General features: G+C 42.4%; 6 protein-coding genes and 1 long non-coding RNA gene across 12 annotated transcripts; 1 reads left to right on the forward strand and 6 right to left on the reverse strand.

Annotated features, from left to right (window-relative positions):
- The first annotated feature begins 7,262 nt into the window (after positions 1–7,262).
- LOC309709746 (uncharacterized protein) lies at positions 7,263–9,599 on the forward strand. The gene is made up of 4 exons (XM_082538565.1): positions 7,263–7,988; positions 8,314–8,560; positions 8,892–9,029; positions 9,149–9,599. The coding sequence occupies exons 1-4, from the start codon at positions 7,801–7,803 to the stop codon at positions 9,416–9,418; spliced, it is 843 nt and encodes a 280-aa protein (XP_082394691.1). The 5' UTR covers positions 7,263–7,800; the 3' UTR covers positions 9,419–9,599.
- Positions 9,600–10,382: 783 nt separating this feature from the next.
- Positions 10,383–24,583, reverse strand: cetp (cholesteryl ester transfer protein, plasma). Of its 4 annotated transcripts, none has more exons than XM_082542655.1 (20): positions 24,090–24,583; positions 23,785–23,896; positions 23,437–23,571; positions 22,910–23,203; positions 22,290–22,404; positions 22,079–22,210; positions 20,082–20,152; positions 18,468–18,555; positions 18,326–18,395; positions 18,178–18,238; positions 16,193–16,284; positions 15,943–16,042; positions 14,916–14,995; positions 14,288–14,338; positions 14,062–14,214; positions 13,861–13,928; positions 12,451–12,493; positions 12,010–12,079; positions 10,762–10,847; positions 10,383–10,681 (listed from the first exon to the last, which is right to left on the reverse strand). In XM_082542655.1, the coding sequence occupies exons 4-20, from the start codon at positions 23,049–23,051 to the stop codon at positions 10,604–10,606; spliced, it is 1,500 nt and encodes a 499-aa protein (XP_082398781.1). In that variant the 5' UTR covers positions 23,052–23,203; positions 23,437–23,571; positions 23,785–23,896; positions 24,090–24,583; the 3' UTR covers positions 10,383–10,603. The 4 variants fall into 4 exon arrangements, with proteins under 4 accessions (XP_082398781.1, XP_082398779.1, XP_082398780.1 ...); XM_082542653.1 differs by having other exon boundaries at positions 23,998–24,583; XM_082542654.1 differs by having other exon boundaries at positions 23,437–23,534; positions 23,785–24,583.
- A 66-nt stretch (positions 24,584–24,649) lies between these two features.
- Positions 24,650–34,660, reverse strand: herpud1 (homocysteine-inducible, endoplasmic reticulum stress-inducible, ubiquitin-like domain member 1). Its single transcript, XM_082542657.1, has 8 exons — positions 34,324–34,660; positions 33,484–33,561; positions 31,063–31,140; positions 30,210–30,343; positions 29,101–29,211; positions 28,643–29,011; positions 26,390–26,501; positions 24,650–26,172 (listed from the first exon to the last, which is right to left on the reverse strand). Exons 1-8 carry the CDS (start codon positions 34,474–34,476, stop codon positions 25,999–26,001), a joined length of 1,209 nt encoding a protein of 402 aa, XP_082398783.1. The 5' UTR covers positions 34,477–34,660; the 3' UTR covers positions 24,650–25,998.
- A 545-nt stretch (positions 34,661–35,205) lies between these two features.
- Positions 35,206–48,798, reverse strand: slc12a3 (solute carrier family 12 member 3). Its single transcript, XM_082542652.1, has 26 exons — positions 48,230–48,798; positions 48,012–48,155; positions 47,377–47,452; positions 47,187–47,282; positions 46,944–47,083; positions 46,735–46,845; positions 43,865–43,976; positions 43,650–43,780; positions 43,419–43,503; positions 42,956–43,116; positions 42,252–42,359; positions 41,791–41,914; positions 40,781–40,882; positions 40,521–40,676; positions 40,338–40,437; positions 39,153–39,264; positions 38,904–39,041; positions 38,638–38,744; positions 38,383–38,465; positions 38,102–38,179; positions 37,907–38,005; positions 37,701–37,812; positions 37,255–37,341; positions 36,356–36,494; positions 36,177–36,244; positions 35,206–36,039 (listed from the first exon to the last, which is right to left on the reverse strand). The coding sequence occupies exons 1-26, from the start codon at positions 48,509–48,511 to the stop codon at positions 35,898–35,900; spliced, it is 3,093 nt and encodes a 1,030-aa protein (XP_082398778.1). The 5' UTR covers positions 48,512–48,798; the 3' UTR covers positions 35,206–35,897.
- Positions 48,799–51,663: 2,865 nt separating this feature from the next.
- Positions 51,664–58,362, reverse strand: LOC309710767 (uncharacterized protein). Of its 3 annotated transcripts, none has more exons than XR_014277796.1 (4): positions 58,095–58,362; positions 57,946–58,001; positions 54,416–56,778; positions 51,664–54,322 (listed from the first exon to the last, which is right to left on the reverse strand). XR_014277796.1 is itself a non-coding variant. In XM_082540523.1 (3 exons), exons 1-3 carry the CDS (start codon positions 58,118–58,120, stop codon positions 55,583–55,585), a joined length of 1,278 nt encoding a protein of 425 aa, XP_082396649.1. In that variant the 5' UTR covers positions 58,121–58,362; the 3' UTR covers positions 51,664–55,582. The 3 variants fall into 3 exon arrangements, 1 of the variants encoding a protein (XP_082396649.1); XR_014277797.1 differs by having other exon boundaries at positions 51,664–54,341; XM_082540523.1 differs by having other exon boundaries at positions 51,664–56,778.
- Positions 58,363–61,703: 3,341 nt separating this feature from the next.
- LOC309709465 lies at positions 61,704–62,519 on the reverse strand. Its single transcript, XR_014277522.1, has 2 exons — positions 61,843–62,519; positions 61,704–61,758 (listed from the first exon to the last, which is right to left on the reverse strand). It is a non-coding gene; the product is annotated as an uncharacterized lncRNA (long non-coding RNA).
- Positions 62,520–65,458: 2,939 nt separating this feature from the next.
- Positions 65,459–68,477, reverse strand: LOC309711729 (uncharacterized protein; the record flags this gene model as incomplete). Its single annotated transcript, XM_082542194.1, has 3 exons — positions 68,335–68,477; positions 68,181–68,236; positions 65,459–66,285 (listed from the first exon to the last, which is right to left on the reverse strand). The coding sequence occupies exons 1-3, from the start codon at positions 68,358–68,360 to the stop codon at positions 65,459–65,461; spliced, it is 909 nt and encodes a 302-aa protein (XP_082398320.1). The 5' UTR covers positions 68,361–68,477.
- Between the last annotated feature and the right edge of the window lie 871 nt (positions 68,478–69,348).

Genomic DNA, 69,348 nt, shown 5'->3' on the forward strand with positions numbered 1-69,348 from the left:
GGGTCGATCTGCCTCAGTCATACACTTTGTTGGGTGTTGATTGTTGTTTCAAAGTATTATAAATTATTCTAGAACGGCAGTTCGAGTCTGCTAGGAAGCGCAGTGCTCAGAGGTAACACTTGCCAATGCCAAGGACGCTTAGGCATTGTCCTCGAAGAGGGATAGTCAGTTGGTCACTGTGGAGCTTGGGGCACTCCAGAATAACTAGGAGTTAGAGTCTCCTTACCGTTTGGAACGGTAGTCTGCGCTTTTTTGGACAGGAGAAGTTGGACTTCGGGCGTGTAACTTTAACCTAACACTTCAGGGTAAGCCTTGGCTGTGAAACGCCAAAAATAGAGCTTCAGGCAAAGTTTGGGTTGGTTGACGCTTTTAAATTGTGTTAGGGACTTTAGAGATGAGGCCAGAAACTGTTGGACAGATACTGGTGAATTGGTCGCAAAAAACTCAGGGAGTTTATCCGCTGGGCGGTTATTTTAAATTTGTCGAAATTGTGTAGGCGCTAAAGCTGACAGATCTGACAGTGGTTGTAAATATAAGACGTCGTTGTAATATAGAATAAGAAAATTTGGTGTGAGAGATCTCTGTGTGTCGAGTCAGTAATGCACTGACTGCCTGCTGCTATTTTTAGACGGTGTGTGTGAGTGTGAAAATGCAAATGAGTAAGCAGTGAACTGTTTAAACCACAGTTGGTTTTACAAATACTGCTGCAAACATTGTTGAGTGTGTGTTTAAAATGCCATTTATGTTTATTAGAGGACTATAAATAAAGTTTTGAGTTGCCGTAGGGGATGTATAGTAATTGACTGAAGTTGGATGCAGATATATAAATATATTGAGTGCACTGTATATACTTAAGATTAACATATTACTTTCAGTAGTAACTTCTCTCCAGCAATAGTTGCTGGTGTGGTTTATTTTTTCAATTTCTTGTGTGTGCGGTGAGAATTAATAGAGGTTTCAATTTTTTGTTTGTTTGTTTTTTACTTGCTCTTTTTGATTATGACAAGCATGTCTAAAATACTCTTAGGAAAGTGTGTTGAGTTATATTCCTCAACTCTGGTCACACTTTAGGTGTGTGAATGCGGTGACTAGAAGGTTTTGAATGATGAATAAAGGTGTGAGAGGTATTTCTTTGGTGATGTAAAGTAGGATGTTTTAAAGTTTGAAAGTGTTTTTAATTTAAGAGATCCATGAGTGATGTTATAAGAGTTTAGTTTATTTAAAAGGTGTGTGTGAGAGGATTATGAAATCATTGTGTGAATGATGCTACATTTTAGATCAAAAGTTAGTAGAATTACAGAGGGTTTGTAGATTGTAAATACAAAATAAGTTTGATTAGCCTGGAGAAACAGCAAAGCAGTTTGAGCTGCTCTGAGCAGCTGCGTGCGGTGTGTGTGTAACAGGAAATGGTGTGGGTGACAGGAAGTTTGCATGCCCATATAAGGTGACGAGTGAGCACCCAGAGAGAGAAACAGATGAGTTAAACTCTAGGCAGATTAAGTATGGAGGTTTTGAGAAAAGAAATGAAAAGGATATTAATTGTATGTTTTAGTGTGTCAACACAGATTACAGATAAATAAAGGTGGACTTCTCTCAACCTGGAATTTTGAGTACGGCGCCAAAACCAGTAGAGTAGCATAATTGGGAGAAAACAGGCCAGATTTTGGCTTAAAAATTTACAGCTTGACCTCGCACTTGTCCCCATCCTGAGAAGAAGCTCAAAGGACAGTTAATCTCCTGATGAAGACAGACAGAACATCGTGGACTTGAGAAGAATTAATAGCAGGCAAAAGACAGTGCAACTGAAACCACACTGACGACACCAGCAGCAGCATGTAAGGAACCACGAGGTGGAAACATGTACTGTAAATTACAGGCTGGGCAGTTGAACAGTGGGATAATGAACGGTGGTAAAGCACTGGACACTGATTGTCAGATTTGCCATGGTTGGAGTAATCTTGAAAGAGATGACTGAGAGGATCAACAGAAAAGAAGAAACCACGTGATGAAACATGCACGGTGGACAGCAGGCTGGTAAGAACAGTGTGACATGACTGTTTAAAGGCACTGAATGTGGTATTTTGCCAGGCTGGGACTTGATCCAAAAGGAAAATACTGAAGAGAAACAGAGAAGAAACAGACTGTGTTTGCTGGAATTCAAGACAACAAAAGGACACTGAGAGAAGAGGACAGTGACCAGTGAGAGGCGAAGCTGGACGAGTTCGACTGTGAGAATACAGGGTGTAATTGGACTGAAATGGAAGCTTGAACTCATGATGGTTTAGAGATGTCCACCGTCACAAACAAAGAGGTAAACAAGAATAGAAAACACACATAGACAAAGTGTTACATGTGAAATTATTTCTGGAAAGAATCAGAAGTGAGATAGTTTTGAATTAAGAAATCAGAGAAAAGATGCATGAATTAAACCTGACTATAACATATAGAGGCAATGAAGAAAGCAGCTTACACTTACTGAACATTAACAAAATACATAGGAAAAGCAATGAAGACCTGCTTACACGTATATACATGACATAAGTTGGGATTTCTGACCAGAGAAAGGGAAACGGGTAGTTTAAGTACTTATGATAATAATGAAAATGTCTCAGTTGTGTTTCTATAGGGGCGAAACAGATCTGGATCAATTTTCCACGTGCGGCGGTCGGAAGAAACCTGTAGGTTAACTTGACTGGACATGCCAAGGCAAGTTTCTGGTTGAATTGTTCACAGCGCCATGTCTCCATAAACATGACAAGTGGGCCCTAACTTCTGGCTAAGGAGCAGGAATAAGGTGGGAACTTAAAATTTGGGTTAGCAGATTTGGGAAAGAAACTGACGGCTTAAGTGGAGAATTGTGCAGGAGTCTGACACACTGCAAAAGCAACATATGCAAGTTCACATACACAAACAGAAAATGCATTAACCTTATAAAGACAAGACAAGCTCATGGAGTTTAATGCATAGACACTGATTAACCCTGGCCAAGAACACAAACATATGCAATGAAGAACAGCTTGCTATTTTGTATGAATGATACAATGGTGTGAATGTTTAATAAAATGCATTTGAGTTTGTAATTGAGGAATAGAAGAAGCCATATGACAAAGGGAGTGAGTTATGAAAACAAAAAGTGATTAAAGTAGTTTTAAAAAGAGTGACTTAGGAGTGCTCTCGTACTGAGTGATCAAAACCAGTGATAACTGTAGAAAGAAATAACATAATTTAATAAGTTGGGAATGTTTAAACATATGTTTCTGTTGTTACAGCTTTTTGAGAGATGACTCAGTATGCACATTAGCTGGAGTGAGTGGTGACGTAGGAGCTTCCTGTATGTGCGTGACTGAGGAAGTGACTTTCAGAAGAGGAAGCATGGCAGACGAGAAGTGCAGATTGGGGTAGGGAATTTATAGTTTAGCGATTATATGATGTCGTAAGGGGTCTTATGCTGAATTTAAGAGCATAAGGGGGTGATTTTTGTGTGCAAATTGTGTGGTTTTAATGAGACTTTCGGTGTATTGAGGAGGTGAAATTATGTGGTGGTAAAATACTTGCGTGTTTAAGGTTGTTGAGGTTGTTGTGGTGATGGGTTGATTCGGTCAGTTAGGTTTGGGTTGGTGTTTTTGTTTTTAATAGAGGGAGTTTTAGGAAACATGGACATGTCTGGGAGGGGCCCATTATTTTGTAACAGTGCACTTAAAGAAAACCTGTCAGGTGATTTTGTTTTGTTTTTATGAGCTAACAATCAGCTCTATTTTTTCCATTTCTGTTTTAAGCAGGCCTGCAACAGCGCTGAAAATTATCGGGAAGAGCAAATATAAGGCGGCTTTCCAGATTACAATTGGCTGAGGAAAAAGCTACCTGGGGACTGATCAAGGTCGTAAGTCCCTGTAAAAAGGATTTTATGCGAGTCAATCCAGTCCAAAAGCATAAAGAAATATTTTCCTATGGAAAATAAAAAATGACTGAGCTCATTTTGCTGAGGGTGGAGTATCTGATCGTGCGGGAAGCTCCACTATCAGCAAATACATGGTGTGACTGCATGTGAGTGAATGTGTGACTGAATGTGAGTGAGGATGAATTAATGTGGACAAACAATTGTTTTTACCAGAGAAAATTTGTTGACTGCGGTTAGATTATGGGATTATAGTATATTGTTGGGAGAATGCCAAATGCTAAAGGGGAAATATTTTTTGATGTAACTCAGTTATCATTAATTGAAGAAACACATGACTGATAACTGTTCTGTTTTAAGTTTATTTTTATGACATAGAATTGGATCATGAGTGGGGAAAACTGAGCATTTTTAAGTTTTGTATAGTATCTTGACACATGAAATGTATCAAGATAAAGGGGGGTTTAGGGTTTAATAATTTAATTGTTTAATAATTTAGGATCATTTCAGGACCTTTTGGGTTTTTGATCATTTGGATATGGTAAAACTGAAACTGTTATTTTTAAGTTAAGGTTAAAGGATTAAAGTGAACTTGTCATGGTTTGCGGGGCAAGCCGTGTGGAGTTGTAGAAAAGGACCCAAAAGGCGGCAGCTCTGGTGCAGGTGAATATTTATTTACAATGGTGGGCACAAAACAGCACTGGTGGAAAAACAAGAAACCGGAAACCTAAACTGGGTAAGCTAATAACACAAACCAGAAATGAGGATGCAGGGAGGTCCGGGGAAATACACAAGAGACGCAGGGAGACCGAGGGGAAACAACACAGACAAACCAGCAACTACCATAACAGAAGACACAACTTAAATACACCCAGAGAACACAGGGAGATTACACACAGGTGGGGAACACAGGTGACACTGATAAACATAACGAGACAGGGCAGGAGTGAACACAACATTACGCATACTGACGAAAGACTGTCAAAGTAAAACAGGAAGTACACAGAGGTTCAGACAGGAGGAGAGAGAGCACGGGGAGAACACAGACATAACAGGCTGGGGGAAACATGGAATAAACACAAAGAGAGACGAGAGCTCATAAATACACAGAGGGGCACAAGGGGGTAAGAGTCACAAAGGGAAAAAACACTTAGGGAACACCACAACAGGACACCTGAGAAAACCTGGCCTAAATAAGGAGTGAAAATACAAGGAACCAAGAATACTGGGCCAACATGGCCCAGGACCATGACAGAACTGAATCCTGTTTAGAAGATACAATGCCGGTTTTTCAAAGCCGTGAATAAATATTAGAGGGAAAATTAGTGAGGGTTGAAGGAGTAGAACAGCTTTGATTTCTTTTTGATTTCTAGAAGAAGTGGTTATAATGTAGGCTTACACATACAGATATTACATAGAAGGTATTTTTAGGATAAAGGGGAGAGCTTATAAATAGAAATGATTTGTATACATATTGCATTTTTGAGATGAGTTATTGAAGTTATTGAAGGATTGCACACGCTTACAGACACAGAGTTAAGAAACACACATGACAGTATTGATTCCAGGCAAAAGGCCCTAAATTCATTTAGCTTTTAACTGAACTTAAAGAAGGACCAAAGAGGAAGGAAAGCATATATTTTGGTTAAATCTGATAAACTAGAATTAGAAGGTATTGTTACATTAAAAGGAGCAAAATGAAATAAAAAGGCTATACCAAAATGGGTTATAACATAGGAAATGTGAGGTTAAAATGAAGTTAACACATAGGAGTTGTTTTTAGGCAGCATTTAGCTATGATGAAATTTATGCAGGAGTAATTGCTTATATGCTTAAACTTAATTGATTAAAGTGGTTGTTTTCTTTTGGATCTTTTAGAGTAGAGGAACTTGCAGCAGCGACAATTTGTGCACAGGATGTTGATGATCAGATAAGGGAAAATAGAGCGAGCAACTGGACGTGAAAGCAGGGCTTAAAGAGTTTTAAGGTGATGAGTAACGTTGAAGAATATACATAAATACAAGTCAATAAGTTAAGAGCATAATTAGGATCATGCTTTTGATTAAAGAGTCCCAAAAAGGATAAGTTAGGGAGATGCAAGAAAAGGTGTTTTGTTTCCTTTGCAGAAGATCTCAGCGACCACAGGAGGGGCGAGGATCCTGGAGATCTCGAGGCCTGCTAAACCACCAGAGAGGGTCTGAGCGAGGACACAATGTATTGCGACCTCTGGTGTTCCAGAGGTCGAGAGAGGGAGTGTGGAGCAGGGAAATTATTTTACTGCTATTGTTAAATAATTGTCATCATTACCATTGCATTAATAATATAATCTGGAGTTTATATTGCATTCAGGGGTTAAACAGTGTCTCTTTCAGAAAGACTGAGTTGCAGGCTGACAGGAAGTTGTATGCAGAAGTGGAAGTTATTTTGAGCCGCAGGCTAAGACGAGGCTTTAACAATGTAACAGATAGCTTTAAGAAGGCTTTAAGCAGTTATGACTATTTTATACACAATGCATATCTGTGCTTATTAAAGAGTTGGAGCTCGGTCAATTAATTGGGGGTCGGAAGCTTTGTTCGGCGCGATGTTCGGACAATCTATTGTGCAAGTGACTTGGAGCCATAGAAGGAATTGCAATACATGCTTACAAAACACTTATATATCAGATCATTTTATATTAAGGTTTTAGTAGAGGTTCTTGGTTAAAACATTTATTTAGTAGAAGACAGACACATAGTCTCAGTGAGCCTCTGTCCTGGTGAAAGGTCAGAAGTGCAACAGGTGAATTGAGAAAGAGCATGTGAGGTCGTGACACACACACATGAGTTAGATTTATTTAGAGGAGAGAGAGGTTACTCATGTCTGGCTGTAACTGCAAAAGTGTCTCGGTAAAAGAGGAACCGTTCCTTGTTGTCTCGGCAAGAAAGAGGAACAAGACAAGAACTGAAAGGTAGACAGGAAGGGCCAGCCATGAAAATAGAAGATGATCTTCTGGGGTAAAAGCCAGAAGATCATCTTGTATAAATCTATGTATAAAATGTATCTGTGACGCATGAAGGGGCGTCAGTAAATCAAACCCTGATGCTATAAAATATCTGTTCATGCTTTGATTAAGTCGAGGACTACTGGCTGTCTGCGTACAGAGTGTCTTCCCACGCGTGTATTCATTAAAATCATTGTTTGACCAAGATCTTCTGGACCAAGAGTGGTTTGTACTCTCCCTCCTCAATTTTGAACCTTAACAGTGTATATATACACACACATATATATATATATGTGTGTGTATATATATATATATATATATATATATACACATATATATATACATATACAAATAACAAATAATTTCCCCCAGGGATCAATAAAGTATTCTGATTCTGATTCTTTCCTTTTTTTAAAAGAAACTAGGGGAGTTCTAACAGCTGGGCTGGAACTAAAAGCATCAGTGATGTGGCACTTTTAAAGTTGAGACCCCACCCTAAAATTTCCACTCAGCATTAACTCTTCTCTGTTTTACTTTCACAGCTCAAGTGGGGGAGGGGTACTCTATTTCTAAGTTCACGACAGTCAGCCTTTATTATATTGAGGGCAGTGTCAGTGTCTCTACAACAGTTCTACATTCTATGATAACACATTTCTAAACTCTAAACACCTTTTTCAGTTAAAGCCTAACTGATGGCGGCCTGATGCAACATTGAGGCTTCTCACGGTTTTGCTTCGAGTTACGAGCTGTGTCCGTTAGGCTTTCCGAGAAGTGACGTTAGTCTCGAGGAAAATATGTCCTGCTTTTTTTATTTTTTAAAGGAAATGGCGTCATCACTCAGTAGGTGTTATAAAGCTCTGTTTTCACATAGGCCAGAGCATTTGTAGGAAGAAGTGAGCAGCTGCAGCTTAGACACCAATTCAAGATGATTGAAAGAGAGGTAGCAGTTGAAGCGTTGGGTGTAATTTGCAATGCAAAAGTAACTTCAGTTCCAGAACAAAATTCCGGAGCACGCAGTGTAGCTTTCCAAGGCTTGGCCTCTTCCAGTTCCGCAGCATCAACTCTGTCTGCAAACCAGCTCATTTCTGCGGTCTTGGGTGGCGATGAAACCTGGTAAATATGATCGATGTCACTCTTGTTAGTCATCAAAACTGAATGCAGGTTTTATCTTTATGTATTTAGTCTTTTTATTTAGTGGTCTAGGTAGAGACTTAGGACCTTAAGTGTTTGTTATTTTTTAATTCAAATTTCGACATTGTTCATCGTATGCTGGATTAAATTTAAACTACCCCTGAGTCTCGATTTTTAGTCTTAATTTAAGAAAGATTGATTTCACCCAGAGATTGTTAACCTCTATAACAGAAAGCAGCCTGTTGAGGATAACATGAAGATATAGCTAATCTGCTTTGAACCTGCATCCTTTTCTGCTAACTTACAGCCCACTGTCAAGAAGCAACTTTGCCAGGATTCAAAGTGTTCTCCAAGGTGGAGAGCTTTCTGAAAGCTTCACCAGCTTGACATTTGATGAAAGGACAAGAGGGGGAAAGACTTATATCATCGATCAGGATGAATTCTTTGACCGCAAGTTTGACTTCGACTTCACTGGGCTGAGAGACACAGAGACCTATTGCAGAGGTGGAGAGGTGTATGAACGTCCATGTGGTTGGCAACGCTTTGCCATCAAGGTAAACACAGATGACTGACTTCAGTACTACTACATTACACAGTAAAAGATCTGGGCAGTCATCATCGATATTATCAAATATATCACAGTATTCGTCAGTAATGCTAAATCAGTAACATAGTCCCTCAGTTCATCCAGTTTAGCACCAGTCGTAAAGCTCACCTCAGCGCTGGCGCCTGTGGAGAAAGTAACATGCTTTAATAGCTTTTGCTCCTTTATTCATCAACGGTGATCAACGGTTTTGTTCTGAGTTTTGCACCTGAACGCTCCAAACTTTGCAAAGCTGTTCCGTTTTTTTAAAGTCACTTTTTTATTTTACGAAAATGTTTTAGGTCCTGGACAAGTATGATGGAAATGCATGGCTCGGAACCCAGTACCGGAGCACCCAGTCAGTGCCGGGGGAGTGGCCCGTGTCCTACCACGGGACGTCAAAGGAAGGTGCTGAGGGCATCATCGAAGGATTCTACAAGGTTAGATTTTATTATTACTGCTGTTAGTTTTATTGGAGACAATAATGCACTGTGTTACTGGTTAGCCCAGAGTAAATTGTAGCTGTAAATGTAAATTATGTTTCACTTTTATTTAACAGCCGGGCCCGGGTCAAGCCTACGGCAGAGGGATTTATTCCACTCCTTACATCAACGAGGCCATCCATTATTCCAGAATATTCACCTCTGCTCATAATGGCAAGAAGTACAGAGTGATTCTGCAGAATCGGATCAACCCAACTTATAGAGAGAAATACTACGACGGTAAATACTGGCTGGTTCGCATCTCAGCTGGATTACCGGTGGAAAAAGAACAGGAGATGGTGAAACGGGCCATCCGTCCTTATGGCCTTCTGCTGAAAGAGGTCTAAAATGGAGAGAAACACATCTCAATAAAACCCACAAATCTGACCTATAAAGTATTTTTTTATACTTGTATAAGTTTACTAAACGTAAACTCTGTTGTAGTTGATATAAGAAAAAATGTGGGTAAAGGATTCCAAGGCTGTGTGACTGCTGTCTGAAAGCTGGAATAAAAAAGCTTCACTAAAACTGCTTCTGTGAATTTCTTGCACTGAAAACATGTTTCTGTGTTCAGATGTCAGTAAAGAATATCCCATTAAATTGTGTTTTAAGAGGTGAAGCTACAGCCCAAACAAATGTTTCTACTATCAGACCAGGGGACAGGAGTTACTAATAAACTTTATAAGAGAACGCTAACCAACAAAGCACGTTATTCAGCATATGAATGAGTTTTAATGAACAATCTTGGGCATTAGATTATGACAAAAACATACACTAGTAAAACATCCAAACTCCTGTCTGAGGGTCAGTCCTTTACGAGTGTACTTGGATCACGGTGCAGGTATTCTGTCCTTCTACAGCATCTCTCAAACAACGACTGTCCACAAAGCAAAACTAAACTTTACAGGCACAAAACAAACAAAATATATAAAACAGTTAATAACTGTGTATTTTCATCCTCGTGAAATCCTCCACTCCTGTTTCCAGACAGAATAACAGATTCCTGTGATTATGTTTATCAGAGCAGTGTCTCAAACGTCAGTGTGAAAATAAACATTCGTATGCTACAGGACGCTCCAGCACAGAGTGAACACCATCCCCACAGATACAGCCGTCAGGGAAACAGAAGAACACCACATCATCAAAGCCCTGAGTAAATGTGCTTGTCCCAGCTGGGCATTTGTCAAAGCTGTGAGTGGGCGATAAGGCGTCTAGGAGAGGATCTCAAAACTAGATTATAGGTGCAGACAGGTGTAAGCCAGCTCCTCTGTTCAAGGATGGTCGTTCACAGTGGACGTGGACGCCTTGATCTCAATAACTCACACAATCAGGTGAGGCAAAGTCTCACAATAATTGTGGTAATCTTTACTGACTGTACATCACCTGCAGAAGCTTTTACATGGTATTTAATTTTAATCAAACGACAACAAACAAAATGTTCACCAACTAACTGACAGAAGCATGTTCTGACTCACATCAGTCCTAGCTGAGTTTTCAGATTAAAACACACTCTCGGGTCGGACATTTAAAGGTTACTGAAGTGTCCTCTTGAGAAACTCGACCAGAAGGTGATGAGGGAAACCAAAATCCATCTGAATCACCACAAAGCCCTGCAGCAGAGATAAGAGGCAGAAGCTGTGAGAATGCAGGGATACAACACATGCAGAAAGAGAGGAAGGAGAAGACTCACGTCCCGGGGAAGCACCTCAGGGTTAAAGAGATCAAACTGGTACAATCCCTGTTTGTCCAGAAGCCTGGTTAGCTCAACTCCCAGAACTGGAACAAACCACAAAAGCATCCTTCAGAGTGGAAATGACACACTAACTGTACAAAGGCTTATTTACACCATCTGCTCTCGCTCTCTGACACAGATGTAACACCGGCTGTGAAGCTGGATTTAACCTTCTAGCACCTGCGTCCACATATGTGGACATCACACTTCGGGTTATTTAGACCAAAATACTCAATTTTGCTCTACAAGGGCCTGATATCCACTTACGAGGACATTATACTGCTACTGTTCTATCGAAAATTTAAACGAATATCCTCATAAGTGGCTCTGATTTTTCTTAGAAACAAAAATCAGGTAAAAAAATAAAATCAGGTAATTCTTTGTTTTTACATTCATCGGGCCCCAATCAGCCCAAATAGCAAAGAGAAATTAAAAATGCTGTCGTGGAAGAGTTCATGTCTTAGGAGGTTAAGGAAGAAGTGCTTCAAGTTTTTAGAAAGTGTCTAGCACCATCTTCTGTCAGTACACAAGGTTACGTCACCAGGTTGATTTGTGCTATTAGATTCATTAATGCCAGCTGACTAATGACAGGACCAAGAAGTACTTTGAAAAAATGTAGGCAACAGAAAATAGTTGTTTTGATGAAATTCTCCTTCACTGCACGTGTCCGACATGACAGACTGAAGCTTTCGTGACAATTAGAACTTAGATTGGACTAATATTGTTTCCTATTATATTAACATAGCAAAAGGTTCAGTTACCTTTTTACAAAAGTGGTGAGTAGAATTCGCTACTCTTTACTTTCTAACTATATTTCTGAGGCTGCACGGTTTTACTTTTACTGGAGTATAGAAGTTATTTAGTGCTTAAACTTTTTACAGGAGTATTTGTAACACAGAGATCTGTAATTTCGTAAAGAAAGTCTACACTTTTGTCAACGCTGATCCAGCTTCACTTACTGACCTGTTTTTGAGAGCGAAATGGTGTAAATGAGCCTTTATACATGCAGTGATTATGTTCACTTTGAAGAATCATTCAAGCTGAAGCACTGGATCAGCTGTTTGATGGTAAATCAACAAGTGCTTTCATAAGTGTCTGGCAGAGAGGCGTAGTAATGATAAAACTCATGCAGTCTTATAGACTTTAGGAAAGCTTTATAATAATGTGAAAGGTTTGAGGACGGAGCTGAGGCGCTGTGTTTCTTACCAGACAGGACTTTGGGAGTTCCAACTTTCACCACAGCTTCCTTTAGGAACTCGAGTGCTTCATCATGTCGCTAGAAAGAAAGGGAAAGGTTACCGATGAAGTCTAACCAGAAATGGAAATGTTCAGTTTAACTGGGAATTAAATAATCTGAAGAAAGACTGAATTATTCACACTTAACAGTTCAGTAATAATGTACAAATCTGTGCAGCTTGTCATACATCTAAAATAACACTTTAACGTGTGTAGTGCTTTCAGGGTGAATTCATGAAAATTACTTTTTCAGCAGTGATTGAATTTTTTAAAGCATAAAGTTTGACGTGTTGTTTGACAGCAGCTCTATAAAGGATGTCAAAGGTACAAAATTAGCACAACCGCACCACAATATCCAAAATAAAGGAAATGGAGCAGGTTAAAAACACTCGTATTACTCTGACTGCCTACCTGCTGATCCTGTAACGGCAGCTCAGCTCTGAATGCTGAGATCCTAAATGAAAGAGGATCACAATCACACACAGGCGTAGACGAACAGGACAAACTGACCGAAGTTACATCTGCAGATAAGTTTTATATCAGATATCAGAGTCTAACACTTACATCCTTACACTTAGGTGAGAACAGTAAAAGTAGAAGTCAGACAGCACAGGTGAGCCTTTGGAGTTCCTTTTAAATCTTTTCTCCAAGCAACAGACTAAGGCTACGTTCACTCTGCAGGTCTTAATGCTCAATTCCGATTTTTTGATCAAATCCGATGTTTTTGTCTGCTCGTTCACACTACAAATAAAATGCGACAGAAAACGCGCTCTAGTGTGAACGCTCAAAGCGCCGCATGCGCAAAAGAAGACGTCACACACAACGCGCTCTGTTTAGACCCAGAGCAACAGCATTGTTTGACTGATGGCCTTAATATAAAGACTTCGGACTTTACGTTTCCCAATTTTTGCTGTAAGTTATTTTGTTATTTACATAATAATGTAAATAACCTAATAATGATCCTCATTGCTGTTTGAGAGGAGCGCTGCTTCAAAGGATAGCTGCAGATTATACAGAACAAAGAAAATGTTCACGTTTCTCCAACGTTGTCTTCTCAGCAGTTTCACCGGATGGACAGGAAGCGTTTGCGATGTCTTCTCCGGCGCTGATAGTTGGCGTCTGTCTTGTGTCAGTGACGTAAAAGATGGATTTAATGCGACATGACCATTCAAACAGCAGTCGCTTTCTAAAACATCGGATATGTATCGGATTCAGCACCACATACGAAAGTGACCCAGATCGGATTTGAAAATATCGGATTTGTGCCGTTCACACTGTCACACCATGATGGATAGATGGTCGCAGAGGGTCAAAAAAAATCGGATTTGATGCGCTTTCGCCTGCAGTGTGAACGCAGCCTAAGATCAACACCTTTGCCTTTACACTAGACTCTGAACTAGTTTGTTTTGATACCAAGATCACCAACTTGTTATTGGGGTCATTGTATAAAACACAGTGTGTTACACATTCAACCACATTACACTGTCTGAATATTCACTTAGCAAAAATGTAAAAAAATGAAAATTAAAGCCCAATCTTTCCAGGAGTGGAAGTCCCAGCAAAGGTCAGACTGTGCAAAGCTCAGAGAAATTACCCACGAGCACAAGATCTCTGGAACAATGTGCTTTGGACACACGAGACCAAAGTGGAGATGTTCGTCCATCATGCTCAGGACCACGTTTGGAGGAAACCAAACACCTCATGCACGAGCTCCTCTGTACACCAAAGCATTCTAGAGCCAAATGTTAGGCCACAGCTGCCGCCAGGACCAAACTGGGTCATCAGTCAAGGTGTTCAAAAATATGAGTCAACCAGTCTTACTCTGTTGGATGACCTTGCAGGAGGACTTTCTTGTTAACATAGGAAGTTGTGATGTCTACGGCCATGTCCTACACATCAAACACAAAGATCAAGACTTTGTAATTCATGGCTTTCTTATTCATTGCACAGACGCAATGTGTCAATACTGAGAATTAGAAGTGTTTCCCAGTTTGTCTCAGTATAGGAAAAGGCAGCTGGTACCGTCTGAAAGAAGAGTACTGGTGTGCCTTGGCCCTCACAGTGGAGCCGTCCAGATGCCTGCACCCAAACTGTGGTTCCCGAGGTGGAACTGTTCAAATGTGGAACAGATGAACTCCACAGTCTTAACTCTGGGGAAGCTGCATCCAGCAGACACTGAACACAAAAACACAAAATGCTTTACGTCCCATCTCAGAAAGTATATATTATATGCAGCTTTCACTCCTACCTTCCTAATAAGCTCAGGCATGGCAGTAGAGAGGTTTGTCCTGAGGAGCGTCTGAAATGATATTCAAGACTCAAACATGTACAGTGGTGTGAAAACGTGTTTGCCCCTCCTGACTTCATATTTGTGTATGTTTGTCACACTTAAATGTTTCAGATGATCACACAAATTTAAATATTAGATAAACATAACACATTTCTAAATAAAGGTGTTTTTTTATTAAGGGGTAAACAAAGTTAAAGTCTTCCTCCAATAGGACCTGCATGGTGGCGTAGACCAAGATGAAAACCACTGCTGAGCAAAGGAACATAAAGGCTCGTCTGTGGACCGACGAGACCAGAGTTAAACTTTTTGTAAGGTGTGTGTCCCGTTACATCTGGCGTAAAGGTAACGCAGTAGTTCAGAAAAGGAACATCATACCAACAGTAAAATATGGTCTGCTGCCCCGGACCTGGAGGACTTGCTGTGGTGAATGAAAAATTTGTTTGATGATCTGAACATTTAAATGTGACAAACATACAAGAAATAGGAAATTAGGAAGCAGGCAAGTTCAAACATCTGATCCCAGATCGAGCAAGAAGATACCACAAATGTCTGACTTGGAGCTTTTAGGTCAGGCTGAAGTACTTACGGTGAGCTCTTCTCCAGAGACATTCAGCTGAAAGCGGCCATCTTGGTGAGCTGCTTTGAGCATCGGGTTTAAGAACTGGTCTGCAGCCAAAACAACATTTGCATTAATAGCTTTCCACGTACAAATAAATGTTTTTCAATATATTTAAATAAAATTGTTTTTATTTTATTTTTGTACAAATAAACCTGTGAATGTTAAAGAGCATGGATGGGACACAGTTTGATCATCCTTTATCTGGTTTCAGTGTTTCAGCTACATAACCTCGACACTCTTTTGGCTCAGTGTCTTGACTTGACGGCTTTGAGGAGAAATGTTCCAATTTCAGGTTCCAGTCTTGTGTGGTGATTTGAAGCCTCGGTTTCCTGTTCTTGAACAGATGTGACACCTGGAGGAGTCTTCTGCTGATTTTGGTTTAAGGTTCAGAGACGCTCTTCTACATCCATTGGTTCTAACTTGGGCTTATTTCAGTTTCTGCTGCTCCTCTCTCTGGATATTCTTCTTTTTCAGACCATTTTCTGTGAACCCAGAGATGTTTGTGTGGGAAAATCCCAGCAGATCAGCAGCTTCTGAAATACTCCAACAGTTCGTCTGGCTCCAAAAACACTCCACGTTTACAGCCACTCAAGCCCCATTCTGAAGCTCAGACTGAACTCCAGCAGGCCGTCTTGAGCATGTCTATGTGTTAACCAACATACATGCTGTTTTTCATGTTTCTTTCTTTTGTGGCAGACTTCCAAAGCTACAAATTAATCTGAAACTTGTAAAGCCCCAACAAGTGGATGATCCAATATTAACAAGGACTTGGCAACAGTGGGGAGGAAGAACTCCCTTTAAACAACCTCCAGGAGGACCGAGCTCACAGAGGGCCACCCCTCTGCTGTGACTGGTGGGGGTGAGGGGATAGAGAAGACAGAAACGGGGAGCGTGGTCATTGCCTTCTATAGTACCTGGTGGAATTTCACTTCACAAAGGTGTAAATTACCTGGAAAATAAAATACACAAGATAAACACAGCGTCTGCTGCTAACCTGAAATCCAAAAGTAGATCATCCTGTCTTCAGTCAGGTGACTCGGCTGGAAAACCGATTCATTGATGACAGCAACCTTGTTGTTGTACTTGGTCAGTCCCTGGGATAGATGGAGCCCCACAGTGACCAACGAGATCATTATTAGACCCCTACGTGTCCTCCAGTACTGAAGAATTACTGCACATTACACTATTTAAAGGAGATCCAGCACTGCTGTGTATTCAACTATGTATCTAAAGTCATCATTTACCTTGTGGTATGATTCAATGTAGTTTGCTGTGATGACCGGAGCAGCAGCGATACCGATGTCCACACTGATGTCTCCATCAGTGAGGAACTGCTCTGCACACATGGATAAAATAGAAAACTTCAAAAAGTGGTCGATCACATAAAAGGCCAAAGACCTGATTTCTCTGGTATCTCACTGAAACAATCATATGTTGTTCCTTTGAAGTGTTGCTGGCACGCCTGCACGCATTTATAGGAAACTGTGGAAAGTGAAGCATTTTTCCCACTTTCTGTTGCTTTGAACATGTGCAGTGATAACTTAAAGAAGTCTATTCTCCTTGGCGTGTATGACCAGGGACGACAGGAGAAGAAGTTGAGCAATGACTCGCCACCACTGAGAAAAAATAATCCATAACATGAAAACTGACGCTGTACAAAATCAAGACACAGCTGCTTCATTGTCTTAAATATCTGTTCAAAATCCAATGAAATCTAATTTTTTGAAGAATTCTGGAGCAAAACATCAATTTCAGCTTCAAAGAGTTCGTCTTCCTGTCTTATTTTAATGTGCACTCCCTTAGCGTCGATTTCAAACAGATAAAAAAGGAGGCAGTTTGACAGGACTAATTCCTCACTGCACCTCGTCTGTCTGTATAGTCAGAAGGTTAAGACCACAGTCTTCAGACACCACGGCAGTAGAGAACATTTGTATGCAGGCTGTTTCACACATTTACATCCACACTGCCCTCCATGATTGGTAGTCCAACATGTCCTGGAAAACTGTCAGTTTATGACGAGCTGGAAGCGACAAACGATACAAAGAAACGACAAACATAGCAGGAGCCGGGCTTTTCTCAAGAGCTCTACGCTGACCTTAATCCAACAAGAACAAGAGCTGAAAACCTCAAAATCAAAAGACCGCCGCAGGAGCACCGTGCAACTCAAACACCCGCCGAGAAGTAAGAGTCATACTATGTTTTAGCATTTCTATTAAATATGTACTAAGACATCATTCATGGGAGATTATTTGGTGCCAATAATAAGCTTGTGCAGAAACAGATGCTTAACCCTTTAAAACCGGTCGGAGCGGGCTACTTTTAAATCCTTGTAGCTCTGCAACCACATAAGCTAGCGCAATAATTTTTTTTTGCATATGAAACCGGAGGAGTTGTACTTACATCTGATGCCATCAGCTTGTGCTAGGTCACAGTTTCCTTCCACATAAAGCTTTGCAAAAATTGCATAAAAACCACTTGCAGGAACAAAAACATAATATTCCAGAAACAGCTTTGCCGATTCGATCAGCTGTTCATAACACTTCCTACGTTGGAATAGACGTCAGCGCGAACTTTTGCATGTCCGCCATGACCTGCCCGAAACCGGAAGTAACGTCATTTTAGCGGAAATGTAGTTTTTTTACTATCAGGGCCTCATGAGCCTATACTGGTGTTTTTAAAAGTTATGTTTGACTTTATGACTTTCTGTGTCGTTTCTGGGATGCTTAGGACTCATGTTGCACTGCTGGAAATAGTTTATTTTGATGCACATGCTGTTTTTTTGCAAATCTGCATTATAATATTTATTTTCATTTTTCCTGCAGTATATAAAAATTGGTGTATCTCAAAAATAAAACTATGAAGACACTCAAAATAAATTTCCTGTGGTGGGAAACTATTTTGTTTTGAGGGATAAGCCTCTTAAATTTCTCTAACTAGAAATATATGTTAAAAAAACAAAAACAATTTTCAATTTTTTTGTAGTTTATTGCACTTTTTTGCAATTTGTGTAATTACTATGCACTTAATGCATGCATATTATTAAAATCTGGGCTATAATTGTTGTATTGATGTATATCAACTTGAAATGCTCCCAAAAATGGCTCCACAGCAGGTAAAAATATAATACAAGCTCTGGCGGACTTGGTTCTATGGTAGGTCTTAAAGGGTTAAGGAAAGGAAAGTGATTTTAATTCTAGATTTCAAACACTTCCTTCAGGTCTTCGCGTACCTGCCGTGTCCTGTATGAAGTCAGCCAGTATATTTGCCGCCTTGTTGATTTCCTTACAGATCTGTATTTGAGAAGACACCTGTCACTGCTTTATTCTTCTCAAAAATCATTGTTGTGCACATCATAGGTTTGTCTCTGTCGCCCTCACCTGTCCCTTGATGACCAGCTTGACAGTAAGTGTGATGAAGTCGGTGAAGAGCTTCTTCAGCCAGTTCGGCCTGACCACAAAAATGTTGACAGTCAGACACTGAGATTCATGCAGATGCTTCATTCCCACTTCTGTTACTTACTCTTTGTCTCCCTGCAGGTGCAGACGCAGCTTGTGAAAGTTCAAGTAACAGTCTGCTGTGTCTGCTGCTACCTTTCCATCACCGCAGTCTGACGGGGACACACAGGTGACAGAGGATAGCTAGTCAGTGTTTATATGATGCTTCATTGTGTGTCAGCTGGAACAAAAGAGACCGCCACATGCTACACTAGCAGCCACATTTTAAGATGGTGGATGATGACATCAAACTTTCACTGTATTATTATTATTATTATTATTATAAAATACACAAACATGGTTGCTCTTGGGAGTTACTGCAGTTTTCTGTGGAGGAAAAGTAAAATGCTACTAATAACGCAGTGTGAAATACAATACAGATGTAAAGTATTAATGGAAAACAAACATAAGGCTGACAAGCTGCAACACAAACGACACACGTTAAATCCCTGCAATATTTGTGCAGCGGCGCAGTTAGACTGAGTTTGTACTTCACTCAATCAACCTCTTCAAAAAAAATAACTAAAACTTTCACCACCAGGGGGCAGCCTTTTGCTAGATTTTTAGTTTTGGTGTAGCCGTCCAAGATACCAGGGCATGCGTCTGCTGTTCCTTCATGGGTTTCTTCCCATACTAAAGGCACACATGTTTGTTTAAGTGGAAATAATCTTACATGTTATAAAGTAGACCCTGCTTGTGTCAGACTGGATCTCCTTTCACCATCAGAACTGCCAGCACCTTCAAAAAGGTACTGGAAACGTTCACTCGGTCCATGCGGACAGTTACTGCACATCCGAGATGATAATCTCCCATCCCACCACATCCCAAAGGTGCTCTTCAGGACTGAGACCAGGTGACCGTGGAGGCCGTAGAGTGAAGTCATCATCATGTTTATTAAGAAACCAATGTGCGATTATTTCAGCTTTGTGATGTGACATGGTTTTCCTTCTGGAAGCAGGCGTCAACGGATGGCTGCACTGTGATGGGCACGGTCAGCAGGAACACTCAGGTAACAATGCTCAGTGGGTACTTACATGTGCCATTACAGCAACAGCACCACAAGCCTGAATCCCTGATGCAAGGCAGGATGGATCCATGTGGTTTATGGCAAATTCTGACACTGACATCTGAATGTTGCAGGAGAAATGGAGGCTCCAGTCTTCTGTTGTCTAGTTTAGGTGAGCCTGTATGAACTGTCCCCTCAGTTTCCTGTTCTTAGCTGACAGGAAGACATCCAGTGTGGTCTTCTGCTGCTGTAGCACATCTGCTTCAGGTTCAGAGAGGCTCTTCTGCACAGCTTGGTTGGAACAAGTGGTTAGAACTTGTAACAACTGCTGCCACCCTGTCAGTTCAAAGCAGGCTCGCCATTCTCCTCTGACCTCTCATTATGCCCTTTTTTTGTTTTACTAAACCTTAACAATCCACTGAGTTTTATGTGATCATTGTATGTTTTTATGTTCAGTCCTGATACATTCTGAAAGCTTTGAATACATTAATGGAGCTAGAACGTAAAGCATCAAAAAATGGAAAAAACTACCAAGATGAATGTGGAACAAAACACAAACCTAACCCAGGAACGGTGACTGCTGATGGGGTGGCTTGTTGAGAGGTCAAACAAACTGGTACATGATGTACTTACAAAGTTTGGGGTTGATTCCAAGATCAATCTGAGAGTCAATCTCAAAGTCAACTGAATGTCTGAAGTTAACACTAAAGAAAAAGAAAAATACAAATGAGAGTAAGGTCAAAGATCACAGGAAACAGGAGGGATTACTAATCCTCACTGCCTGAGAATTAGTAATCGCCCAGTCGCTGAAAATAATGTAATTCAACTAAAAAATGTTTAAAAACACCCACAAAATGCACAAAAGTCCATCTACCTATGCTAAAAACAAAGTATTAGTGCAGTGGTTTTCCCATCAGACTCAAACTGCAACAAAGCTATCCCAGCTAGTCAGCCATGTTGCTGCTATTTGACATTTAAACTCTGTGTCAAAGTTTAAAAAACCACCAAACAAAGAAAAACTGCTCGACTTTCAGTCATCGTTGAACTGAATCATTTCTAAAGCCCTGAAAACAAAACTACAGGAGGAAATGACATCAGATCGCTGCTGTGGTCGTATTACTGAGAAATAATCATTGATTCCAAAGTGAAGACTCATTCATTCAAATTAAATTGGAAGTTTTGGGCGCATTGGAGTATGAAGAGCATTAGCATGAAAGAAAGTCGGTCTCCATAGAGACCCGTGTTAAAACTATAACCTGTTTTGAGCAAAACCAGGGCTGCTCTTGTTAAGGTTCAAAATTGAGGAGGGAGAGTACAAACCACTCATGGTCCAGAGGATCTTGGTCCAACAATGATTTTAATGAACACACGTGTGGGAAGACACTCTGTACGCAGACAGCCAGTAGTCCTCGACTTAATCAAAGCATGAACAGATATTTTATAGCATCAGGGTTTGATTTACTGACGCCCCTTCATGCGTCACAGATACATTTTATACATAGATCAGACTTTTAACCCAGAAGATCATCTTCTATTTTCATGGCTGGCCCTTCCTGTCTACCTTTCAGTTCTTGTCTTGTTCCTCTTTCTTGCCGAGACAACAAGGAACGGTTCCTCTTTTACCGAGACACTTTTGCAGTTACAGCCAGACATGAGTAACCTCTCTCTCCTCTAAATAAATCTAACTCATGTGTGTGTGTCACGACCTCACATGCTCTTTCTCAATTCACCTGTTGCACTTCTGACCTTTCACCAGGACAGAGGCTCACTGAGACTATGTGTATGTCTTCTACTAAATAAATGTTTTAACCAAGAACCTCTACTAAAACCTTAATATAAAATGATCTGATATATAAGTGTTTTGTAAGCATGTATTGCAATTCCTTCTATGTTCTAGTTTTCCCTCAGCATGGATCATCTAGACACTCTCACTAGATGAAGCTTAAGACCTTTAAAGAACCTGAACATCAACTCAAATAAGCACAGATATGCAATATGTATAAAATAGTTATAACTGCACCTGGAATACAAAGTTAATTTAATACCTGTATGCATAAAACCTTAAAGCCTTCTTAAAGCTATATGTTACATTGTTAAAGCCTCATCTTAGCCTGCTGCTCAAAATAACTTCCTGCTTTCACTTCTGCATACAACTTCCTGTCAGCCTGCAACTCAGTCTTTCTGAAAGAGACACTGTTTAACCCCTGAATGCAATATAAACTCCAGATTATATTATTAATGCAATGGTAATGATGACAATTATTTAACAATAGCAGTAAAATAATTTCCCTGCTCCACACTCTCTAATGCGAACGTGGATTTGGATTTTTTATGGTTTAAATTAGCAGCGTTGCTTCTCTGATCTTGTTTTAAAGGTAACAATTGTGCAGCATGTGGCTAAACTACAACCAAACACAACTTGACAGTAGCATCACTGAGTCCAGTATCCACACTTCTCATCAGACAAACAGTAACATGATTCAGCGAGGTGATGTGCAGTAGTCTCTAAGAATCTGTAGATCAGATCATATGGTGGTGTGTGTGTGTGTGTGTGTGTGTGTGTGTGTGTGTGTGTGTGTGTGTGTGTGTGTGTGTGTGTGTGTGTGTCACTGTCGGTCACACATACTCACAGCCAGCTGCCGTATCCATACTGGATGCTGCCCTTGAACACTGCAGACACATTGCTTATCTCCATGGCGATGCCTTCACCTGGATGCAGCTCAAACGCGCTCTGACCAATCGACAGGTTGTGAATCTCCAAACTGGACGGTGAAGGACGGACACGCTTTTTCACCATGGGTGTCACATATATGTTTATAGTGTGTGTGTGTGTCTCCTCACTTGTCCAGGCCGTACATGACCTTTCCAATGAAGAGCAGGGACTTCTCCCCCTTCATGCTCGGGTATCGGGCGTGTTGAAAAGCCGCCTCGATCACTTTAGTGGTTTTCTCATTCACTGCAAAGATAAAAGCACGTGTGCTCTAAAACACCACAGGGTTGTGATCTGTGGTGACCTAATCTGACAGATGAGCCGACGTGAATACTTCCCATTAAGTACAACTTTCAGAACTGGCTGAAAACAAGTCTTATTTTCCATTTAAATGTTTTAATCTTTTTGTTTTATTAGCACCAAATTGCAATAATCACATGAATGAACTTCATAAGACCCTAAAACATCAGTGAGGAGAAAAGAAACTTTAACACAACCAGACTGAGGTTTGTGGCAGATAGATGTGACGTGCACTTCACCTGACGACCAACTGAATGAAATCATGTTAAAGCTGCTGCTGCTATTTCACTGCAAACAGGGAAAACTATCCGGGAACTTCACTGAATGTATGTGTTTGAATAAAATCGTCACTCTGTTCCTGCTCTTTGGTTCCAGAAAGTCGCTGCTTGAGTGGATGATTAGATAAAATCAATAAATGGAGTCAAATAAATTCCAGGAAAAAAAGACTCACACACGACAGCAGCGGGGTAGGTGAGCCTGCACACGGCTCCGGTGAATCTGTAGGCTGAAGCGGGGTCCTGCAGGCAGCAGTGGGATGTGCCGAACCAGGACAGCAACGACAGCAGCAGCAGCAGCGGGACTTTGCCGGGCATCGTGCATGAGGTGGTTTTCCCTCTCTGAGAACTGGCTGAGGTGTCTAACCCTGTGGACGGTTCTGTCGGAGCACGGCAGGTGAATCCTGGTTCCCTCGGTTCTGGCTTTACTAACGGATCATCAGGAACATGGAAAACTGTGCTCCTGATATCTGTGCTGACAGAGAAAGACAAGTCTTGTGCTTCAGACTCGTTGAAAGGACAAACACTGACTCAGGTCTGTCCCCGTTAAAGTAAACTGATCAAAGTCCAACCTGTCCTATCACCTCAGGTATGAGCACAGACTCTGGAGTTTTGAGCTCTTCAGCGGGACAAAGAATGCATCCCTTTCTTTTCAAACTGGGACAAAACAAGAAGCAGAAGGCAACACTGCCAGCATACGTACCCCACAAAGACGCCTTAAAAGTGAGCAAAAGGACACGGAGCCTCTGATTCCAGCCTTTCCTCCTCTCATCAGGGGACTAACATTCAGGGCCAGCGTTTCTGAATAAATGCAGGGTCACAATGAAACAGGAGCTCCCTGTAAGAGGAGACGAAAGGGGAGGTACAGCTGACGGAGCCTGGACGTAACAACAAAGGGGGCACTGATCTAGCTGGGGCCTTAACAGGAATCAATAAGTGTGGGTGTTTTATGTGCGATGGCATCAGCTGACTTTATTGATTGGTTCTTCCACTCTAAAAACACGAGTGTGAGACAGAAACGAGAGGCTGTGGGAGGCACAAGTTCACCAACCTGGACAAAGGCAGCCCGCTCTCAGCTGCTGCAGATGATTGGTCCAGTGACACGAAGCTGCTTATTGCTCTGTTCCTGAAAGGTTTGGACACACTGCAGGTACTCCCGAGCTCTGAAACCAAGTCAAGCAAAACATCTACATGAATGAAGAAACGTCGCTCAGCAGTCCGCATCTTCTGTGCTTCTGCTATCAGCACATGAACATGAGCTCACTGCATGAGGATCCAGCGTGGCTGTCTGCATGCAGGTGGATGAGCTGCTTGCTGTGGTAACGTGTCAGCTCCAGTTTGATTCCCACACGTTACCTGTTTACACTGAGGGAGGAGGCTGGAGCAGAAAACTCTGGAGGCAGAGCTACAACATGCGTTTTCTGGACACTTATTCATCAGCTACAATAACACCATATGGAAAAAGAAGACTGCCCCCTGGTGGTGAAAGGTTTGACTTCGCTTTTCCCTTTACCAGGAAATTTTGCACTACCTAAATAATTATTTCTGACTTCTAATGCAATAACCTGTGTTTGTATCTGATTACATTTTAATTTCAAAAGGAAATACACTAAAATTCCATTTAATAACAGGAGGCTTACACCCCTTGGATGCAGGCAGAGCAGCCAAACTTTGCATTGGCCTGTTTTTAACTAGTGGATTCTACTTTGTATTAATTATTTGCATTCGGCAAATCAAGCCAACCTGCAAATATAATTGTTAGCTTGCTGTGCTGAACCTATAATTTGAATGTATTTGTACTGTGACTGTGCCTGCAGGCAGCACATGCAGTGGGGGGACTTGAGCCTCAGTATGTTTAAACATGCGGTCATCAAACTCAAACATCAGAAGAAACAAATCCACAAAATAAGGAATCATTAAAGTTAAGAATATTTATTGCATCCATTATTGGAAAACACACTTCACTGTACAGCATTCATCCATTTGTAATGGAAAGATGATTAAAAAAGAAATTTCCAATCGCACACTGTGACCCACGAGCGACCGTCGTCCCCTCACAGGGAACCGGAGTGCTAACACCCGGGGCTTAAGCGCTAAGCAAACTAGACTGGATTACAGGAAGGGCTGTGACCTTTAACCTCTGCTAAAAGCTGCTTCTTTTCAGAGGCATTGTTATGATATTAACATCTGTTTATTCTCTTCTGAGGACCAAAGAAAAAACCCAAAACAAGCACAGCTGATGAACTGAATTTCAGTTTCACATCAAGTCACACTTTAAAACGAAACTTTGTCCAGTCTCTGACAGTAAAAGCAACTCGGCATTAATAGAAATCACAACCTCTCTTTGCATAAGATACATGTTATAAAGTGCTTCGTGTACATACAATACAATTACAAAACACATTTTAAGCTGCACCACCATCACTGTTTTACAGATGGATTTCAAATTGTATTTGGTCACAATTGCCACTCACTGAAAGGGAAAATAACATGAGTAAAGTGTCGTTTTCACTTGTGTTAATGTGGATGTTTGGACAAACCTTCAGCTTGTTTCTGATTAACTATAAAAAGTGTAAGGAAGCAAATAAAGGTCCCTAAATATATGAATAACAGAAATCCTTATATATACATATAATTTTGAGGACCCTGATTTTAAAAATTCAATGCGAAGATAAGTTTAGCCGCTTTTGGAAGAGGCGAAAGTTTCAGTCCGATTGAGTGTTACAGACACCCGTGCACCCACGCGTCCTCAGATGAGCCGAATACTGATTCACGGAGCCGGGCCACGCAGCGACCACGGCGTGGCACATGATTTTAAATCAGAAGGCATGTGGATGTAAACGTCGTTACATGAAGAGCGTTTTAGGCACAACAGTTTCAGCTTTCAGGAGGATTATCGGCACCCGCTGCCACTTTGTGGACAAAAGGAGGGAACGATCAGGGTGGGGGGCTGGTGGCAGGCAGTGGATGTCTGTGGTCAGGTCGGCTGGGATCCTGTTGGAGGATTTATTAATATATTTTCAGGTCTTGCATCTTTGATTCTGTCCACATTTTTTGGCAGTTCTTGGGGATCTTGCTGGTGTGGTTTGCTTCCCGCTCACTTGAAAGATCAAAGTCACAGGAACTCGGAGCACTGAGGTGCAGCGCTCGTCTGCATCCATTTATTATTCGGTAAACGCCTTCCACCCACGCTTCAAGAAACATCTCCAGAGATGACAGAAGAGCGGGAACTGTCTGCAATCAGTCCTCCGTCCCAGATGTTCAGTTAGGCCACAGCCTGAGCGGCCTCGGGTACGAGGGAGGAGAAGAAGGTTTTGAAGAAAACCCAGGCCGTCCACATGACGGACACTCGGTGAGGAGGCACCAACACCGCTGTCATCGTTCCCTCTGATCCTTCAGCTGCTGGTTCATCCTGCTGTCTGTCGGCGTGCTCACCTGCCTGAGGAGACACACGTCACACATCAGCCTGCAGCATTTAATTCACCCACTACAGCAAACATCAGGGCCTGTGTGCAGGTTAGCGACTCGACCTGACCCGGGTCTCACTGCTAGCTCATTTCAAAAACATTCAGTCTTTTCTCAGTGTGCAGCATTTAGCTGGAGTTTCATCAATGTAGGAAAAAGTGAACAAGAGAGAAAAATGATGAGTTTCTTACTGGATTCAGGTTTGGGTTCCTGTTCTGGTTCTGCTGGTTCTCGGGGGGCTGCAGCTGGTTGGGTTCTGGGACCTGCACTCTCCTTCTGAAGGGAAACCAGCCGACGGTGTGTCTGGAAGACAAGGCAGGAAATTCAGGGGTTACAAGGAAAAGCTAACCATCTATAATCCTGAAAGAAGCTCCAAAGGTTTGTAACGTCACATCGTGGTTGGAGCTTCCTGCACCGTGATGCCCACATAGAGCTGCCAGTGCCTGGTTTCAGCACGCTAGTCTCCATCAGAACGCTGGATCAAGAGCTCAGGCCTGTGGTTAAAAACTTCTTGCCCCCCATTTTCTGCTCTCTGTGGTTAAGGAAAACTGCTGCACCACCTAAACACCAGTTAGATAAATCTGAAAGTGAACACTAGGGGTCAGCAGCGGGCAGCTGGGTGCAGCACAAGGCTCGAAAACATGATCTCACAGAACTCGATATGAGTCATTTATTGAGAAAAACTAAATGTCAGATCAGATTTCTGCTTATGATGAGAAGCTGAAGACATTACACCTGACATTTAAGCACTTAATAAAGTTGTCACGGCAACAAAACACGTGAGCGCTCGTCTAGAGCCTTTTATTCCAAAAACTAAGAAGTGATTAGAAACTAACTGCAGGTGATGCTTTCAGTCAACCTTCAGCTGAGTGCTGACACCTGTGAACTCATTTGTGAGGATTTAAAGTCTACCATCATGATTAAAAGTAAAAAACAAAAACAGAACTGAGCCGTAGAGGTCGTCGGTCAGCAAGAGGGAAGTGGGCCGGGGGCAGCACGGCTGATGCTGACAGCGTGATCTCCAGCCTCAAATAAGAGTGAAAGCACGAGCAGCAGCAAACCCTTCAAACGAAGCCTTCGGTGAGCGCTCCTTTCTTTAACAGCTTCCAGAGTTTTAAGATTTAAAGAAAAACTTTTTAAAGGAAGCACATCCTGCCAACACGGCTGATAGATGTCAACAGCAACTCGTATGCGTCACGATAGGCTATCAGTGCAGCCATCATTAATGAAATCACTCGACTTTAAGTCAGCAGTACACAGCTGAGCCCGGAAACTCCCTCCTTCACAGAGAGATGCAAATATGATTGTGTGGCAGCCCTGCAGCACGAGGAAGTACTGCGGTCTGAGCTTTATCAGTAAGAGGAAGTTCAGGCTTTATTCAGTGGTTTAGACTCACTTAGGACAGGAGTCAGTACATATGAGGAAGCAGAGTACTGACAGAAACATGACTGATATTCGTCGACCCAAAAGAGCAATAATGTTAAAAAAAGAAATGACACTTCATTTAACTCTGAACGTGTCTGCTGTCAGATCATAGGTCTACCATCTTCACTTCTAATGCACTTCCACTTTAACAGTAAATCACTGAAAAAGTTTATTTTACTTTGAGAGGTGACGGTTTCAGATCATATTTACATTTTCATATTTGTCTCCTTTCCTGCACAATACCAAGAAGTTGGCAAAGGGTAAGCCGCTCTATAATAAGGCTGCCCCTGAACAGTACGGGATAGAAAGAAATAGTTTGTTTTTCCACTAAATTACCAGGAAAGTAGTAACTGAAGCACCTGCAGTGCTTAACTTATTCATTTGTCTTCTGTAGCAGTGGTAGAATAGTTATGTTATATAGTTTATGTCTTGCATATTTCCACAACCATATTCATAATCACATACTGTGTATGCTACCGTTGCATGCATGTATTATCTTACTTATTTTTAATTTGTTTGTACTTTTTTGGTATTTTTCCTTCTGATATCTGTACCTGAGCTGAGCTAACGCAAAAAATTTCCCCGTCCTGGGATCAATAAAGTCTTATCTTAAAAATCTGACATTACTGCCTTATTTTAGTGTACCTATCACTAAATATCAAGTGTAACCAAAGTGTTACCAAAACTGCTCTAACAGCAGCTCGAGTCTAATTTGTACAGGTCTGCTAGACAAATAAATATAATATTTCTTATATCGGTCTGTATAGGGACCTTTTTTTGTTCCCCTTGCTGGTGTAACAGGTTTAAAGGATCCATGTCCTGCAGGTGGGGCTCTGTGTATACACACTCCGTCTGTGACTCAGACAGGCTGCTGGGCTTTAAATGGGCGAGGCGTGTTGGTGTGCAATTCACCAAGAGACGCTAAAAAGGGAGAACTCAGAAAACCAGACTCTTGTTGACCCCTGTGACTTAAATCTAGTGATTACAGCAGCTCTCTGAACCCACAGCTGCACACTTACAGGTACATGAGGAGCAGGGTGCCCATCACCAGCAGGAAGCGGCTCAGGTTGGAGTTGAAGTACACGATCATCATCAGGACCCCGAATCTTGCAGCAGAGTACAACCAGTCCAGCCAATCGCGCTCCATGCCCTCCTCGTCCTCCACAACGGCTCCGCCCTGCGCGTTCATCCGCATGTTCTGGTTGGCCTCCCCGGGGTTGATGAAAGCGCCATCCTGCACTGGATTCTGATTGGCTGGCAGGTTGTTGATGGGGTTCTGATCAGCTAGCGGGGCAGGGACGGGTACTTGGTGGGCGGGAACAGGAGGGTACTGGCCAATGGTTGGAGCTGTTGTGGGAATGCTGCCTGCTGCTGCTAAAGCTGCATGGCTGGTGATGGGAAAATGAGAATTAGTAGTCAGACAAACACAAGACGTGGCTGTGGGTGTAAAACCTTCAGTGTGTGAAGCAGAACTCACTATTGCATATAATACTGTCGAGCGTAGACATGCTGGAGCCACAGCAGCTGCTGGGGGCTGTACAGGGAGTAGGTGGGAAAGGTTGGCTGGGTCATCTGAGGAGCTCCAGTCCTGCCGGGGACATGACACAAGACTGTTAATCTTCACTTCTCTTTAGGAAACAGAAATCATTTTCTGACATCTGCAGTCGTTTATACGCGAGAGAACATCTCTGTGCTGGGACTGTGTTTGCCTTCAGTCCCATACGTGGAGTGCAGCAGAAAGAGGCCGGTACAAAGCAGAGCAGGCACTGAGCGATGGTGGGTTGCAAAGCGGCCTGCAGATGCACAGCAACTGTAGACTAAAGCAGCTTTAATACGATGAATAAAATGAGATTTAGTAATTGTATGTGTAGAGCGGGGTCAGCGGAGCTCCAACTAACATCAGCTGATTTTTCAGCTATGCTTGATTATTTTCAGTCTTCTTGGTTCCAGGAACTACAGTCACCATCTCTGTTTGTTGGTGGTTACTTTTGAAAATTCAAAACACTTTGATATTTGCTGTGAGCTCCTGAAACAGTGATCTTTGATACTGGTTCCAGAGGTAGTGCTCTGCACTGCTTAAATGAAATTAACTACAAATTATACCTTAATCCACCTTAAAAGCAGCTACATGTTTGCAATTTAAAAACGGCCTGACACAGAAAACAGTGGCCCCTCAGAAAGCACAACCTGCAAAGCTGTGGCTTCTTCCATGTTCTGCATCTTTATCACGACTGATGATTTTTAAGTTCAGCTTTTGGGGTTTTTGTTGAATGTCGCTGACAAACAATAACAAAGATCCAGAAATCACATGATCAGGATTCGACTGTTCTTCAGCTTTTAAAAGGTTAGTTTAACCGAAGGCCACTTGGTTTTGAAACTGGGATTCCCCCAGTGGGGAAGTGGAGAAGGGAAGTCAGCGATGGCTTACTGTACAGTTAGCAGTCATAGCTGCGTTGTATTAAAGGTGAATAAAAAATGTTCAGTGGTTTGGCTGCATAGCGGTCATTCTCTCTGACAGTGCAAACACTGCTGCGATGGATTAAAGCACACTGACACACAAGCTGAAGTTCTTCCTTTGTTGCTTACATGGCAGCAGGAGGCCACACTGGAGTCTGTGTGTGTGCTGGAGCTGCGGAGGCCGGCCTCCTCTGCCGCAGCTCTGGTGGGCTGGGAGTCTGGGCTGGTGTGGGCTGTGGACTGGAGGAATGTGGCTCTTTGGTCTGCAAAGGAAAGAAGAGTTTGATGTCATTTTTTTTCTGCAAACCCCCCCAAAACAAAATAAAACAAACAAAAAATCCCCAGCAAGAAACATCTGCTGAGACCTGTGTTATCAGATCTACCACATTTTGTTTCTGCAGCTTTGTTTCCGGCTTGGAAGTGTACTGATACTAATGCATGCCAGCTTTAGTGTCTGGGCTGACTTCTGGTAGATAACAGCTGAAGCAGAACAGTTCCACTACACAGCGGGGCAACAATAAGGGCGGAGGTGAAGAAGCACATCTGCAGCGCTCTTTACCACAGTGTCTTGAGGTTACTTACAAAACCTCACACTGATTTCTTGATTGGAATTTGTCATCATCAGAGCCCAAACTAACTCAGTCTGAAAATATCCTCGAAACTTCAACAAAACTTACAAAATATTTAGAAAAGCATTTGAAGTGCAAACTACACTGTTGCCTCAGCCAGGTGTCATTTCTGAGACACAAGGATGGTAACAGACGGCACACAAGGACGCTGTGTGAAACTAGCCTGTATGCAAACGTAGGGACACGAGGGCGGCATGAAGCCAGCTGCTTTGTTTACAGGAGCTCAGAATTCAAATACCTCACCAACAGGAGTTTCGCTGTGAACATGCAGGTCTTTATAAAGCCAGGAGGACCGAAACAACGTGCTGATGTTAGAGAAAAGTCACTGGGTGTTACTTCTAAAGTGTTCTCACCTTGGGTCTGGCTCCCAGAGGTCCCTGGGCAGGATTCCTAACAGCACACACCAGGTGCAGTGTGGGAATTGAGTCCGTCTGTGGAAGTGGAGGTAAAACAGTTAAACAACATGTGACATCCACCCAACACATACAGACTTGTGTCTGAATGAACCCCGATTAAACTTTGAGAACCTCAAAGCCTGCAGAATTACACCAACGTACGAGCTCTGGAGGCCACTTAACGTCACCTGTGTCGATCCCACAGACTCTGATTATGAGGCATGTTTACAGCCTGGTTTGAAAAATGTTTTGGCCTGCACTGACCGTGAATTTTTTTAGAACCCGAACGTACGATTTGGGGCGTGGCCACGGTGACTTCCATTAGTGCCATATCTAGGGATTGGTACCGGTGTCCGGTGCCATCATGGCACCGGTTCTGACATAAACGGTAGTAACCAGACCGAAAAGCAGCGCACATTTCGGTGCTTTATTTCGGTGCTTTTTTCCCCCTGAGATGTCATACACTTTAGATTCTAGCCAATCATTTTACGTTTCCGAGGATAGTAGGCGGGCCCAGGTACGTACGTTCTTTTATGCAGAGCTACTGATTAAAAATGCCCAAGGCGAAGCGGTCAAAGTCTGGCTGTACTTCACAGCAAAAGATGCAAACTCAGCAGCAACAAGTGCTTTAAGCTGATACTGTGATACTGTCAAAGGAGGTAACACCTCGAATCTGATGAAACACCTGGCTACGCAAAGCGTTTTTTTAAAAAGCTGAGAAATGCACCGTATTTGATAGCTTGCTGCGAGACCTCACACCGAGCGCATCTACTGCGGGTGTGGTGCCTGTTATCGACCCGGAGTTAGCAACATCCCCCAAGAACCCGAAGAGGAGAGTCCTGGCCCCTAGCCCTGCCAGTGTAGCAGAAATGATGAGGATGATGAAGCAGCAGCAGCCGTTCTTCTCTGCGTGAGTAGCTTCATGTTGTTCGTGTGTAATTTACGTTGAGTAGGCTAACCACGTTATTACATTAATGCATGTAAGGTGAACTAGCAAACACCGTCGTAGCTACATGCTGCTGTCTTCTTGTTTGATAGAGTGATACCATATATGCCCTAAAGCTGCAGAAAAGGCTAACATTGTTATCTTTTTACAAACAGCTAAATATGAGAGGTTTTAGGACAAAGTTTGTGTTTTCCATTGTTTAAGCACCGGTTCGAGCACCGTTTAAGCACCGGCACCATTTCAAAAGTACCGGTTTGGTACTGGTATTGGATAAAACCTAAACGATACCCATCCCTAGCCATATCAGGCAGATGATAGGGGTCTACTAGCCTTCATCTGTGCTCATTTAAGCCACTGAACTAAACCAACTTGTTTGTGCTGTTGATGCTTCTGTGGAATCTTTTTCTCAGAAATAATGAAGTCATTTTGTACGACAGTGTCCAGGTTGTGACTTTTTCTTTTTGCATGTGGCCTTTCACTGCAGTGTGTGTGTGTGTGTGTGTGTGTCTGATAACCAGTGACAAATGAAAGGAAAAAAAAACCTGCACTCTTGACCCTTACAGTGAGGGAAGCATGGCTCTGGTACGGTATGAAGCTCTTCTGCTGGGTTTCTGTCTACTCAGAGTAGCCAGTGGTTCTCAAACTGTGGATGACCATGGGAGGAAAAAAAACTGAGACTACGCCAAATCAATGATTTTTACAGAAAACAAACAAAAAAAGTCCAGTTATTTTGTTTCATTACAGCGCTGTATACAACTGAAATTTAAGTTTATATCTCCATCTCACCCTATCCCTGGCCTCCTTCACTACAGCCATGAATCCTCACTGAAGTCCTTTTCTTTTCCTCCTACCTCGCAGCACCATCTTCATCATCCTTTGTCCAACAGATCTGCTATTGTCCCCCCTGAACGTGTCCAAACCATCTCATCCTCAGCGCTCAACCTTCTCAGTCCGAGCTGTCCCTCTGTTGCACTCTTTTCTATAGTGGTTCCTCCCAGCGCTGACAGACAGTAAGATGAGTTTTGTTTGTTTTGTTTTTCTAGTTTAAAAGGAAGTGGGGTCGGGCCCACAGAACTAAGGCCGCAGAAGCTCCAAAGCTTGCGTGCAGGTTTTCTACAGCTGTATGCTGATTGGTTTACAGAATAAATGGCTGACAGCTCCTTTGTGCACGGTTGGTATTGTCTTACGTCTATCATGCCTTCTCAGGCAATGAGCCTCTACTGGGATTCTTGAACAAAAAACATGAAATAGTCTGTCCTAGTTTTTGTGGCACAGCCCTTTCACAGGTCTCAGTAATTACTGTGTACTTCCTTATTCTCCTACAAGCAGCAGTGAGAGCAGCCCTCTTCCACCAGTTTGTCACCAGCATAGTGGCACATAATCAGCTCGTGACATTTACAACTTGACATGACAGCTCGTGCTATCACACACACCTGTATGAAGAGTCCATTAATGTGCAGGTTATCAGGCAGCAGTTTGCCAGCGTAGATGAGCCTCTGGTCACTCACAGCCTGGAGACGAAACAAGAATAAAGTCAGTAACGAATCAGATCTCCTTGCTGCTTTGGGTTAGGTGGGGGAGCTTGTTTTTTTTAAGGTACTAAACTGAAACCATGAAATATGGCCAAAGTCGAGTAATTTGTTTGCAGTAGATCACAAAGACTTATATCTAATTGTAGTAAAAAAAAATAATTCTTAGTATCAAACAAAGAATAAACAATAAAACAAAGATTTTGATGAGAACATTTCGTAACCAGAAACACATGGCCAAGTTCCCACAACATTTGGGTAAACAGACGAAACCTGGCTCCTCACTTGAACCTTTTCAGTCCACTGCCTGTGCCTGGCTACACCCCACTGAAGCGTAGATCCTTTGCGTCTCTGCTTCCTGTCCAAAACTGATGTTTGACATGTGTAGTCCCCCCCCCCGCCTAAGACACACCTCTGGATGTGGTCTGAATAGCACGAATGTTCCCGTGAAGTTGTACTTATTTCAGAGACATAACTACAGAGAGATACCAAAACAACAGACAGACAGAAACACGTGTTCACTGCAGGTGTGTCAGTCACAGTTCAGTTTATTAATTAAACAGAAAAAAATGACATGACTGCGAGCTCGCGCTCATGGAACTCGCAGGCACGCTGCGCTGGTTTCGTGTGAGCGCGCGCATATACACGCGCGTGACCCGGGAAATGGCTGACAGCTCCTTTTTACTCTCATCACATTCCACAGCACAGCCGCGAATAGCTCCGCCGCCCTCTGTGTAAACTCACCGGTTTGGTCGGGTAGACAGCGGACAGGTGCGCTTTCAGCTCCTTTATGGTCCACTGCAGGCTCACTCCCTCGATGGTCCGGTCCTCCTGAGCCTGGTTGGGCGTCTTTATGATGAGAGTGATCGCCTTTTGTTCAGAATTTCCTGCATCCATTTTTACCGTCTGCCGGTTGTAATGGCGATGTGTGAGCTAGAAAAACAGGATGTCTCCGTGACTCGCTGGACTCCCTAACACGAAGAACAGCCGGGGGAAAGTGCGTCTTATGTCAAAGAGAAACTGCAGTGACCTGGGTGGCTCTAGAAGTGTCTCCGCTGGTCCTCATACGGGACTTTAGAGGAGGAAGGTTGTTTCCAAACACACTGTGGCCGCTCCTGATTGGCTACCGTCTGCTCGTGCTCAGACGTGGAGGTTTGCAGAATATTCGCCGCTTGAGCATGCGCAGTTATGATTATGCTTCCAAAGATCGTTTATTTAGGAATAACCCACACTCTGGTGCCATTTGAGAAGGTATCGAAAAGCAGAGATAAACGCGCTTAGACCCGGGCTAAAGTCCAAGTAAAAAGCGAACACACACCACCAAAGTGAAACATTTGTATGTTTTCTTTTGTACACTTCCTGTGAGCTTTCTTCAAGGTTTTGCTTTTGCTGTTTTCTAAAACACAGTCATAGTGAGAGCTCCTGTCAACTTCCGTCTCTGATAAGAGAAGCAAAACTATCTCAGCTGAAGTTGCATCAGGCGTGTTACATCAGCTGTAAACTTTCAGATATTCCCACAAGATTTATGCAGAAAAGTGAACGGAGCCACAAGATGTTAACGACACGTCTGAGCAAAACATCGGAATATAAATACTGCCGTGAAAAAATGACCAGAAACTACAACAGCACCTTTAAACATATTTAATACTGTATCATGTTTTGATTATATGCATATACTTACAAATACAAGTATTTATTAATTTAATGATCGATTTATTACATAGCTCGTTGGTTTAACTACAAGAGAGTTACAACAAGGACATGTTGTGATACCGTGTGTTCCCATTGTACCTCATTACCTTAATATTGTACCTTAATATTAAAAAGAGTACTGAAGACTTTATTTACAAAGTTAAATTAGACTGATGGTGAAGCTATAGGAGACCATTGCTCCTGTGCCACAAATCAATAAATAGAAAGATTAAAAAAAAAGAAGCATTAGCATTTTCTGTCAATATCAATTATCTGTCAAACAAAGACCTGCATAATTATTTCAATTATTTATGTTAGCTATTTTTATTATTTTTTATTGTATATTATGAAGTGGAGAGTGCAACATTAGCATGAAGGGACCCTAACTGACAAACAGAGGACACTGTACAGTAGACGTCTTTTGACTAATTTTTGTGATCAGAGTTAATCAAAATGTAACAAAGCATTTCATGTGCTCATTACTGAAGAAAGTACATTCACTGATACCTGAAAATCAAATTACAAGAAATAAATCTATGGAAAAATAAATGTCTTCTGTGGCCTGAAAGGTGTTGTAATGTCAGGATAACTGGTTTCATATATGTCCATTGGTCTCACTGGAGATGTTACTGGCAGTAGAAGGTGAGAACGTTCTCCTGGTTTCCTCTGACCAGAAGGACTGGAGGTCTCAGATCACGAGACAAGAAGTCGAGCCAGGCTAGGTAGAGCGTGCTGGGACACAGTCCTCTCCTCCCCACTGGCATGGTGCTGTCAGGAAACACAGCAAACCGCTGATTTTCACCCAGTAACAATGAGCTTGAAACATTCTCAGGTGAAAGCTTCACAACACCTGTAAACTCAGCACTTTCCATCATTTATTAAATAAAAGCAGAAAAACTACTCACGTTATAATGAGAGCGGCCTCTCTAGAGTAATCCAGCAGTACCTCATTTAGACGGATCTGGCGAAGAGACTGAATTCCACAGGAAAAAACAAACAAAACGTTCAAACTAAGATGGGATGCGCGAGGAAAGAAGAAATGTTTTGGCTTGGTTTAAACATATTTGATCAGTTTGTGTCTGACCTTGGCCTTGTTCTTCTCGAAATCCTGGTCCGTGATCATCCAGGGCTCCTGATGTTGGCTTGCACATCCAGAATCTGAGTCCGGCTTAGAATTTGTATCCACCCTGAAGCGACTGACCATCTTCTCAAACTGATGGACACTGAAGCACACAGAGACAGAGTTTGGAGTTATTCCATCTCAAATCATCGTGGGCCTTCTGTTCAACTGTCTGGTTTTAAATTTTAGCTTCACATATCATACTGTACTTTAAGACTTTTTTAAGTCTTTCAAATTCATTTAAATAAATCAGCTGTAGTCTGAGATAGACACATTATAAAATAAATAAATAGGGAAGCTAAAACTTTATATCTCCCTATATATGCTCAAACTCTGAACCAAAACAATCCTGTTCAAATCTGAGACGCCCGAGCAGAAAATGTAAAACAATTGCTGATTAGTTTTAGAAGAAAAAACTCCTAATTCAGCTAAATTGAATATTTTTAGATGCAGCAGCTCATAGATTAAGTGAAATCTTAAAACAGTTATCTAAAGATTTTTCTGAAATACTGTGTTCAAATATATTCTTTGTCATAAGCAACAATCTCTAAAGTCAGCATGGCGACAAAAGCTGCAGTTCGTCTAATGGCCACTAGAGGCCGCTTTCAAAAGTGAGTCAGTCCTCATAGACTCTCCCGGCTCTTCACAACAGCTGTTTGGTGGGTGGGGATATTATAAAAGATTAAAGTTAGTGATTTGGCTAATTTACTTCATATACCACAAAAAAACAAAACAAACAAAGCCTAAAATAAAATTAAAAAACCACAAAAAACTGAGTGATCGGGATTCTTATGTTAGCTGACAGCAGCTTTTTTGGCTCACATTCCCAAACATCCATCCTTCATTCTCATCTTCAAGCTTACTTCATCTGCTGAGGAGGCTGGTTGATTTCAGGAAGGACTTCGACACTATGGAAACCAAGACGGAACTTCTTGATCAGCTCCAACACCCTGGAAAGAGAACGTGAGGCTGGAGTGAGCACATGTCTAACAGCGTGCAGTCTGTGTCTGCGAGAACGCAGGATGTCAGACCATATACTGCATTTCCCCGTTTCTTGGGAAAACAAAGTAAGTCTTTCTGATGGAATATAGACTGATGATGATGCAAGATTGTTCAATTTTACGGTGAAAATAGCAAAACTTGGCTGTCAGTAAGATTATTTTTATATTACTGACCAATTAAAAAACAAACTACAGTTTGACTCTAAAGTGCTGCGTTCCTGAGATGATTTGGGCATTTGGAAAAACTCCAAGAGAAGAAAGAAACTTTTTGAAGCGATCTACACTGTAGACCTGTGCATGATACTTACTCCTGCTTCTGCTCGTCCTTTTTCTCTGCGTCTCCTCCCACAAACACTCGGACCTTACACTTGGCCCAGCGCTTTCTGCGGGTCAGCAGGTAAGGCAGCAGCAGGGTCAGACCTGGAATACACACACACACGCACGAGGAGTAAATGTCTGTGGACATTCTTGAATTAAGACATAAAGCAGGCGACTAATGGAGATGTACTCGGACCTCCATCATCAGACAGCCAGTACACGTCGATGGTCTTCTTTCCCTGTTTTTTCTGAAACTGTGTACTATGCTGAGGCTCGGGCTCGATGGAGACAGAAGCTGCAAACAGACAACGTGTTTTATAAAATTTAAATGACACCATAGAGGGTCTTTGGGTATTCTGTGTGTCTGTGATATTATCATGCATTTACATACATGTGGGGTTTGTCTGAATGCAGGAAGGAACAGAGATGCTGTTGATGCTCTCTGGTCCACCGTCAAAACTTGGATTAACTGAAACAAAAACAAGAAATTTCTTTGCACATTCATTTATTTGCAGGCAGCTACTTAAAAGATGATGGATAAATGTGGACTGCACATCCTAGCACGCCTCTTGTTGATGCCAAGAGCAAAGTGCCGTGGGAACGTAGCAGTGGCTGCAGCATTCCCGGGTTCATTGATGTGCAGCCTGCTGCGATATGCATGCAGGCTCTCACCGTGTGACTGAGAGGGACTGGAGACCTCTAATCCCTCTCTCATCCTCAGCACGCACACGCCAAACTGCAGGTCGAACGCATCACTGAAAGCGACATTTAAATGAATGACCATGTGCATCAACACACACTCGTACCCTTTAGCTTTTATGGAATTGAGGTTCAGTTTTTAAACAATAAATATTTGATATCGCAAAAATAATACTCTGTTAGCAATACTTTAGCAGCGGTATTGGTCATAAAAGTTTTCTGGCTTACCGCATTACTCCTATGTAGTTGTGAGCAGCCTGAGGTGTGTCACTCCGCCAGTCTTTCTTGAAACCCATGATGAGAACATTTGGCTTCACACGGCCCAAACCTGCCCCCTGGTGGACAGTCAGAACACCAGCAGGTGAGGATTCACGTGTGCTTTTCACACCTCAGTCACTACAAAAGGGCAGCACTGGCATTGTGGGTGGGCCTTGCCCCTCAGCCCAATTCTGCTGATACATCTCAACTATCAATTACAGTATTTCACCCCTGACCTGTAGCAACACGTTAACCCCAGATTGCAGATCTGCAGCCACCACTCCTCTGTAGAACGACCCGGCCTTCCTTTTGTTGAGCCAGTTCAGGTGACTGTCGCTCATGGCCTTCTCCAGTACTGAAGGAGAGGGATCATCCTGCGAAACACGGGGAGGAAGGTAGAAAGATTTCATCACTCCGCTTTCAAACAATTAATCATTGTTCCGATTATTGTTTGGATTTATTGTGCGATCAGTGGGAGAACTCACAGTTAACACATTTCCACACAACATAAGACTGAGATCTTTTGTGAAACAGCTGACGAGGTCCACCAGGGCTGGACGACTGCTGGGAGGGCCCGTTAGCACCAAACACTGGGGCCTGAAAGTGTTGGAGTTAGATACGGAGCAGTTTACTCTTCATGTCTCACGTATTTTGTCTTTTCTCTTCCTGGAAAATCACTAAATAAACTTCTATCAGTCCTACTCTGCTTTTTGTCTGTGAAGGTTCTCAGTCATCCAGGTCATCGTAGTCAAAGGAGCTTGCAAAGAAAAGCGTTTGGACTTACAATAACAAGTCTGCTTTTTGTATCTTGGTGCATAAGCTAGACTTTACCATTTATTTTTGAGGGGCATGTCCTTGGTGACCAAGGTCATTGCAGTCCTGAAAAAAGTCACTAGACTTCATGTCTTCATGAATCCAGAAGAAGTTAAAATAAGCATCAATCGTTCCAGAAACATTGGTTCAATCTTAGAACGTAAAAGTAAAAAAAGCTTTGCTTTAAAAGTGTTCTTCCTCCCCACCGTTGCCATAATGTCATTATGAGGTTAGTGAAAGTAACTGAAGTGTTGATAAAGTCCTTCAAAACAAACTTTAAACTACTGCATTTCAACCGTGGATCCAACTTTAGTAATAGTATAAAAACTGGTAACACTGTTGCAAACTGAACGAAAAAAAAAAGAATCCCCTGGACTAAAGAGGAAACTTAACTTCATTTAGGATCTCCAGAAACACTCATCCAACCTTCAAATTTTGATAATAATAATAATACATAGCATTTTATTTGAAAGCACCTTTCAGAACTCTCAAGGACACTGTACACAGCAGAACTATAAAAGCAACATAAAAACAAGCAGTTTAAAGAATCATATAAGACATAAAACAAATTTAAAATAGCGGAGTGGAGAGGTTATGTGGGATAAGCTATTTTGAAAAAGTGAGTTTTGAGTTGGGACTTAAAGAGAGAGAAGGAAGAGATATTTCTTAAATCAGGAGGTCAGGAATTCCAGAGTCGAGGAGCAGAGGAGCTCCCCATGGTGGCAATACCGGGAGAGGGGACAGAGAGAGAAAGAGAAGAAGAAGTCAGATTTAAAAGTGAGTTCCTCAAGTGTGTGGGATCTTCAGCTGTTTGGGGTGTGTACCTCACAACAGAAAGAGACACTGGAGAGGCTCACCTGTAGTTCTTGACGTGGTCCTCTACGCTGTTGAGGCCTGCACACCTGCTCAGAGCCATGTTGTAGGAGCTCGCCTGCACTGATGAGCCCCAGTTCACGTCTAAACGCAGCAGAGAGGGAGTGAAGCAGCAGCATGGCTTTGTTTTTACACACGTGTGCGTGAGAGAGTTTGTGTGTGTTTACCTGGCTTCTTGTAGAGTGTGTATGCCAACAGAATAAAGACGACGCCAAAAGCAATAAGGGCCGCCCACCACGTCAGCAGGAACATGATCACCACGGAGCATATGGCGCCCAGCAGCGACAGCCACTTACTGTAGAACCTGAAGGACGGACGCCAACCTGCACACACAGACAGTTAACATATGTTCATATTTTAACTTGAGATGATGATTCATTCTTATATACAATGATAAAGTCAGCTCTGCCATCTCTCAGCTGGTTACCTGGTGAGTTGGTGATGGATGCGTGGAAGCAGCTGAAGTTGATCAAAGCGTAGGAGCAGAGGAAGAAGTTGGAGATGATGGGCGCGATGGTGTTCAGCTCAGCTGGTGATGCAATAAAAGAGAAGAGGATTTGTTTGTTTTCTGTGATGGCTTCACATGAAAAAAGCGTTTGATATGAAGCCGCAAGGAAAAAGCTTGATAGCATAATTAATAACTTAATACAGTTTTGATTTGGCATTAACAGATATCAGCAGTAAGATGAGCTTAAGTACTTGGCTGCCTTTGGGCTTCATAGAGCGTATGCCATCACACATATCAAAACTGTTTGATTTCATGTACATTTGGTAACTTGGCTGACCCTTTACAAAGCAAACGCTCCTACTGAAACATCTTACTGGATCTTTATGGCGCTCTGTAAAGCTACAGAACAGTCATTTAATGTGCAAAACGGTTCTTTTTAAACGTTCTCTCTGCAAAGAGCTGGTTTATTAAATGCTATTGAAATGCATTTAAAGAAATGACATGAATTTGACTAAAGGGATTGAAGATTTTAACTGATCCTATGGTTATTATGATTGTATTAGATAAATTATATGTAATATGATTATATGAAATAACATGTATTTCTAAACAGTTTTGAAGAATTTTTTTTTCTTAAATTAGATGAAAACAGCAGAAATGTTTGTGAATTAGGAAACTCTTTCTCAGCAGCTACCCATCATTGGTAGTCTCTGCTGTTTGGGTTTGAAATGTCACTCACATACTGACATTTAAAACCCCAACAGCAGGGACTACTAATGATGAAAGATGGACACACTGTTCCCAATGCAGAAGTGCCTTGAAACCGCATTCTTTCTAACTGCCAGCAGGGGGAGACTCCTCCAGTTTGTCAAAAGCATTTTGATTGCTGCGTCTATGATTCCGTTATTGCCCTCTGAACCTGTCGGGTATGCCTCTAACTCATCTTATTTGAAAGATATTACACAACTCGGACTCTTTCAAAGTCTCACCAATGAGGATGAAGCAAGCAGCGATGATATATGTGAGAAGGTATCCTCTGATCGGTTCATTGTTCTTGCCATAACTTTTGCCAAAGAAGCCAATGAGAGGGTAGAGCTGATCCTTACACAGACACTGTGAGGGGGGGAAAGGTTAGAATAAGAAACACATTAATACAAGAAAGAAGACACTCAGGGACTTTCATCGTTAAAGCTGAGTTTGCGACCTGTGGAGTAAGAAACAAGAAAATGTAATATTTGGTCTAACATGCTCACCCTGTGTCTAAACAATATTCCTGCAGATATCCGAGATTCCTCTCATACTCTATAAGTGAGTTTACTGCCCGTATCTACGGATGTGAGACTTCATCTCTTTAAGCCACAGTAAAGCAAACACTCTGTAAAAACATTTAAAGAGTCACAAGAAATATCTGATGGTTGTAAACCTCCGTGAAGACCGACTGTGCGTGTACCTGGAAGACTTTGGGAGCAGACACCAGGCAGGCCAAAGCTGATGACAGAGTGGCTCCAAATATCCCAGCTGTGATGAGAGGGCCGAAGGCTGACACCAAGCTCATCGACTGCAGACAGAAATACGCTCACTCAGTACACTCAGAGGGCAGAAACATCTTTGTGTTTACAAGGTGACCTGCTGTGGCTGCTTAATAGAATGGGAGTGTGACCGTGGAGTGACAGTAAGGGGAAATTACAGAAAAGTAGTGAAAGTGTGTAAACGGGATCACCTTAGTCAGGTAAATGGTCAACGGCCTGTATTTGTATAGCGCCTTACTAGTCCCTAAGGACCCCAAAGCACTTTACACATCCAGTCATCCACCCATTCACACACTGGTGATGGCAGCTACATTGTAGCCACAGCTGACAGAGGCGAGGCTGCCGGACACTGGCGCCACCGGGCCCTCTGACCACCACCAGTAGGCAACGGGTGAAGTGTGTCTTGAAGGACACAACGACCGACACTGTCCAAGCCGGGGCCGGCAACCTTCCGATTACAAGACGAACTCCCAACTCTTGAGCCACGATCGCCCCATAGGTAGGACAGGGTAGAACAGACTAGAAGTTTCCATGATGACCAGGAAGAAAATGCAGCACTGACTTTTATTTCCTGTGTGTGTGTGTGTGTGTGTGTGTGTGTGTGTGTGTGTGTGTGTGAGTTGACCTGATAGTAGTTGTGAATACCATAGACGCACGTCTTGTTGTTGATGCACCCTGTGAAGTCCCAGCCATACTGGCATGCTGTACCAACACAATCCTCGACTGCTGATGAGGGAGACAGCGTGTCGTTCAAAACGCCAGACGCATCCCGCACCACGCAGGATCCTGGGAGGACACAAAGACGAATTTAAGGGTTGCTTTTTTTGGTCTCCTACAGGAGGAAAACTGTGCGATCAGGGAGCTGTAAAACAACAATTATTGGGATACTATGCACATAGAGCCGTGTGTGTGCGTTATGATAAAGTGTGGTGGAAACGGCTGCTCTGGCAGAAACTGCAATAAAAGTGGTTTGGATACTTTGCAGGTGCAAAATGCAGTTACAAGACTTGCTTGTAAGCTTATTTCACATAAATAAAATAAAAAAGTATCAACTCTAAAGCAGAGCTTTTTCCAGAGGCATGCAGTACCAATGGTAGCAGAGATGATGAGGTAGGATACTGTGGTCCAGAAAATAGCCAGCAGCGTCCCTCGGGGGATGGCCACTGCTGGATTCTGAGGAGGAGACGACAAAGGCTTTTAAAAACATGAACATATGTAAATTTAATTTAAAGCTGTGTGTGTGTGCATGAAGCCGACTGTCTTATCTGTATATCATTCCCACTATTAAAAAAAAGAAAAGAAGCATTTGTATAACATGCCTTCAGATCTCCGGAGATGTTCGCTCCTGCCAGGATGCCCGTGGCAGAGGGGAAGAAAATGGAGAACATGCCGAAGAAGCTGCCCCCTGGCCCCCGATAGTCAGGTACAAAATTTGCAGCAAAGATATTTGCTGTTAAAGGGAAGAGAGTGAGTTTACAGGAGAGCTCGGCAATAAACTACCGTAAACTGCAAGACCGGCTCACTGCATAGTCACCTTTGTAGCTAAAGAAACCTTTGGATTGTTTCTCAGGTGAAGCAGGAATGATTGTTCCAACAATGTAACTGGCAAATGAGACCATGATGACTATGAAGAAGAGAACCTGTGCCTGTGGGAGGAAGAATAGGCTGTAAACATGCAGATGCACACACTGTAAACAAAAGATGGACAAAGTCACATCGTTATGCATCGATTATGTATCCAGGTTGAACTAAAAAGCAGTTTTTTGATTTTAATTTTTAATTTTATTTAGATTATTTATTGAGCCAGAAATGAAGGTGGTGGAGATGGAAACATGGAAAGCTTGGTTAGCAAGCAGAAACACGCCCATGCATGAATAAAAAAAAAATGCAGAAAAAAGGCCATTAAAATGTGACAGTTTCACCAACGCAAACTTCTCAGCTAACGGAGGCGAGACCCAGGAGCTAAGCCTGCCTGTGCCAGCACACCTTTCAGTTAAGAACACCACACTGCTGAGTTACCAAAATCTGAAGGGGACATTAGCTGCTTTTGCACCAGGCTGGAAACCAGGGGCGGAGCGTGGGGGTGGCTTACGGGGCTTAAGCCCGGGTTGTTTTGTCAGAAGCCCGGGGTATTTTGGAGTGTAATTTTTTCATAGTTAGATGTCTGGCTGACAACTGTATAAAACAAAAAGTACACACAATATTCGAAGCACATAGTGCACACTGTGGGAATTTACGACTGTGCGTGAATCCCCCCCTGATATTGGTATGATCCAAGCTCAGGCACTAAGCGACTGAGCGAGGGGGCGGGGCAGCTGCTGCCCGTGAGTGCGCTGTTGGAGAGACGGAGCCAGCCATACTAAGGAGAGCTTAAGTTTGAGCAGGTACCAAAGCAAATCATTCGTACCGTACAAATAATGTAAATATGACGGTGCATCACGAAAGATTGATATGAAACTGATCACTTGACCAATATTACGTTACTTGCTCTTCAAGTGAATCAACAAATGGCGAAATGAAAAGCCGAACAAATGCTATTTTTTAGAGAGTCTTAGCTTACGTGTGTTTATTTCATATTTTCAGTTCTTACCCTCCCCGACTAAATCGGTTTCAGTTATGTACTGAAATATAAGAATGGACATTAGAGGGTTCTTTCAAAGAAAAAACTCAGGTAAATGTTATTTTATATATTATGCTTTGTATGTTGTTCAGTATATTTCTATGCAAAACAAGAGGGATTTCAGTACACAGCAGGATATTCACATTTGTAACCAGATATTTACACTTTAGGGAGAAAACATAAAACATTTTTACTGTACAACATCAATTTAGAGTAAACTTTTGTTTTAGATAAATATTGAAATATATTTTGAATTAGTTAAATGTCAGAATAAAGAGAGACAGAGCTGTCTATTTTTTATCACTTTCATCAAATTTAGGAGTACATGTACACTAAGTTTATTGTTAATTAATAAGAAAACTGCAGACGATTCCATTCTGAGCTGAAGAAGCTTCTGATAGGTTAGTAGAGTCCATGTGAGTAAATTGGTGGCACACCTGTGGATACATATAAGGCAAAACACAGAGTCTGTTTCTTTGAAATGGGAAAATTAAGAGATGTCAACCAAAACACCAGGAAAAGAATTGTGGAGCTCCATAAGTGTGGCTCAATTTGAATACAATTTGGTGCCATTTGCAATTAAAAAACACAGACAGTTTCTCTCTTTACTCTTAAAGTTAACAAATATGTTTTTTATATTTATCAATCTAAAAAAATAAACATTTAGTCTGATTTGATGTTACAATTAAAAAAAGTGTTTGTGTTTTGATCTGAAGAGTTTGTAAATATCTGGTTTCAACTGTATATTTGATGATTGTCAGCACAAAGAGAGAGAGAGAGGAGCAGAGATTGAGATGGAGAATGAGGACAGAACAGAGATGAACAAGAGCAGGTGAGACACACATGTTAGTCAAATGGTTGCTTACTAAAAGTATCACTGTATCATAGGTACTCATGTATCTCGTACCTAGTGTTTCTTTTTAGGTTTGCTATTTTTCAAATTCTATATTCATTAAGTTATGCAGGCTTGTTTGCACAACAAGGCTAAATAATTATATAAACTTTTCTCAATCTAAATATTGTACTTTGGTAGAATTAAATAAATAAGTGTAGTGCAGGTCTATGATGATTTTTAGTGCTACTATCATCTAGTTCTGATTGTGGTTATGTCTTGGTTAAGTCCTCAGTAATCCTGCTTTTGAACTGTTGTAGTCCTGTTTTAATTCTGGATCAGTTCTGGGTCTGGTTGAATTGGGGTTTAGTCCCTGTGTCTTGATACAGCCCCGACTTCGTTCTGTCTTGCTGCTCAATTAAAAAACTAGTTTAAGGTGTCCTGCATGTGTGATATATATATTTCCCTATATGAAGTCATTCTTTTTTGAACAAAACTCAAAACAGAGCCTATTAATCTTTCAGTCATTTCTACAACCCCCCCCCCCCCCCCTCAAAAAAAAAAAAAAATCCCACATGCATACTACCCTTTAGGGCTAAGCCCCGGGTGTTTCAAATGTCTGGCTCCTCCTCTGCTGGAAACGTGTTAATTTTATTGCTGAAGTGTGGCTCAGTCTTTCATCATTGGCGGCTGTGACTTGGTGTCTTGCTTGTCGGGTTTATCACAAAGACTAGCGTCAACATGCTAACTAGGAAGAGGGCGAGTCCTCTGCTCTTATGTGAAAGAGTGAGATGGCTTCAAAAATGTTGCATTAATGATTTTTCCAGATACCGGACTGGTTAGGGACTCTGGCTTCATAATCTGAATACAAAATTAGCAAAAATTCTATTCATTTAAATCCAAACCACTATGGCAGCTTATCATAGTGTCACATACAACTGATAAAGCTAACCTTTGACTCCCAGGCCATGCCAGCCATTGAGATGCCCAGCAGACATGTCACCGTGATGATGCCGATGATGCGGATGTCGTTAGTTCGATCCACCATGACGGCTCCATTTTCCTGATGGCGCACAAAGACATTTCACGCGTAAAGACAATGAACAGACATTATTTACTGTATTTTATAAAAGCGCACGTATAAAACGGCATGCTACTCACACGCATGAGGTCAGTAACAGTCTCAGCAAAGCCCACGGTGTGCATCGCCACAGCTACAGCATTCGCAAAGGCAAAGATGAGACCGATTGACCCGCCGAGCTCTGGACCGAGGCTGCGACTGATCAGAAAGTACGTCCCGCCTGCAGATGAGAGGGTAGATTAAAAAGTGAGCACTGTGTGTGGAATCAGCAGCATTAAAAGTAAAGAGCTAGGCTGTTGCATGTGGCAGTGAACAAATCCAACCTCCTTTGACTTTGCCATTGGTGGCGATGGCTGAGGTCGAGAGACCAGTGATCCCAGTTATAGTCGAGGACAGCAGGATGATGACCCAGGTCATCCCTGATGAGAACAGGGAAACACACCGTGAGTGTGAGGGATACTCACCGTCTGGGAAACATGTGCTGTGGATAAAGGATGCTGTCGTTGGACATACCTATACCAGCCTGAGCAGTAATCCAAGGCAGCCTCAGGTACAAGATCACCCCCCATATGTTCAACATGCAGCGGATCTGAGAACAGATGCAACACTGAGTGAAGCCTGCTGGTGTCTAAGTATCATCAACGGCATCACTGTGGAGGCTCAGTAAAAGTCCTGTTTCTGTCCCAGCCTACATGCACGGTGAAAGTGAGCTTGTAGAAAGTGCATCAAATATGAAATCGTCATCAATCTACTTTTTTTGGTTTTGGAAGAAACTTAAAGTTTCACACGGGTAATATTTTTAACTTCCTTTAACAATAAGTCGTTGACTGTACTCTGTAACCCTTTAATGCCTCAGGGAGTTAAAAACAAGCAAACATGTTCAGAAACAATTTCACATTTTCACAGCTTCACGTGCAAAAACAGGCGACAGTTAAATTACATTAGTCTCAGATTTTAATCTTTTCTAATTCCTTGTTTAAGTTGAATTAAGTTGCAGGAAACACAAGACGAATGCTGCTTTAGAGGCCTTCAACGTTAAGTCTAAGAAAAATATCTTTTAACTTTACGTATCTGGAGATTCAAGATTGCTCCAAGTTCAAAAACAGCAGCAGAAAAATCGCCTCCCATCGGTCAAAGCCTCCACCTACCATGACCCCCTGCACCCATCCGAAGCGCGTGGGTTCAGTTGGCGGCTCCTTTTGCTCATCCTCATCTTCCTCAGAGCTGTCCTTCCCTCCTGCCTCCGCCTGTCCACCTGTTGTCTCTTCATACATGGGAGGTCTGGAGTCATCCTGCTCAAGACACAAAACCAAACTCAGTTCTTCTCTCTTAGTTTTCGTAATTAAATAAATAAGAGATCCCTCACCTCAGGGCCGGCGTGCAGCTGGAACAGAGACGGCCTGAACTGCCTCCGTCGGCCCCACACCTCCGTGTTGGCATAGAAGTCGTAGCGCGGCGGGGCATCCAGAGTCTCGTAGCCAGTTAAATCAACAGATACGCGAGATGCGACACTGCTGCCATCCCCATCACACGTGTAGTAATCGGACTCAAAGCCTCCTGATGTCGCTTTACCATTAGCCACTGGCGCAGGGAGATTGGCTCTGTAGGCAGCCAGGCGAATGCCATCATTGGCTCCTTGTAACTCCATTCAGAACAGCAGAATTATCTTTTTAAAAATGTCTGTGACCACGAGTCTAGTGAAGAAAGGGAGCCGACGTTGAGCGTCCTATCCCAGCGTCTGAGTCAGTGACTGTGCAGGAGCCATGCTGTAGTTCAAGATGAAAGAGGGGTTGGTTTTATATTTGACCTTAACTATGCAGGAAGAGCCTGAAGCCGTGGTAGAGGGCTAGTTCAGTGAACAATTAAACAACTTATTACACAACCTATTAAGCCTGACACGGACAATTTCACATGACAGGGTCAGCCCCTTTTGGACTGAGCAGGGCCAGTTAACACACGGTTCCATTTTTATGGAGTCACATGCGCAACGCCCTTCAACACTTCAAAGTTTTCCAAAAGCTCAAATAATGGAGGAGTTACCAGAAGTGGGGGATTTTATAGCCTGTGTGTACTTCTTATTGCTCAGTTTCGAGAAGTTGGTAATCTCCTGAGGGGACTTTTGGTTAAGATGTAAAACAGCATCATTACAGACAAACACGCACCTGCAGCGTATCCTCGACAGTTAAATCAGTCAACAGAGCACGAAAGAGTTTGAAATTATCATGACTTTTCCAGTCGCATTTCAGTTTCACTTGTTTCTCTGCATCAAACCAATATGGTGTTAATTATACCCTAACAATCAAGACAAATATCTAATGTCTGAAAATGTAAATTTAGAAGAAAAAAAATCGACTGGATATTTTGTTTGGATATCTTGGCTAAAAGACAGAGTTACAGACAACATGCATCACTGTGAAAGTTCTTCTTGGCGACGCTGATGCTACACAGCACCACAAACGTGTATCACCCAAAATGGGAAGGGGGGGTCAGGAGGGCACTGGCCACCACCCAAATACTGGGCCTCCCCTGGCAAGACTGCCCCATGTTGGCAATAATTTTAGTAAACGTGAGCAGAAGACCGAGGAAGACACCCTACAATGAGCTGAAACATTTACTTATTCATATAGAATTGTTGTCATTCACACTGTGCCACTTTGTCGACCCCTCACAATTTCCCGTCGCCACCCCCTCCCCTCCGTTGTTCTGTTTTTGGTGTACCACCCCAATATTTTCAGGTGCCTCGATGTGGCCACCCCTATGAATACGTTCTGGAAGAACGTCATTGTTCCCCCACAGTAACAAATGCCAACCTCACTGTTTAAAAGTCACAGGCTCTCCATACAAGCTATGATTAATGCAAACTTTCACAGAGATTCGTGTCATATTTACTACTGCATGATGCATGACAACTAAAAATGATCTTCAAATATTTAGTTTGTTGTGTGAGATCCTTTAACCTCCTAGCACCTGGCGTCCACATATGTGGACATCACATGTTGGGTTATTTAGACCAAAATACTCAATTTTGATACGTTTCATCTTTTCAAATTTAATGAAGATCAGATGCTTTTAGTCTTTGCTTTAGAACAATTTAACGTGAGCGTGCCAATCTGTGATTACAGCAGAATCGTCACTTTATCGACCACCACATGGAAACATTATGGAACAAACATACACCCGAGACTGTGACAAAATATAACTTTTAGTCTACTGTAAACCTAGAACGTAACCAACCCGTCCTCAGAAACAACAGTATTAACACTTCACTGATGTATTCTTTTCGTACTCTGCATCATGTTGGGAATAAACCAGATTAACTCATACTACATGCATTCATGGAAAGATACAAACGGTTGTTAATCTGACAGATGTAACTTGTTGCATCTCTTCACGCTGCTTTGTCACAGTATAACACCGTCACTCAGCTTCCTCAGACGTTCTTGTCATATTCGAGCTGCAGAGCACCTGAAACATTTATTTTGCTCACAGGACTAATTCTGTCTTTTTCCGGACCACCGTAACACAAAATCCAGAATCTTACTGTTTGTAAGTTTTGGGCTGTAAGAGTAACTTTGGTGACATCACTGTGATGTCACCTGGTTATTTTTCCAGAATTAAACTTCTTAGTTTTTGCCTGCAGCTGAACAGTGCTGTTACGACACCTTGATAACAAAGAAAAGACCCATTTCCACTTAAAGGTGGAGGCTCATTACTCTGAATTACTTCTTCCTTTTTAAAACAGTTAAATAATTAAGCTGGGCTGTGTGTTCGGCAGCTGCAGCTCTGCAGTTTAAAGAAATGACCTTGAAGCAGAAAAACAAACAGAGACACCCAGCAGGTTTTAAAGCTCTGGGTTTATCCGTTTTCTCTTATATAAATCTGAGATAACTGCAGTGTCCTTCAGTATTCAGGTAAAATGTAACTAAGCCCCACATGTTGTTTAAATCTGTACCGTCTACTTAATTAACCTTCATTTTGTCATTTACAACAGTGCTATTGGATTTTGCATTTTAAGCTCTGCCATGCTTCCCATAGATCAGGTATAACCAAACTCATTTTACACTGTGAGACAACCGAGTAAAATTAAATATGTAAAATAAAAGTTCTGCTAGTTCATTGTCCAGCCTGTTCTTGTAACTGGTTCTTATATAGAGTTTTTCCCACTGCGAGCACCCAGAGTGCTTTACACAACTTGCCTCATTCACCCAGTCAGACAAACACTTTCTATGCTTTTTCATGGTAAGAGCCATTTTTAATTACAGAATTTGAAGTTTTCATTAATTCCCAAAAAGTCTTTTAATTTCCAAACAAAAATGAAAAACAAAAATTATTACATTTATGTGATCGACAGTAGGAAAAGCAACTTTGTCTAACTCTGTTATTAGGTGTTGTGTCAGTGGTGAAGTAAGCATCTATCTCAATAGGAAAAACTACAAAACTATGGCCATATTTGAGCTTTTGCCAGGGTAACTGTGGGCCCAGGACTTATGTTTGACACCCCGGCATAGACTGCACCAAGGTAAACTGGACAGATAAACATGACTCTGCTTTTTGTTCTGCCCTCATTGACATTTCGATGTAGTTGATCATTGTTATGTTTTATCATTTGATTCCTTACTGAGGGAACAAAACCATCGCTTCCTGTAATGATGATCTCATCAGGAAATAGTTACATTGATTCCACTGAGGAAAACCCACAACTGTAATGAATTTCAAACGCGATACTGCAGCAACAAACGTTTTCCTTATCTGCTCGTTTTTTCCCCCCTCTTTTTTGGGGGGGGCGGGGGGGGCGGGGCACAGTGGATCATCTTCCTCAGTCTCATCCTATCCCAGCATCCTCCTCTGTAACGTCAACATGCATGTCCTCCTTCACTACGTCTGGAAGCATTTATCTGGTATATTCACTCTCCCTCGGCTGCACGTGTGCAAACCATTTCTGACCTCTCGGACTCCGAGCTTCCCTCCGAGGACTCATTTCTAATTCTGTTCATTCCCAATGAACATCTTAACTTCTCAGAGCCGCTCTCAGCTTAAAAACCTTTCCTTTTACTCTCACTGCTCTGAGTCCATCACAAAACACCCCTGACACTCGTCTTCACCCATGTCGCCCTGCCTGCTCTATCCTCTTCTCTCTGCTCCGTCTGTTGTTTTGGACGTTTGACTCCAGGTATTTAAAGTCCTCCCCCCCTGCTCCTTGCAGCTTCAATGTTACACCGGCTTCCTCTCATTCGTGCCAGATGTGTTCGTTACACTGGCAAACTGTACAAGTACTCAGACTAGTTATTTTCAATGGAAAATTTATATGGTTTGGTGATATGGATGTAAATATGATATTCATGTCCTCAACTCTTGAACCCAGTGAAAAAGTAAAGACCTTTAATAATCTACAGTCAGCCAATTTTAAAAGGGCAATTAAAATGTGTGTGAATGGGTGGTGATTTTCCAGCACACTAAGCAGCAGTAACCTCACTTCAAGAGCTACGTTGGAGTCCTCTTCCTCCTCTCCCTCTCGATGTACTTGCTCCTTCAACTACTCCAGTGAGTTCTCATCGTTGAATACAATAGACGACACATTTGTGAAGAGTCTTGAGATTTGACAAAGACTCTGAACTGTTTTCACTGGAGCTAATAAAAACTAAACGGGTACCTCAACACTATACCCCGCTGTGATAAAAATACTGGGTACGAGCAGATTAGGTTTCAAAAACGCAAAGTTACCAACTTGCAATTAGAAGGGAAAAGTAAACTATGAGAGTAATGGAGGCAGTGTGCAAGGTTTGCAGTGGCAGTGGGAAAAACCTGAGCTCCCACGGAGGCGCCACCAGATTCCCACTACAAGTATCACACATGATTCTCTTTAGACAAAGCTAAAGACAACAAAAGCCACTCCATGAAAGTGGAGAGTTACTTTTCTGGGAGTGTGAAAAAACAAGACCGTGGTGAGTAAAGCAAATAAAGGTTAAATATAACTAAATGCTGCTTGGCTAGCCTCATCTGCAGAGGAGACATTTGAATAACAACTTCAGCCAGTACCACAATATTTCTCTCTTTTGCTTTAACATTTTATATTTGTTAATTTAGCTAGCAGAGCAGTCTAGTGTGTCCAACTCTGACCGAGACATGACTGAGCAGAGTGATCAATTTGTCTTTACACTGTTTAAAACACACTGGTGTTTGAATATTTCTTAGATAATAACACGGGTAGAAGGGCCGCTCAGGGCCCCACCAGACTCACCAGTGGTGGAATAACGGGAATCTAGACAGACTCATTATTTATGCTAACAATTAAAAAATGCCAGTGGTGAGCAGATAACTTCATAAACCAGTTTTGCATTAGGGGAAAACAAAAAAGAAGGTTTAGGGATGTATTGTTGGGGGAGGGGGGGGGGAAGCCTCGAAGAGCTTAGATTTGGAGACTAATTTTTTTCTTTTCATACAAAGGGTAAGATCCACCATTCAGTGACTTTTAGAAAAACTAAAAGCAAGAAATGTTTCAGAGTTGGCCAGTATATAACCATGAAATGTTATTGGATTGCTTTACACTCAATACAATTCTAGAGACCAAAAAGGATGAGTGACTAGTTTTCTATAGATAGTGAACATCGTTTATTTTCCATCAGTGCCACTCTTCCACAAGTGGTTAACCCACAGGTCAGACTACAAGATGGTGACCTAAGGGTTATAAACCATGTAACAATCACGTAACTGACTATGTTCCCAATCACACCATTTACAACTCTGTTGGATCTGTTGGTAATTAAAGTTTGAGCTAATGCAGGAACTAAAACACAAAAAAGCAAGAAACAACACAAGACATTCCTCTACCTTTAACTGAAAATGCTTTATGGCGGTAAACTCTTGGCCAGCCAGACTGCTTCTCTGTGGCCTGTAGACTGACTTCAACCATGGAAACCCTGAGGTTTCCAGATGTGCCTCCTTCACCTTATCTTAGATTAATGTCCTAGTAGTGATGCAGTGCCAATGCAACAAGTGCAACAACTTGTCAGTGTTTTAATCTCAAACCTCCAACAAAAACATGAAAACAGCCTCTTTGCACCTCTGCATTTATACAGTTTGAAGAAACTACAGGTCACTGTGCTCGGCTGCAGCTCTGTGAAATACCATGACATCCTGGAGGCTTTTTGCTGTGAAGCTGCAGGGCACAAGATTAGACTAAAAATCAGTGCACCCAGCCACACAAACATGGAAAGCTGCGCTCTGCAAGAGCTAAATCTATACTTCATGTTTTTTGTATGGATTAAACAAAAACAAAAAGACTTCAGTCAGCTTAACAGGTTGAAGTAGCTAGATATTTCTAGCCTTTGCTGTCACCTGCTTTCAGTTTATAGTGCACAGACATGACTGTCACTGTTTCGTCTTGAGAGCAGCCAATCAAAAGACTTAAACAGGATGGAGCATGGGCACTTTCACATGAGTAGACAGTAGATTAACATCTCTTCAGTTCAAGTGCACAACTGTAAGACAAGAGATTCAGACATTATACCAGTTTTCACAGATGTATTCAAATCACAAGAATGTAATGACTCACCTAAACCTCAGGTACTTTTTGCTTCCAATTGAACTGACAAGGCTGTTATCAAAGTGTTGTTAGGTAGGATGAACAGAGGTGAGGATGAAAATGGTTCCAGCTTGTTTGGGTTTGTATCCTGGTTGTCACTGGAGATGAAATCAGAAGGGCTGGTGGCTGGATATGAAAAAAAAAAGTCTTGGAAGCAAAGGGATGAACTGTGAACTCTGATAGTTTTTGACAATTGCAGATTTAAAACCTTGAGCCTGAACTTGTTAAACATAAGCAAGTTTGTTATGACCATCACTTCCAGCCACATCAAAAAGTTTTGGGTAGTCGCGTTTCCTGTTGAGTTTGTTTCTGGCAGAGTCCTGTCTTTGGACTCTCATTTGGCTTGAAGACATCGTTGACCTGTCCTGAAAATATGGCCAACTGTCATAAGATTGCATTTTGGCATGAACCGGCTCATAATTCTGATGTGCAGCTGCAGAGTTAAAGGCAGGCCGTTCTGATCCAAAGTGGGTTGAAGTTGACCGCGACTTAAAGTAAAATGGCTCATAAGCCTGTTGTGCTTGTGAGTGTCCAATAGCAGCATAGTTTAAGGCAGGCCAGTCTGAGGTTAACCGATCTGAGCTTGATTGTGGTTTAATATGAAATGGCTCATAAGTTTGCTGCTGTGGTGCTTCGAAGTTCAGGAAAGGCTTTGCAGATGCAGCCATGGTTGAACTAGATTGTGGTTTAATTGGATATGGCTCATAAGTTTGCTGTTGTGTTGTTCCAAAGTAAGGTCGCTCTGATACAGCTGGGGTTGAACTTTGTGGTTTAATGTGAAATGGCTCATAGGTCTCTTGCTGTGGTGCTGCAAAACTTAGGAAAGGCCTTGCTGATGCAATGAGGTTTGAATTCGATTGTGGTTTAATGGGATGTTGCTCACGAGTCTGTGTTGTTCCAAAGTTCACAAGAGGCCATTCTGTTCCAATATGCTTTGAACTTTGTGGTTCAACACCAACTGGCTCATGAATGTTTTGCTGGGGTGATGCAAAACGTAAAGGCCTCACTGGTTCCACCAGGGTTGAACTGGACTGTAGTTTGATGGGATATGGCTTATAAAGCTTCTCCTGTGCATCTGCACCAGCAGAGTTTAAGAAGGGTTGCCTTAATCCAATTATGGCAGACTTCGATTGTGGTTTAACTAGATATGGCCCATAACTCTGGTGTTGTGTTATTCCAAGTGTTCACAAAAGGCCGTTCTGCTCCAACCTGATTTGAACTTGGTGGTTTAGCACGAACTGGCTCATGAATGTGATGCTGTGGTGATGTAAAACGTAAAGGCCTCGCTGGTTCAATCAGGGTCAAGCTTGACTGTAGTTTGATGGGATATGGCTCATAAGGTTTCTCCTGTGCTTCTGTACCAGCAGAGTTTAAGAAGGGCTGCCTTAATCCAATCATGGCAGAGTTTGATTGTGGTTTAATAGGATATGGCTTATAACCGTCGTGTTGCGTTGTTCCAAGGTTTAGGAAAGGCTGTTCTAATTCAGTCATGGTTGAACTTGGAGGTTTAACACGAACTGGCTTATAAGTCTGCTGCTGTGTTGTTCCAAAGCTTAAGAGAGGCCTTGTTGACTCAGCCAGAGATGAACTTGGCTTAATATGAACTGGCTCACGAGTCTCTTGCTGGGGTGTTGCAAAACTTACGAAAGGTCTTCCTGATCCAAATAAAGTTGAACTTGATTGTGGTTTCATGGGAAATGGCTGCTCCTGTGTTTCCGTCTGGCCCATACTAGCAGAGTTTAAGGAGGGTTGCCTTGATTCAGTCGTGGCTGAAATGGGTTTTTCTGGGTTTAAAACATCAGGAGTCTCTGGTTTGTGTTGACTTGCCAAGTGGACAAAATGGCTATTGGTTGGGGTGTTGAGAGACTGAGAGACAGATGAAGAGGAAACAGATGAGCCGACCTGAAAACCTGGTTTGGCGACAACAGGCGCATCATTTCCACCATCATGTTTTTTATTAGAAGAATTCTTTCCATCATTTCTTATCAGGAAATCAAGAAAGGGAATCTTCAGATTGAATTCATAGCTTTTGGGTTTGGGTGACAGATATTTCTTCTGTGGTGGAGGCTGGGGTAGAACAGTCTCCTTTGGCCATTTGGTGGCAACATTAGATCGTGGCTGCAAGGGGTTTGCAGGCTTGAGGTTTGAGGCTTTTTGGTACACAATGGGATGGTTTTGTTTACAGATATGGAAAGGGGCCATCATTAAACGTCCCTGCTTTTCCAATGTTTTGTCCTGGGCACTGATGTAGTAGAAAGGATGACAGTTCTCATAGTTGTAGGCTTCCTCCTCTCCTTCACTTTGCCACACTCCCGGTTGCACAAAACGTCTGGCTATGAAAGAAAACAGGTGAAGGTTAAGTTACAAATTACATTGTAAAATTTGGACATTTAGACTATATTTTCCAAACCAACACCTCTAGAACCTCAACAGCATATTTCTGCAGGAATCTATCATGAGAGCATAATTCATTTGATCTTTTTAGCTTCATAATTGGTGATTAGCAGCACAGAAACAGTTTGCTAATGTACAGAGCTACATTACCGTTTTTTCAAATGAGGTTTCTCTGGGAGGAACAAGAACAAAGCAGAGATGTGCCATAAAGAATAAACCGGCCTGACAGTTGGCTTAAACAAGGTTCTTGTTTAGTTCCCTGTGCGACATTTTAAGCAGCGTAACATGAAGCACAGGACAACTCATATTTAATAGTGTGGAGCATTTAGACCCTGTAACTCCATAACATTAAAATACTGCAGATATACTCTACACAGTCCTGTTTCAATGTACATGGTCTTGAAACAGGACTGTGAATAAAGCTTACTTTTAATTTTTTTTTTTTTTTTTTACTTACACTGGTATTTAACTGACAATATTTAATCATTTATTAGATTCAGATTGTAAAAATTACATTTCAGGACTGAAGAAGAGTGCCACCTCGAGTCCCCTTTATAGATACTCCATTTGCTGTATAGCAAAACAATATTGCAATATAGGAAAGAGTAAAACAGTTACATGTGGATTTTTGTATTAGTTCCCTCTTTCCTGTCAGTCACTGACTTAATTACCAACATATTGCTTTATTCTGCCACACAGAAATGCGGTTACATCAGGAAAGTTGTTAATTTAAATTACTCAACCTCCAACTTTCTGTCTGAATCCATGAAGGCGGAGGAGGAATGGCAGCCATCCTCCACGCCATGGACCCAGACAGTTTTAATTTGTAAGGCTAACTTAACCTGTTCCTAATCAGAAAACTACATCAAGATACAAACAAAAGCAAATGCACAGTTTGCTTAAAGCACCACCCTGACTTGTCGGTGCTGTGTATCAGATCGTAGGCCTAGTGTTTGGTCTTACTTTAATTAGGGGAGCTGGTAAATTGTTGCTAATGGCTCAATTCTTAACAGGGTTAGACTTGCAGGACGTTATAGCAACACAGGTATTTTAACAAGAAGAGTTTTAGCCCCATTTCCAAACAGCAGGAGGTGAGTCAGGCTTACCTCTTGGAAAAGCTGAGGAGTAGTTCACCTCACTCAACAAACAGACCAGCAATAATCTGTTAAACAGTTACAAATACACAGTCAAGGTAGACTCAAGTAAATAAAATGGACCTAATAAAACCCATTTGGTTTCATATTTAATGTGTTACCTTGTAATTAGGAAGCCAGCAGCCATGACTGCTGCAGTCGCTGTGTCCTCACAGCTGCGAGCGCTGAGCTGGACTGTGCAGCACAGCTGCCCTGTCAGCCGTGGATCCAGAAAGCCCAACTTCCAGCTCCTCCAACTAAACACCCACGAGACTCAAAGTCGAGCATCCAAGCCACGCGGCTGTCTGTGTGTGTCTTTTCCATCTTCCTAATGAAAAGTTGGGCTGAAGCAAACTCTGCCTCACACAGGTGCAAACACTTGATGTGATTGGCCTGGCTGAGACGTTAGAATGATTGAATCTATGCCCCAGAGGGGATGTGGACAACAAGAACACATTTGATTTTAACTTCTACAGTACAGCGCTGTATTGTTTTCCTTTTACAGTTTTATGCGCTTATACACATTTTGACATGAAATAAAAGACTAATAATAAAAGTCTTGCATTGAGCTCAAGCACCAACATAAAATAAATTGGCTACATTAAAGGCAAATTTATCAGAGGTATGAAATATATGTTTTTTATGTTAAGAAAGCAAACAAAAAAAAAGACTTGAGATACTTTAAGATTAAATAGCTGAATTGTTCTTGGGGTGAGGCAACACTACATGACTGAATGTGCTGTTTAGCCTTCAACCACAAACTGAAGCTAATTTACCTGCCTGGTCAACGACACACTACAAGAACCTGAAAGTATCACCACAACCAGATTTGGCTGTGGAAATTCATGAACAGCTGAAGGAGGATGAGTCGGTCTGTCATCTGTGGCCAAGCCAGGAAATAAACATGTAAAGGCTCCAACATACACACAGTGAACTTGGGTGCTTTTATTTTGACGTTACTGAGAAAATCATGAGAGAAATAAATGAACACTGAACAGAAAATGGTAAAGGGACAGAACACATTTACAGTGTGCGTTAATCAGCTTGACATGTTTGAATACAGCTCTAAAAGCTTTCAAGCTATGTTCAAAAGGTTGATGAAAGATGAATAAAATTTTAATATCCGATTCAAACTCTAGAGTAGACTGTTTTTCCTCTTTTTTGTACAGAGGAGGGAGAGTGGATACACTGACAAAGGATGTCAAAAATAGAGCTGCCAGGCAATAAAGAGGAAGACCTCAAAGACGATTCATGGATGTAATTAAGGAGGACAAGCAGAGGGTGGAGTGAAAGAGAAGGATGCTGGGATAGGAGGAGGCGGCAGACGATCCACTCTGGCTAAAGAATAAGATGCACTGGGATTTAACCCAGTGAGCTCAAGTTCACACAGACTCACCAAAATGTGATAACAGAAAATGTTTTATTTATTTATTTATTTTTTAAAAAAGCAACTTCACCCGATCTGATGATTTTCTTTGTGTGGTTGGTGTGAAAAACCAACAAACCCCCACCATGGACACAGCTGCAGGAATGTAAAACTGACCTACAAATCAGTCAAGCATAAAACAGGCATCTAACACACATGAGCCAGTGTTTATCTACACAACAGACAACTTTAAAAATAAAAGAAACTCCAACGACAGCCATAAAACTTTATTTTTCACCAATAATGGAACTCCCAAAGAGCTGTTTGCTGAAAATGTGGCATCTCTCATGGCATCTAGTGGCGGTACATCTAGCTATGAAAAATCATATTTGTCCATATCCAAGGGATGACTTGAAGTAAGGCTAGGGCCACATGTACACGGGTATTTTTGAAAATGCAGATTTTTCTGTGCATTTGCACCTTTCGTCCACACGTAAAACTGAAAACAGATTTTTAAAAACTCCTGCCAGGGTGGAGAATCTCAAATACTCAGTTTTTGCGTTTACGTGTGGATGAGGAAAACTGATATTTAGCCACGGAACGTCACAGGTGTGCGCTTTGTTCGACGCGACGCTGTGCGCCATGTTATTGTTTACATGAGATGAATTTCTACAATGGCGGATAGAGACAAAATACTGTTGCTGTTAATCTGACTATCTGCAGTTCTTACACAGTTACTGTCCGTCCGTTTAGAAAGACAGAGACATCAGAGGGAACTTCGGACGTGGCCTCTACAGTCAACACAGCTGCTTCCACAATCCTAACGTGGTTTTGAATAAATTTACTTTATATTGTTCATTCCTAGTTGCAAGTCTACACCAACCAAAATACTTTTAACATTTGAAATGCTGAAGGCATTTGAAAAGTAACAAATTTGTCTGCCTTTCCAAGAAAACAAAACCTTTTTGGAAGTACTTTAGTCTTTCCGTCCCAGGCTTCTGATTTGCCAACATTTCATTTTTAGCGTTTACATGTGGACAGAAATTTTTTAAACGAAAACCTCCATTTTTACCCGTACACAAGTGTGGGGCTGCTCAAGCTCTTGCCAGTTCTAGGCCAATCAGCATTTTGTCCATTGCCTCTAACAGGGCTGAAACTGGTACCTGAGCAGACTACCACTTACAGTTTTGCGCTACATCCAGTCACTTTAATTTTCAAGTCTGATTTGGAGGAAAACGCAAGGTTCTTGAATGATATGCTAGTAGTGGTGTGGCAGGCGTTAAAAGCTTGAGAGCCTGCAGCATTAAGTTTTAGATCATTAGGGCGATCGTGGCTCAAGAGTTGGGAGTTCGCCTTGTAATCGGAAGGTTGCCGGTTCGAGCCCCGGCTTGGACAGTCTCGGTCATTGTGTCCTTGGGCAAGACACTTCACCCATTGCCTACTGGTGGTGGTCAGAGGGCCCGGTGGCGCCAGTGTCCGGCAGCCTCGCCTCTGTCAGTGCGCCCCAGGGTGGCTGTGGCTACAATGTAGCTGCCATTACCAGTGTGTGGATGTGTGTGTGTGTGAGAATGGGTGGATGACTGGATATGTAAAGCGCTTTGGGGTCCTTAGGGACTAGTAAAGCGCTATATAAATACAGGCCATTTTAGATCAGGCACACTCAAACTTATCAGCCTCAATTTTAGGGGCTCATCTAGAGGCAACATGTTGGTGAATACTATAATCTGAGAATTACATATTTTGCTTAAAGGGATTTAGCCAAGGCCAGGCAATCTGGACTGGGTGCAGCAGAACGTCTTCTTTCAGCAACTGCCAAACCTCAGTGCTCCACTGCATTTGATAAAGGCTCAGGAGGGGACAGGTCTCATTTAACCCTTAGAAGAATCATCTTACCTAAATCTCTTTGTCATTATTCACCAGGGAGAAAACGTTAAACAGTCAAGTCATCCTCTGCAGCCAAGAACTGTCCTGGAGAACAAGTTTAAGATGTGAGAAACTATTCAATAGTCTGCCAAAACTGACAGTTTGGGTGGCTAATCTCGTGTCTTGGCAGGCAGCGATCCCAGCTTGAGACTCCTCAGAGCAGGAATTCGACTGAAGTGTCATTCGATGGCCGAATGGAGTTTCTACATAAATTGGAGTGCCTGCGATAATTGTGAAATACTGGGCTCAGTTACATCTCTAGATGCAGTTCAAAATGTACATCACCCAAATATTTAATGAGCTGCAGAGTCAGTGGCTTTTAACATTCGGGCATAGACTTGTTGCTTGCAAACACATGAATGTCATTAGCTCTAAAGATCAACCTCAACCCAAGTGTTCAGCTATTCTTTCAACCTGACAGAAGACGAGAGAAACTGCAGGAGAGCTTTCACACTTTATTTTAGATAAATACAGGAGATCCTTGTTGCACTGTAGAGCTGTGAAGGAGGAAGAAATTATGAGGAACAGGTTTTAACCATCAAGAAATGCCATGTTGTAAAATCCAAAAACCAGTGACCCACCATGTCAGTCTGAAGCTGACCGATGGAAATTTGGCCAAGGGTCAGAAGATGGATGCGTTACATGACCCCAGTGAGGTCCATGGTAATACCACCAGTAGTCGTTCCACGTAGGATTCATGTGGGAGTTGTAGTAGCCACTGTAAGGGTCGACATATCTCTGAGGATGGCGCGGCCTTGATGGGCGTTCCAGTCCATCTGGCTCCGGAAATGCAGAGACCTGACCAGGGCGGCCTTCATCACGATGATGCTGCTCGTTGGGATGCGGCCTTGTATGAGCCGGCACATAAACTTGCGGTCTTTGGTGACCCAAATCAGCTTCCTCAGGCCTGTGTCGATGTCCGCCGTGATGTTCCTGGCGGCGTGGAGAACCTCGTGAAAAGGGAACGGATAAGCTGAACTGGTAGCCCAGCTTGGAAGCGTCATGGCCATGGCGTCTGCCGGGATTATTAAAACTGTTGTCAATAATAAAGCCGCTTGGTCTGTACCGAGGAGGATTAGCACCATCACGAGACTGAGCAAAAGGAATCCTCAGGCTCAAGTCAAAGCTCCTGGGCTTGGCCACAAGGTGGTTTCTGTGTGCTCGAGGCTGGAGCGGATACGTTTCCATGGGTCTGTGGGCGGGAATATTGGAGCGTGGCTGATACAATCTCGGGGATTGGACTTGGACCTGATCGTGCACAGTAAGAAAACACAAATAAAGGGAGTAAAAGTTTTTCAGTGTCAGGTAATTTCAAATGCAGCGTTTCTGTCAGCTCAACAAACATCAGCAAACACAGTGAGACTGTGACACAGCGTGCTGCAGCTGAAGGCCCAGCTGTTGTATTTCACAGGGAGACAAAAGAAAGAGAGCTAACTTCACTCACAGATGGAGAAAGATAAGAAAGACAGGACAGGAGAGGAGAGGAAGAAGAGATGTTATCATTAACCTCTGCTCAGTGGGATTTGATCAACTGCAAATGTAAAGCCTCGTGGTTTTCAATGAGATACCGATCTGTACATGTGACATCGTGTTTCTTCATGCTGTGAAACGTGCGGAAAAACAAACTGTCAGTGTAGAGGATGGAATAGTACAACTCATAAAACACCTGCTGACATCTTGTTAAATTCGGTTGTGTAAATCCACAAAGAGCAGTAAACCTCAGAGCAGCAGTAGCCCAGATCAGCTGATCACAGCCTGTACACAAAGAACATCTTATTTTTCTTTCATTTTCCTTCTTTAACTCGTTTTCTACTTGGCTCAAAAGTCTATTGCAGTGTGGTTTCACAGTTGAAGAAAGGCCTTCTGTTTCATGCAGAGTGGGACTTTGTGGTTTTACATGACCTGGCTCATGAGTCTGCTCCTGTGTTTCGGAGGCACTAGTTCAAGAAGGGTTGCCTTGATCCAATCATATCTGTACTGATGAAGAGGGAACAGATAAGTCGGTTTGACCTGGTTTGGGGACAGCAGGAGCATTTCTCCAGTGCCTTCAACACCATTCTTCCCTCGGTTCTGAAGGACAAGCTGGAGAACTCTGGAGTGGACCATCACCTCACTACCTGGATCCTGGACTACCTCACCGACCGACCACAGTATGTGAGGACTCAGGGCTGTGTGTCGGACAGGGTCGTCTGCAGTACGGGGGCCCCACAGGGAACGGTTCTGGCTCCGTTCCTCTTCACCATCTACACTGCAGACTTCTCCCACAATTCCACCCAGTGCTTCCTGCAGAAGTTCTCTGATGACTCTGCAATAGTCGGCCTCATCACTGATGGGGACGACAAGCAGTACAGAGGTCTGACCCAAGACTTTGTGGACTGGTGCCAGCTGAACTACCTCCAGATCAACGACAGTAAAACCAAGGAGCTGGTGGTAGACTTCCGCAGGCACAAGCATTCTCCACTGCAACCATTGAACATCCAGGGTATGGACATTGAGGCTGTGGACAGCTACAGGTACCTTGGTGTTCATCTGAACAACAGACTGGACTGGACTCATAACTCAGACGCCCTCTACAGGAAAGGGCAGAGCAGGCTGTACCTGCTGCGGAGACTCAGGTCGTTTGGGGTGGAGGGCCCACTCCTGAAGACCTTCTATGACTCTGTGGTGGCTTCTGCTATATTTTATGGCGTGGTCTGCTGGGGCGGCAGCATCTCTGCTGGGGACAGGAAGAGACTGAACAGGGTGATCCGAAGGGCCAGCTCTGTTCTAGGATGCCCTCTGGACCCAGTGGAGGTGGTGAGTGACAGGAGAACGGCGGCTAAGCTGTCATCCCTGTTGGACAACATCTCCCACCCCATGCAGCAGACTGTGACAGCACTGAGCAGCTCCTTCAGTGGGAGACTGCGGCACCCACGGTGTGGGACGGAGAGATTTCGCAGGTCTTTCCTCCCCACTGCTGTCAGACTCCATAATAAAGACTTTAACTGATCAAGCACACACATATCCATACATGTGCAATAATACTTTCTGTCATCGTTGTATTTTTACTCAGTTGTATATAGCATTCGTATTCTATTTTTATCTTATTGTATATTTTTATTCTATTTTATTCTACTGTATATAGTATATTATTTTATTCTATTCTGTACAGCTGTGTACTGTATTTATTCTTATTGTATTCTAATTTTTGCTCTCTGCAAAACAGAGCACCAACATACAATTCAATTTCTGCTCACCAGTTCCTTCAAACACATGTTTTAGGCGATTGCTCTTGCAGAGCACGTACCTGTCACCTAGTGGACGTTCATTGTGCCAGTGCACTGCTGCATTTTTCTAGTCTGTTGCACATTTCCTTTATGCTGTGATGCGTCACTGCTGTGCTTCAACCTCTTTAAAGAAACTTATTTGAATAATGATGGACTTTGTGTTTTGTGCATTGCTATTGACTTTTGCAAACCTTGGAGGTTCAGCTTTTAACAAAACCCTCAAACACATCTTTACAGATGTTCTGCCACTCCCCCTACCATCAGCCCCACTGTCAGCCAGCACAGAATACTTGAAGTAGAACCATTTTACAGTTCTTCCACAATGATGCACTGGATTAAGGAGTAGCAATATTAAAATCTTATGACAGGCACTCGACTAAAGTTCCAAAACCATTTCAAGTTTGTATGCAAGCAACTACTGAAGGATGGAACGTCTGATTCACTCTCGGGGACTTTTAAATGGCAGCTCTAGTGAAAGTGAGGGCTAGAGTTGGCTCAAAGACGGGACACTTGATTTTGTGTCAAGCCTGCGATAATTGTGAAATACTGGGCTCAGTTGCATCTCTAGATGCAGTTCAAAATGTACATCACCCAAATATTTAGTGAGCTGCAGAGTCAGTGGCTTTTAATATTCGGGCATAGACTTGTTGCTTCTTGCTTGCAAACACATGAATGTCATTAGCTCTAAAGATCAACCTCAACCCAAATGTTCAGCTATTCTTTCAACCTGACAGAAGACGAGAGAAACTGCAGGAGAGCTTTCACACTTTATTTTAGATAAATACAGGAGATCCTTGTTGCACTGTAGAGCTGTGGAGGAGGAAGAAATATGAGGAACAGGTTTTAACCATCAAGAAATGCCATGTTGTAATATCCAAAAACCAGTGACCCACCTGAGCCCTGCGAGTTTGGCTCGTCTCTTCCATCCATGTCAGTCTGAAGCTGACCGATGGAAATTTGGCCAAGGGTCAGAAGATGGATGCTTTACATGACCCCAGTGAGGTCCATGGTAATACCACCAGTAGTCATTCCACGTAGGATTCATGTGGTAGTTGTAGTAGCCACTGTAAGGGTCGACATATCTCTGAGGATGGCGCGGCCTTGATGGGCGTTCCAGTCCATCTGGCTCCGGAAATGCAGAGACCCGACCAGGGCGGCCTTCGTCACGATGATGATGCTCACGATGATGATGATGCTGCTGCTGCTCGTTGGGGTGCGGCCTTGTATGGGCCGGCACATAAACTTGCGGTCTTTGGTGACCCAAATCAGCTTCCTCAGGCCTGTGTCGATGTCCGCCGTGATGTTCCTGGCGGCGTGGAGAACCTCGTGAAAAGGGAACGGATAAGCTGAACTGGTAGCCCAGCTTGGAAGCGTCATGGCCATGGCGTCTGCCGGGATTATTAAAACTGTTGTCAATAATAAAGCCGCTTGGTCCGTACCGAGGAGGATTAGCACCATCACGAGACTGAGCAAAAGGAATCCTCAGGCTCAAGTCAAAGCTCCTGGGCTTGGCCACAAGGTGGTTTCTGTGTGCTTGAGGCTGGAGCGGATACGTTTCCATGGGTCTGTGGGCGGGAATATTGGAGCGTGGCTGATACGAGCTCGGGGATTGGACTTGGACCTGATCGTGCACATTAGGGTTGATCTTTGGATCTGTCGGCCGCAGAGCCCTCATGTCCTGGAAAGGACGAGGACTTCCATACACATCGTGTTCCTCTCTTCCACCCTGCCACGCTCTAGGCTGCACAGGACTTGTGGCTGAGAGAGAACATGGGTAAGAATACAGATTATACCAAGCTTAAAAAAAACAAACAAACAAAAAAAAAAGAAAAAACACATCTACAGTTTTTCAGTATACTGATGCAGATTTATCTTAACAGGAGGAAAGTGACTTAAATTTGACAGAGGTCTTCTCTGAGTGGACCAAAATTTGTGTTTCCTAATCTGTAAGGCGGCAAGAAATGCAGATAATTGCAGCTAAAGAAACCTTTTTGCACAGACCCTGCCTCCCCTTTTTTAAATTCTTTATCTTCTTCACATCCATTTAGTACACAGGGGATCTGCCAGGCCTGGGAGCCGCTGCCAGTACCCTTTGAGGTCTTCCCCAAACCGCAGCTCAACTGGCCAAGCCATTCACCTTAACCTACTAAAACACTGTCAACCCTAAAATGACGACGTGGGCCAAGCAAGTGAAATTTGCTTCTAGAATCAGTCATTTCAGTTTCTTCCCGAAAGTATTTACATAAACAGATATTTCCCTGTGTTTAAAACTTTACAAAGGGTTAGTTTTCAGTGCCATGAAGAGGATTTAGCTGTTTGTTACCATCTTTTCATTCAGTTGCAGTTTGGACTAGTGCGAGGCTCTCCACTTTTTGGTTTGGACCAGTCCTCAATTTACCATTTTCAGGTGGGCCAACATGCAGCCGTTTGTCTGCTGACAGGTATCAAACTGATGGAGCATAACCCCAGTGCTAGCCTCCCTACACTGGCTTCCTTACAGGATTCAAGTTGTGTTTTTACATCATGAAAACGACCAAACCCCTTCCTTTAGATGTGTCCTTGATCCAACACAGCTGATTCAAACGGTTAAATTACCTCTTCAACATGCCTTGAAGTTCTCCAGAGGCCTGGTAATGAACTAATCACTTGATTCAGATGTGTTGACACAGGGTGAGATCTAAAACCTGCAGGACACTGGCCCTCGAGGCCTGGAGTTGGACACCCCTGCCTCTAAATACTGGATCTGCACAAACACTGGAACATCTTACGTTTCAAAAAGACACAGCTTTAATGGACTGACTTTCAGCACATGTTGACCCAAACATCAAATTTTACAGCTTTGGTCACTGTTGCTGCAGATGTTTATCTTATTGTATCATTTTATATTTTTATTATTCTAAAAATTTTATTATTGTTGTGCATTTTACACTTTAGTCTGTAAAGCACTTTGTTGGAAGTGTGCTGTATACAAAACACCAAGAACCTTAACACCAGTCACCTTCAACTGGCGTTTTAGATGTTGTCAAGCCAGTTTAGATGAAGAAAACCTGGCTTTTTGGTTTGGTCTGGAATACTTTGTCCCACCACTGGATCTAATCAGCATTTCCAGTTTAACGTTGCTCTAGCATCAGAAACATTCAATTCTTTAGAGTCTTCTGGTGACATTTCTCAGTGTCTGATACATTTTATCCACTTCAATTCTCTGCTTCCAAAGCAAACCAAATTTAACCTGCTGATTTGGACATGACAGAACTTTAGCCCATTGGCTGCGTTGTCCTTACAAAGGTAGACTGCAGACCCATTTAGTGGCACACAGTGGCATTAACAGTCAGCTTTCAAAGACTTCTAATGTATTAATTATGTGCTCTAGAATATTAGCTGTTCCCAAGGTTGTTTTGTCTCCTGTTTAGTACCCACTGAAGGACTTCATACTTTCCCCAAGAATCTTGAATCTAAAGAATGATTAAGTGTTTTCTAAAGAGATGCTCCAGGTTCTGCGTGCAGGCATGACTTTGCTGGACTCTTCAGGTAAGGCAGTAAGTTGTTATAGTTTTTTTTAACTGTGGAGCAGGTTGTTTCAGCACAGGCTGAAAATGTTATTTGCTACAGGCTTTGGACAAAATTCATAACAACAAGATGCAAGTAAGGCTCACCTCCTGGAAAAGCTGAGGAGTAGTCCACATCACTCAAAACATAAAGCAGTAAAAACCTGTCAAACAGCACAAATACAGTAAAGATAAAACCAGACAAAGGTCCACATTTGAGTACAGGAAGTGTAGATCATGAAAGCACATTTAAACGTGGTACCTTGCAATGAGGAACCGAGCAGCCATGACTGCTGCAGCTGCACTCGCTGTGTCCTCACAAACCCTCCAACCAGACTGTGCATGCAGTGGTGCCCTGTCAGCTACTCCAGCCAAACACCAGTGTGCTTCTGAGTCAAGTGTTCAGGACATGCTGCTGTCTTTATAGGTCCTTCCTACTGCAGGTGTTTCCAATTAGCCTGTTTTAATGAGAAGTTGAACTGAGGTACCCAACAGGTCAACTTCCCTCCCCCATACACGTGTGAGGGAGAGAGAAGAAATTAGTGGCTATATTTAGCAACCTGAGGAATTTGTTTAGGACAGCAACACAGAATTACAAAATCTTTCATTTGAATATCTTCCCGTTACAGGATTGAAGGAGACAACGTAGTTATTTTTTCCTGCTATTTTCCCACCCACGCTCCAGTAGGTGGCAGTAATGTGGCTTTCAAACAGTGACGTGGCATCGTGGCAGAAAGAGTATTTATATTATATTTCTTTGTATTTATAGCATTTTCAAAAATGTTACCCCACGAGTTCAGATGGTACGAATCATTGACACTGAATCTCCCACATGGTTTTGTTTGGTCAGCATTACAAACGCCGAGCGTTCCCTCTGCACCGGGTCACAGGGTCGACCTCCTGATGCTCTCGTCCACTCAGTGCTGCTTGATGTTGTGACATAAACATAAAAAAATCACAAAGAAAGAACAATACAGTATCCTCAACTGCACCAAAGAGTAAAACAGTGAAATGTGGATTATTAAACATTAGGTCTCTCTCCTCCAAGTCCCTGTTAGTACATGAGTTAATAATTGATCAACAAATCGATTTACTCTGCCTGATAGAAACCTGGTTGCAGCGGGATGATTATGTTAGTTTAAATGAATCAACACCCCCGAGTCATTCTAACTACCAGAAACCTCGAAGCACAGGCTGAGGGGGAGGTGTGGCAGCAATTTTCCACACCAGCTTATTAATCAACCAAAGACCCAGACAGACTTTTAATTCATTTGAA

This window comes from Aulonocara stuartgranti, assembly GCF_965226115.1.
Source record: "Aulonocara stuartgranti genome assembly, chromosome: 7".
Taxonomy (NCBI): domain Eukaryota; kingdom Metazoa; phylum Chordata; class Actinopteri; order Cichliformes; family Cichlidae; genus Aulonocara; species Aulonocara stuartgranti.

Bases quoted from the DNA above. Each gene is read 5' to 3' on its own strand.
- LOC309709746 (XM_082538565.1), top strand. From the start codon at position 7,801: ATGATTGAAAGAGAGGTAGCAGTTGAAGCGTTGGGTGTAATTTGCAAT. The intron at 7,989-8,313 runs GTAAATATGATC...GCTAACTTACAG, and splicing joins TTGGGTGGCGATGAAACCTG to CCCACTGTCAAGAAGCAACT. The intron at 8,561-8,891 runs GTAAACACAGAT...AAAATGTTTTAG, and splicing joins GGCAACGCTTTGCCATCAAG to GTCCTGGACAAGTATGATGG.
- cetp (XM_082542655.1), bottom strand. From the start codon at position 23,051: ATGCCCGGCAAAGTCCCGCTGCTGCTGCTGCTGTCGTTGCTGTCCTGG. The intron at 14,215-14,287 runs GTAGGAGTGAAA...TTTTGTGTTCAG, and splicing joins TGCCTGAGCTTATTAGGAAG to TGTCTGCTGGATGCAGCTTC. The intron at 10,848-12,009 runs GTAAGAAACACA...GGTTTGTTCCAG, and splicing joins AACTCCCAAAGTCCTGTCTG to TTCTGGGAGTTGAGCTAACC.
- herpud1 (XM_082542657.1), bottom strand. From the start codon at position 34,476: ATGGATGCAGGAAATTCTGAACAAAAGGCGATCACTCTCATCATAAAG. The intron at 29,012-29,100 runs GTGAGTTCTGCT...TCCCATCACCAG, and splicing joins CGACAGTATTATATGCAATA to CCATGCAGCTTTAGCAGCAG. The intron at 26,502-28,642 runs GTAAGTGTGCAG...CTTGTCTTCCAG, and splicing joins ACCCTGCTCCTCATGTACCT to ACACACCGTCGGCTGGTTTC.
- slc12a3 (XM_082542652.1), bottom strand. From the start codon at position 48,511: ATGGAGTTACAAGGAGCCAATGATGGCATTCGCCTGGCTGCCTACAGA. The intron at 48,156-48,229 runs GTGAGGGATCTC...TGTCTTGAGCAG, and splicing joins AGCTGCACGCCGGCCCTGAG to GATGACTCCAGACCTCCCAT. The intron at 47,453-48,011 runs GTAGGTGGAGGC...ATCTGTTCTCAG, and splicing joins GATGGGTGCAGGGGGTCATG to ATCCGCTGCATGTTGAACAT.
- LOC309710767 (XM_082540523.1), bottom strand. From the start codon at position 58,120: ATGGCTGCTGGCTTCCTAATTACAAG. The intron at 58,002-58,094 runs GTAACACATTAA...ACTGTTTAACAG, and splicing joins GCTGGCTTCCTAATTACAAG to ATTATTGCTGGTCTGTTTGT. The intron at 56,779-57,945 runs GTAAGCCTGACT...TTTCTTTCATAG, and splicing joins CTCCTCAGCTTTTCCAAGAG to CCAGACGTTTTGTGCAACCG.